At 41.5% G+C, this 72,089-nt stretch overlaps 2 protein-coding genes across 2 annotated transcripts; one reads left to right on the top strand and one right to left on the bottom strand.

Annotated features, from left to right (window-relative positions):
- Positions 1-4,668: 4,668 nt before the first annotated feature.
- On the bottom strand, positions 4,669-6,967 carry LOC114765248 (prolactin-like). Its single transcript, XM_028955329.1, has 5 exons — positions 6,850-6,967; positions 6,567-6,745; positions 6,254-6,361; positions 5,844-6,023; positions 4,669-5,082 (listed from the first exon to the last, which is right to left on the bottom strand). Exons 1-5 carry the CDS (start codon positions 6,869-6,871, stop codon positions 4,885-4,887), a joined length of 687 nt encoding a protein of 228 aa, XP_028811162.1. The 5' UTR covers positions 6,872-6,967; the 3' UTR covers positions 4,669-4,884.
- A 10,384-nt stretch (positions 6,968-17,351) lies between these two features.
- LOC114765055 (protein kinase C-binding protein NELL2-like) lies at positions 17,352-58,021 on the top strand. The gene is made up of 20 exons (XM_028955108.1): positions 17,352-17,670; positions 17,807-17,929; positions 22,127-22,277; positions 25,047-25,220; positions 25,821-25,917; positions 26,016-26,088; positions 26,256-26,338; positions 26,595-26,723; positions 27,417-27,519; positions 28,641-28,732; positions 29,271-29,373; positions 29,807-29,941; positions 35,650-35,775; positions 43,370-43,492; positions 44,286-44,381; positions 49,968-50,108; positions 50,695-50,888; positions 51,098-51,274; positions 56,451-56,678; positions 57,074-58,021. The coding sequence occupies exons 1-20, from the start codon at positions 17,589-17,591 to the stop codon at positions 57,113-57,115; spliced, it is 2,472 nt and encodes an 823-aa protein (XP_028810941.1). The 5' UTR covers positions 17,352-17,588; the 3' UTR covers positions 57,116-58,021.
- Positions 58,022-72,089: the final 14,068 nt, after the last annotated feature.

Here is a 72,089-nt window from a genome sequence, read left to right as displayed (position 1 = left end):
ATGAGGCTGACCTCAGCTCACGTTCACACTCTGTGTCCAATTTCCTTTACCGCTCTGCCCCCTCGGCGGAGGACATGACATAACCTCCTCCAGCCAACTGCATCCTACACGCGTTCATTTTCTTTCTTTGTTTACTTGATGTTGTAGTTGTTCAGCTTAAGCTCGCCGACGCTCTCACAGATCACGTCTGGCCGTAATGAGCTCCAGGCTCCTCAAAAGAAGGCGACGTCCAGCACTGACCTCTGCTGGAACGATGAGATTTTGTCAGGCCACCAGTGCCAGAACGTTGATGCGAATGAATGATGGTGCTGTGGAAATGAGGATCAAATTATCAGCAGTGAAAAGACAGCGAAAAAAATTACTACGGTCACTGCGGCTGTTCAAAATAGAGGAAATAGGGGGCCATGTCATCAGAATCACTAGCAGTTGAACGTACTATGTTCATTTCAATGTACGTTTGGTAAAAGGTACATTTCAGACATTTCCATAGCTTCCAGAATGAATTTAATGAATAAAAAAAAAAAAAAAAGGTCTGATTTATTGTAAGAAAGGTTAAAAATTCAACTTTACTTTAACATTGTTACAGCAACCGGAATATAAAGGTTAAAAGCCACTTAATCAAGATTGGTTATGTGTTAATAAAATATTTAACATTTTCTGCTTTCCTGTTAATGAGTGCTTTATAGCTAATTTCAACATCAGGTACCTGTGCTTCACATTTAGGGTGGTAGTAGCCAGACAGAAGACCACAAAGTCCCAGGTTGGGTGGTAGTAGCCTAGCGGGTAACACACTTGCCTATGAACCAGAAGACCCAGAGCTGTAAATGTAAATGATTACTGGTTAAAATTATTACTAAAAGTTATTACTGCTAATAAAGAGCTAGAACAATAATGCAAAAAGTGATATCACTAAAGTTACTTTTTTCGAGTCTATAGCTGCTCAATTTATTTGCTTATTTGGCTATTTCTCTCTGAGCCTTGAGTCAGGCACACACATCCCTGTTTTTGCCGGGTTAGGCTGCACACTTCCGGACAATTTTCCATGTTAGAAACTCAATTTCACGCTGCACAGTCTGCAGTGTCCCTTCAGTAAACGATCGCTGGCCTAACTTCCATAAATGCACAGGTATGTGGAACCACAAGCCGCTCTAGCATCGCCAGCTGAGAGCTGGAATGTTTTTTCCACCACAACTAATCCACCAATGACATCTCGCGGCCTCGAAGCTCTCTCAGGTGGACTTTAGTGTTCCTGTGTGTCTTTAGATGGGAAAATCCCATGATGGGACAATCTTTCTATAATAAGTCCGGGGTGGTCCTGGTCTTAATCTTTTTTATTGTTTCCTTTATTTAGTTTTCTTCATTAGCATGTCACAGTTGATAATCTGAGCTCATGGTTTCAGATCGGAGCTCTGTAGGGTGGTTAAAGGTACTGGTTTGTTTTACTGAGACCCAGTCATCTTTCTGTACTATAGCAATTGATGTGCTTAGATTAGATGATTGCCTGACCCCATTTATCGCATGATTGGCCCGGTGGCCTGTCTGGATGGTGGATCTAACATCAGTTTTCTGGGCCGGCTCTGACTGGCCAGGAAACATTGTGTGGAAATTTGTAGTGTTCTGCCACCCAGTGGTGTGTTTTAGGTTCTGCAGTTCTTCAGAGCTGGAGCAAGATCTACTTTTCTGTTTGTTGAGCTGAGGAAGTTTGGGGACGTTGACCCGCTTTTTTAAAAATATCTCTTCTCATCTGTGATCAGTGGTGACTCCAGAGGTGAGGTTCATCTGCCGTCTGCCTATTCTAGTCCACTGCAGCGCTGGCTCCTGTGGATTCAGTGGAAAGAGGTTACTGGAGTTGGAGGGATAGGAGAATATTCACGTGTATCGCATGTGTAATAAATGGGTCAACACTTTATTTAAATGTTTCCAGTCTTTGATAATGTAATTTTTTTTAAATGACAGTTTTTCATTTATTTTTAATTTGGAAGTATCTTGTTTCTTAGTTATATTTATTTTAATGGTGCCGTGTAAAAGAATAGTTTGCTGTTCTTCATAATTTGTACAAACTGTAAATACAGCAGCACTGCAGCCAAATGTGTCTATCTCTAATATTCAGTGTATTGCTCTCTTTATACAACAATGGTATGAAACTGGTACAATTCTGTATTCGGTTTTCGTTCATCCCCAGTGCCTGTTTTTATTGTGATTATTTAAAACCCCTTCATCACAATGTCTCACTTCTGTGCCTCATTCCCCAACTCACCCTGAGTTGTGACAAAAATCAATTGCAGGGTGAATGAATTTAAAGATTTAAAAAAGCTAAAGGCATTCACATCAGAGATCCTAGTTGTTTGAGCACAGAATTATTTTATGTTCTTATCCAGAGCCACTTACAAACAGGGTCAGAAAAATGGGTCAAAGCATCTCCTTGAGTTGTCTGGATTGACTAAAAGAGACATGTTCATGGCTACATGATGATGAGTACTGGAGGCCCATCCTTGTTATCTGATCTAATAGAAGAGCTACTGTGGAGAAAACATGTCAGATCCATGGAGACACCATGTTGAATCTGCTACCATTACCAGCATACATTCATGGGTCTAGTTCATGCCTTGATGGGTCAGGGCTGTTTTTGGTAGGGAAAGTGGTTCCAGCTCAATACCAGGCTCTTTTAGGTATAAGTGTAGATGGAGCATGAATAATTAATTACCTGATTACTATGCTAACAGTACTATGCAGTTCTATACTATACTGTACTAGAGGACAACTTTAAAATGTTAATGGAGCACTAAAATCTTGTTTGCATGGCTTGGAGTGCCGTTTTGCATGATCAACGCTTCAATTTTTTTTTGCCCATTCATGCAGGTAATCATTTATAATTTCCTTTTTATTGCATTATCACAGATTTTTGACATGCATGCTTTGTCTCTAGAAATACATACTGCAAGGACTTATCATATCTGAAGCCAGATATTGTAGGGTAAATTAAAACTAAATTTGCACACAGTGTGCACAAAATGAAAAGTACAGTAAAGCATTGGTCATGAGACTGTCCGCTTATCCCAATAATATAATTTAAGTCATTAACATTTACAGCATTTATCAGATGCCTTTATCCAGAGCGATTTACAATCAGTAGATAAGTGTCTTGCACAGGGACACAATGGAAGTAAGTGGGATTTGAACCTGGGTGTGTTACTCACTAGGCTACTACCACCCATAAAAGTCAAAAGTTTTGCAGCTTTTTGCATGGCAACTAAGTGGTGCAAAGTTGCTTATTTCCACTGACGTGTTTGGGTTCCCAGAGAAGTATTAATGCTACTAGACATGAGTTCAACAGAATTTGCAAACTTCTTGGTTGCCTCCAGCCCCTTTCTTGTCTGTCTGTTTCTCTGCTTGTAGGCGTGATAAGCAAAACACAGATTGAAGCCACAAGAGCATCTGTCTGGGTTGCATGATGGGGTGTGTGTCACTGCACAGCTTGCTCTTTACACTACATTTAACTAAAGGCAGGAGACATTGTAATGTAATGTGTGTCTTACCAAAATGATGAGTCCTGACAATGAATTTTAATTGAATACATTTAGTTGCTTCTAGGAATACAAAGGAAATGGATTTCTGTGTTGTTAAATTGATTGAATTTGTACAGACCTGACATTTAATAAACGCCCATAACACACACACAGACACGACCCTCAGTGTTCTTCATCTGAGTAATGCATTAGGACAGCCCTGATCAGCAGGAAAATGTCTCAGATCTAATCCCCACTGTCTTTTTTCTGCCACAGGGTGGTGGTTTCAGACATCTGACGTTTGTCTGCCTCTTTCCTTCCTCAATTCAGTTGGCTGACAGACAGGACGTGCTGGGGAATGTATAACGGCCAACATCGTGTCTCCTGTGATGGCCCACACTGTCAGTCACTGGAAGCAGCGCTTATACATTAGCACCACATGCACAGTGTGTTCCAGTTGGAATTCAGTGCCTCAAGCCATCCTGTGAGAGGTAGATGGGGAGAATGGGGAGAGATGCTCTAGGAAAGGAAGAACAGAGGTCAAGGGTCCATATTACAATTCTATTTCTGGTGGCCAAGCACATATACTGGGACATTTAATGTTCCATCTTCCTCTCCACCTCCACATCTTGCAGTTTTTTTTTTTCAAAATTTCATGAGTCTTTAACAAAATATGATGGTTAAAAACGTATCTTGTTCCGTTGGTTGATTAGCACTGTAACGATATTGATTTCAGTAATAATGATAATCATCATCTGCAATTGTTTTCAACAATTCTCATTTCGATCAATGTAGAAATGTAGGGTACAATGTGAACATGAAGGACATTTTTATTGTAGTAGACTGAATGATTTTTTTAATTATTGTATTATTGCGTGATTTTGCAGTTGAATGTATAACTAGACCAGGCATGTAGGTCCATTAGTGCTGCTATGTAACCAGAGGCAAACAGTAGGATGATGTCATATTGTATTAAAGATAATGCTAATAGCAAAAAAAGAGACAATGGATTGGACATGGACACAACACCAAAAAAGAGAGGTCATTATATGCTGAGGCTTTATTCAAAATCCACATTTTTTTCAAAATAACATGTTTATTCCCATTCCCAAAATGTCTTTTTCTTCATGTCATTCATGCTTTTAATACCAAAACAGCACCAGAATATTTCATAGTTTGATTTCAAATAATCAGAATTACCAAAACATTGATATGATCATGTCATATATGTCCAAAAAAAATACAATTCCCTTTAAGGGAATGAATTTCCATCTTTGGTGGAAATAACATCTCTCTATACGAGAACACCACCACCAAATATATCCCATCCAGTCAGTCAGTCCAGAACTTGTGGAGTCATGCAGAAGTCATTCATGAGTCAGCATCCGTTCTCCGGTACGATCCTACACTTCAGGATTTTCAGGTAGTTCTGCACCTTGTTGGAGTCCCTGCGGAAGCAGTAGAGCAGGTCGTGGTTGGTCAGGGTGATGGACTCTTCACTGTTAGAATACGGAATGAAGGCATCAGGAGAGGAAAATGCATTCAGGGAGTTGCTGATGATCCCCAGCAATTGCATCTGTTGGGAGGACACAGGAAACGGATCTATCCATAAATACGCACATGCTACATTACTGTTCCAACAGAGCATTGCACGGCTGTGTAGTGTTCCTCTCAACCACACCTGCTGTGCACATAGATATACCCGAACGTCATCTAAATTGAGTATAACCAAAACTGGGAAGCATATCAGATCTTTATATGGTTTGGTGGCAGCTAACAGACATCCCAATTCTCCGGAAGTTCTGGGAGTCTCTCTTATATATAGATAGCTGCTCCCTGATGCCTGCAAGTGGAACGAAATATCCTGGAAAAGTGAGACAGTAGTGTGCACACTTGAGAGAAGAATGCACATGATGGAATGAAATCGGGAGAGAGAGAGAGTGTAGATCAGCGTGAGTGTGTTGAGCATCCTGATTGACTTCTTTTATTAAGGTTTTGTCAGGTTTCAGTGTGTGTGTGTGTGTGTGTGTGTGTTCAGGCATTGGGGTCTGAGATAACTGTAGTGCTAGGACTAACACATCAAGACGCAGAGCTACTAACGTCCCCTTTTTAAATTGGAACATTAAAAAATAAGAAATTAATCTACGAGTCTCACTGCTGACAAGTTATTGTTAATTATGAAAATATAACAGTCTTGCACATGTTGAATTTCTATGCTCAGTGATGCTGTCATCCAGTTCTGTGAATGTTGTATTTATAGTGTCTGAAAAGGCAAGAGAGTTGAACACAGTTGAAAATGTTAAAAATTTGCATTTCTGAAAAAAAAAATGCACAGACCTTCTCTGCAACTTTCTCCACGCCCTTCTTTAGCTCGTGCACCATGTCACTCATCTCCAGAGCTTTGTTGCCACTGAAGCTGTTGAAATCATTCTGGTGAGCCATGCTCTGGTGCAGATGAGACAGAGGGTCTCTCCACGCCAACAGGAGCTTCAGAATCACTTCTGTCAGTTCTTCTCTCTGGGAAACACGAGAAGAGACCAGACATTAGAAACAAAACAAAAAAACAGACACCAGATAAGGAGCAAGCTTGTGAATGTAAATGTGTGTGGGTGAGCAGCTTTCAAACAGAGAGCAGATGGAGGGATGGCGTATTTGGGTGGGTTCTGTGATGCCAGCCTGCGAGTCGAATGATTATGAAAAATACACACAAGCCCACGGCACAACACTAACAACAAGGTAATACTCACAGTCAGTTTCTGCGCATTCTCTTTGCCATTAGGAGTTAGTATATTAGAGGTGTGGCACCTGCGATTGACTCTTCCTATGTGGTTTTTGCTGGAAAGAAAGTATTGCTCCTTTAAAAGTGGGAGAAATATCAGACTGGTTAAAGGGCTTCTGGAAGCAGTATCAATTTGCATTGAAAATAAATTTAAGAAAAGATCTAGATTATTAATGTGGTAAATTTTGCATTTACCAGGCTATTTGTCCATTTCACAGAACAATTGCAACGATCACAACAAATTGCCCAAGCCCCAGTTTCCAAGAAAGAAGGCAACTCACGAACTCAGAGTGGAGATCACTGGAAAGGCTGTGCATCCGCGCTGAATGCTGGATGACCCTGTCAAAGAGATCAGACAGCGACAGAGCATAGCATCTGGAGTGGCCGTTGGCACAGATTGGCACAGAGCCGGTGCGGGCATGCAGGTCCAGACACAGAAGTGCCAACAGGAAGAAGGACGCTGAAAGAAAGAGAAGAATATGAGAGAAAGACTCGCTAGACACTGGCTACTACGATGCCAGCTCTTCCCGATACTGCTTCCAAGTGCATGGATTGAAGAGTCACCTTGTTTGGCTTTCCTGGACATTCTCAGATTGGCTCGGAATTCAGCGGCAGCTTCAAGTTCTTGGTCTTGGAGTTGGCCTTTTAAAGCGGGCAGAATTTAAGGCAGGAGAGGTCCAGGGCATCAGCAAATGACTGTGTTCATTAAAGCACCCATGTGAGTGGAGGTGGGGTGGTCAGTGACAGAGAGAGAGAGAGAGAGAGCGTGAGCGAGAGACAGATAGAGTGAACAGGCAGGAATGCGTGTGTGCATGGTAGGGTGTGTTCATTATCCATTTCTTCCTTTAATGTGCTCGTGATTCACACCCTCCTTCCCTCGCTTAGCTGATCAGATGGAATAACGAGGGTTTGAGCTGGCAGGGTGGGCTGGATATTGGACATGTGCATGCCCTCATGTTCACTTTGGCGCACACAATGACATAACATTGACATGAATACAAATACATTGTGTGCCCTACCAATCAAAACAATCACAAATGATGAATGCAAAAGGTATTTACCATATAACATGCCAGGATCTTACACCAGTGGTGTGGATAATGTGCAAAAGTATCTTGTCTATACCTGACAAGGTGCATGATGCTGATGTTGAAAGACTTTCAGGAGCATTGATGCTGAAAGCAGAAGAGTGGCAAGGATCCACATCATCTGGCATTAAAAACCTAGAACAAAGAGGAAGGAGAGGAGAAGCACATTGGCATGATGCATGTCCTTGTGAAGAAAATCACGGTCATAAACAGTGGCATTATAAAGGGAATGATGCAGCTGCTTGGTCAAAAGTGTGTGCTCACCTGAACAGTGTCTGCTCACGATTCCATACTTGAAACAAGCAGGGACAGTGCTATCGACAAGACGCAAGTTTAAAATAACCTGTAAGCTTGGGATGATAGTGTCAAATGTGTCTTTTATGATTGGCAAGGGTGTGGCATACTTTGGGGAGGTTGATGGTTTCTTTTGCTTAACTGTGCCTCAACTGTGACATGGGACAAAAATGATCAAAGACTGCTGAGAGCAATGCTGTGAGACATCTGCCAAATGCCGTAAAAAAGTGAGTAAAACCCGGCCAAATTTTTTTGATTTTATCAACAGAAAATATTTTTTAAAATGTCTCACAGATGTCAGTGGATGCTGGGGAGGCTTGAGGGTTGATGATTGCATTGATGTTCCTGAAAAGAATTTAGGGTCTATGGGAATGTCTGATGATTACATCAGATAAATACTTAGCTCTGGCTTTTTTAGTTGCGGTCTGGAAAGGTTTTAGTGAATATCTAAAGATATCCAAAGATACTGTAAGGTGGTCTTTTTTTCCACTTTTGCTCGGCTCTATGGCAGGCCAGTCAGACAGAGCAGGTGGTATCATCCAACCACTCTTGTGATTTGAGTTTAAAGGGAGCTATTGAATCAAGTCTGAATAGAAACATGAGTTCATCTCTGTTCAGTTGCAACAGTATTATTCAAGAAACATTTAGAAAATTGTGTTGGGTTGATGAATGACTCAGATGGGAACAACAACCTGAGGATCTGACTGCACACAAAGAGTTAGGTATGTTTACACGAAACACAATGGGTCTGTAGTCCAAGAAGGATGCATCATCTAAGTTAAGTCCATAGTGACAGTGTAGCAACCATATACATTTCGCATTTTGGTGGGTGAACCAAGATGGGAGCCAAGATGGGAGCTACTACTTTGGCTCATTAGTGAGGTTCAAATATCCAGCAGTATTTGGCAGTTACAACTAAAAAGCAACAGCAGCCGCCCTGGGACAGCAACTAGCTTTGGAGGTGGCAATGGCCCAGGTCAAAGAGCCTGAGCACGACTGCACACTCAAGTGATCTACTGGTGGCCAATACACGGATCCAGGTGAGGAAAAGCTAGAAGTAGAGGGCAACAGGAGGCTGGTTCCCTCAAGGCCAAGCCAGCTTTCCAACTCTATAAACAAACACCACTTGAGGGAAAGAAGGACACTGCCTGGTACCAGAGGAGGTGAGATGACATGCTATGAGATTTTTTAAGGTGGTGCAAATGAAGCCACACCATGTCAAACTTCTCATTCAAACAGTATGATGTGCACCAAAGTACTTGGGGCATATCATGGAACTAATCCTGAAGCCAAACAATCAGCACAAGGCTTGAGTAAGCCAAGCTGTGCCAAATGATCAAGAAGACCTTCAACTTTGTCAGGTATTTTGACCTCAACAAAAGAGCCCATGGTGGATCTCAGCTGAAGGCACACTGGACACTTGGGTCTGATCAATCATTGGGAGGCTGAATGATTCCAGGAGCATCAGTAATGATCTATAATCTATGTTGTAAACAACTATTTGTGATGCAGTGTTGATGGTGATAATCGCAAGTTGGATGTCAGAGCTCCCAATTGCATTAAGAAATCAATGAAATCCTTAAAACCCAAGGAAAATAAACTTTATTAATACAGAAATGCAAAATGGAGTCATGGACTGTGGGTCTAGAGATTTTAAAGGGTACAAATGAATGTCACATAAAAATCTAATCACAGTATTTTTTAGGTTTAAAGTAGGTTTAGTAGGTTCTGTGCTTCCCATTTGAATAACAAGATATAATTAAGTCACAATTAAGAACAATTCTTCAGCACGACTTCCTCGGATCAGGACCTATCAGTGATGACGGCCTGATGACTGTAGCTACTCCATGTGAGTGTGTATTCAGTTTGTGTGTGCGTGTGTGTCACACAAACAGTCACGTGCCAATAGTGTTTGGAGTCTTCTGTGTGTGCTTGTGATGTGTGTCAGAAAAGTAACACCTTGACCTCAAGCCACATGTTTAGAGCTCTCATGCCACCTCATGTTCCTTTGGACCAGCGTGCATGTCATTGCTCATTTTGGTTCTGCTGTCTATCTCACTTAGCTGCGGGATAAAAAAGAAAAATAGAAGGGACACGTACATAGGGGTCCACGTGAAAGCTCTTCACAGACAATGTGAAACAGACCATGCACAAGGAAGCAGTGTGTGTTGTCTGAATGTCCCCGCAGCCTCCAGACTAATGAACCCTCTAATTGTGCAATATCTGTTCCTCCTCTGTCACCACCTCTGACTCCATCACCTCTGCTCTTCTGCTCACAACCTTTACCATCTATTATGGTAATAGCTCACGTAGTGCCATGGGTTCTTGACGTCAATTGTTTTTTTTCCCCCTTGATTATGTATATGGTCTGTTATTATATAGTTATTGATGGTGTTTTCCAGTGTCGAATAAGGAGTACATTGCAAGACAATTTTATGTCTCTTTCCAAGGTTTGACTTGTTTTTGAGTCCACATTTACAGGATATGACCTAAATCAAAAATACCGTTATTGTTACTGTTATTCCAGTATTTCCCTGGTTCTAACCAGGAAGATTTCAATAAAAAGTACAAAGGAAGGAAGGTTGACGCGTTGAACAATATAGAATGCAAAGTTGGGGCGATATGCATACCATCTATGGAAGAATTATGAAAAGCATAGACTCATGTCTGCTTAGCAGGACTGTAGTGAGCCCTTGGCTCAGCCTTTTCTGCTTCATTAAGTAAGGATTAAGGATATTCTTTACCTCCTTGCTTTCCTGTTCTGCTGTAGCCCTGTGGCAAAATGAAGAAATAGAGACATTGCAGATGATACATCAGGCCTAAGGACAGTGTCTGTGTGTTTCTTTTCTTTTGTCCATGTGTCATCCAGCCGTTTCTGTGGAATTGGCATGTGAGAGTCTCGGTGGTGTGCAGTATAAATTTCCGGCTGGCCCTTGATAGAACGCAGCTACTATTTTTTTGTCTCAAGCAGCACCATGCTTTGCACATGAATATAAAAATGTGCCAATCACACGTCTCCTTTATGAAGTTTCAGGGGCATGCCACCTTACCGAGCCTTCTGTGTCCGTGGAGTGTCCTTGAACCACCTCATTCAATTTACGCCAGTGTTTCCTAGGCTTCTTGAACCTTCACCTCCAGCTCACCTGGTGCCACTCCTCACATCTCATCCTCAAAGAAAAGCTGTTAAACTGGCGTGGTCCACAGCAGCTGACCAGGCCTTTCATCCTCAATCCGTGTTTCAGTGTTTCACATCTGTCATTCTCTTGGCCAACCAGACCTGGCCAATGGAGACTGGGGCACCATCCCAGAGTGCTGCAGTGGCAACAAGCAGCATCAAGCTGGAGCTGGATAAGCACCTGGACGTTTTTCTTGCCAAAGAGCTGTTCAAATGTTCAATGTCTGGAACTGGTTCAGCAATTCTTCTGTTGCCCTCAATGGCCTCTGGTGTTCATATGCAAGAACCAACAAGTCCAAGTCTCACATCTCTCTGGACTCCATCAACCACAACCAGTGCTCTTCACAGCCATCAGCCTCTTCATTGTACAATGTGGTCTCTTGCACTCCTTTTTCCCTGTTTCTACTTGGGTCCAACTGGTGTCCCAAATGTCAAAGAGAAGAATTCTGGTCCAGAATTTATAAAGGGAATTGAACTGATAATTTTTCATTTTCATGTTCACTAATTCGGCAATGTGTCTTCTCGTTTTAATATTAGATTACACTCTTTCGATCATTTTCCTCCGATAGATTACATTTTAGACAAAATCTTGCTCTTTGTAATACCCCTGTGTATCACCCTTTGGACTCTTAGTTTGATCTTTGTATTCAGCATGTCTCCTTTTGAACTGTGTCCTTTGCCTGCCTGCCATCTTTTGTGTCTCCACAGGGTCTTGTTGAAAATGGCATTTGCCACATGAAATCAGGTCTGCACGTGTGCCCCATACACACCACCCTGACATGGATGTCTCTGAATGTCTCTGTTTCTGAACTTGTATGTTAGGGCTAGGTTTAGTGAAGTCAGTTTTTTTTCATTGCACATCTTTAGAGAGATCCTGTTCCTTCTTGGAATACAATGTGATCAGTGTAATATGGGAGTATTGACATTCAATTGCACCACAAACACAGCAAATTGCTTTCATTCATTTTCAAAGCCTTCAATTCTGATTACTGGGTATATATCAATTACTTATCATAATAACACTGTCTTTGTCATATGTTTGCACTTTATATCAATTCGTAACTTAGTTTAAATGTTACATGTAGCATCTGGTTTTTGGACAAATGTTGTTTCATTTCATTATGTACTGTCTAACCTGTATGGAGCTGAGAGTCATATGCATGGCTTTTTATGACAATCGGAATCATGTTGAATAACATGCTCCACCTTTACAGCATGGAAAACCTGGATCCACATGTAATATATTTACTCTGCAAACTAAAATTTCTCCACATTGCAAGCTTATGCATCATAAATGCACAAATTTTCGCATTAACCATGAATCATTCCTTTTTTTCAAGGGTAATGTAAGCTTCCGCTTTAATGAATGACCATGCAACACGTGAAATCGAGTCATGTGCTGGACCCCTTGACATTTAACCCTTAAAAGCATAGAGTGTGTGTTGGTGCTGAGATGAGTGCATGTGTATTTGACTGCAGGTTGTTGATTTGAATTTTTAACCGTATTGTGACCAGATGTTGTTAGAAACCAATCCCCATTAGAGAGCAGATTAATATTTATGTGCAAAATTATTTAAATGACTGCATATGCTATATGTAAATATTTTTATATTCTGATAGTATATGCAAAGATATATAGAAAGATTGTCTATGAACTTTATATTTAGAGATTACTGAGGCTTTTGGATTTGAACAGAATGTTTGCTGTGGGTGGGGACCTTGATGTGTTTTTTGGTTTATTTCTCTGTTTAAATGTAGAATTCAGATTATTTGCCATGTATTAGATTTGTAAATAATAACAGTAATAATAAAATACTACTTTTTTTTTGTTCATTAGTTGATGTTGTGTGACCTAACAGTCTGTCTGTGCTTCAGATAAATGAAAAATGATTCTTCAGCGAATCTTCTGACCTACAGTGGGTCACGTGCAGTCATACGCACAGACACACGCATTCGAGGTGAGTGACGACATTCCTACGCAAAACCCAGTATGACTCTGAAATGCAAGAGTCCGAGCATGAGGGTGAACTGCTGATCCAGTAGAAAATGTCGGCGTATCAGCTGTCTCCTCCAGGCATCACTGGGCGAATGCTGTCCGCTGGTATCTCCACTGGTTGCTGCTCAGTAACTTGTATTGTCTGAAATACATAAGGGAAATGTGTTGTTTTCTGTCATGTCAATTTGTTTGCATCTTTATAGGTATCATCTTAAACCCCACTTACTACATTTGTGTCCTTGAAGTCACTCTGGGTAAGAGTGACTTCTGAAAAATGCTTTAAATGTAAAATGTAAATGTTAAACTTAACACATATATATAGTGTGTCAGTAAACACAGACTGACAGAATTTGCCAAATGAATTTACTAAACCTCCCCTGAGAGGCCTTGGTCTTCTGCAGCCCTGCCTTAATCACTAGATGGCAGCATTGCAACTTGCATTAAATCCTTCCAGTCTCTGAAGGTTGTTGCAAATGATGCAAATCGTCCCTCCAGCACCAGGTAAGGTCTGCGTTAGTGATGTCAGCGTTTGTGCTAATTTTACGTGCTGCATTAAAATTGATTTGAACATACAATATTGTGCTCGCTGGTATTTGATATTAAAAACCTCTGAGGCTGTTCGAGAAATGACATGGAACCCAGTGCGGGGACATTAGTGTGCATGACACTTTATTTGCCCCAATAATCATCTATGCAAGCTTTTGCTTTTCCCTTCAATCACCCTCCCCTGTGCTGTGAAAGCAGTGTGGATCAATTGTGACATCACTGTCTCTGAATGAACACAATCAATAATCCTTTTCCAACCGCAGGCTAAACCATTTGAATAGTTTTCTGCCCGTTCCCCTCCTCAGGGCAGTCTTTCACTGTATAGGCTATTTCCATGGGTGCCTAAAATTAAACACCCATTTTCATCATTAGTGTACATCAATAATGCACAAGCCTCACATCATATGAGGGAAGGGTGAGGGGGAGGGGTTGGGTTGTGACATTCAGTTCATAATGGTCAAATTTGTCATTTGCTGCTCTATCTCAACATGTCCCTAGCAGAACATTCAGAAACATCAGACAGGAAGATGACTTGATGTCCATCCTATTACACCCACACCCTACTGTTTTGAATCCGTAAATTCCGGCACCGTTTTACACATTCCTGTGTCAACAACATCTCTCTCTGTGGGAGGATTTCTATGGGCCATGTTCTGGTGTTACATTGGATTCCAGCTGACTTACGCTGGACATTCAGCCCATTTAGCCTAAAAATACCAAGGTAGGACATTTGGTCCATATTGTCCAGTGTTAGTTCATGATTCGAGACCAGTAATTTGGTAGATCACTAGGAACAGGAGATCAGTTTAAGGCCTCACCTCTTTCTAAAGGCTGCATTTGGAGACAGAATGTGCCACAGTGGATGGATGAAGTGGTCTCAGTTCAAAAACAGCTATTGGTGATGCTTCTGCTAGCATGAGTGGGCAGGAAACCGAGCCACTAGTGCGAGTGGAATTGAATGTGCGTGTAGGGTGCCCATGATGTTTCTGGCACATGCCTGGTCACCCTAACTAAACATCCAAAGATATTGGCCCTCTGCACCCTGAACCCTGCCACATGTGGAACTGAACCTCTGTCTATCCGGGCCGGCAGGGCCGGCAGGGGGATTATTATTCACTGCGTGGAGGGTAAAACGTTTCCTCCGTCTGCCACAGGTACATGGCCAGTGTGGATTATTTTGCCCCACTGCACCAAAGTGAACTGAATAAAAGGAGCAATGACCAAAACCATGACAATATTTCAATATCTCGGTATATATGTAACAAAGACAGAATCTCTTTTGGCATTGGTGGCACATCTACGCCGAAACAATTAAACGTGTTAATGTGTATTAGTCCTGCAGATTGTTTATTAACACATCTGTAATGGTACAGTTATTGAGCTGTGCATGGACGAGCTTCTTGTTGCCTTCTGTACTGGTGTGCCGCGCCTTATGGAAATCATGCGTAATATCAGCTGTTGTCATGTTTCTGTACCTGCATCATTTCTCTAGGCATGAGAGGGTGGGACTAGGATATGACGTGACCATTCATCACAGGACCCCATCTTTCACTTTTGATAAGCTTCTTCTCCTTTGCACCCCCCCCCTGCTGCGTTAGTGTGGGGTTGGTGATAAAGACAGTTGATGGACGTTTGGGTGGGCTGCTGGATTATTTTCTGCATTTTTTTCCCCCTGGGTCGATCAACCTCCAGCTCTGCAGTTGAAATGTCCCTAGGTTTATGAAGCAGTGCCTTGCAGTCAACCCACAGTCTGGGACTTCAGAGATGCTCCACTCTGAAGAACCATGATCTGAGGTTCCCTGTTCCCCAATCGACACACTGATGGCTGCTCAGGCGCCTGGTTCTATTTGAGAGATTTCTTTGTTTGTCGTTGCTCCTAAATAATTAATAACTTGTTGCAATATGCCGTAATTAGATGTATGGCGGGTGGATTTTCGTGGCGTGACGCATTAATAATGGATGTGCAATGTTCAGCGATAGATCTGGACAGATGTGTTTTTCTTGCATGGAAAGACATAGTGTCCTTTGTGTCATTGTCATAGCATCCATCAGCAGAGTGAACCATTCCTCATACAAACATTGTCCATTATTGTCTGTGATTTTGTTCTGCAGCCCATACGCTTTCAGTACGGCTCCTGTTCATTGTGGCGTTTGAGTGATTAAAACGTTGGAAGCCTGTGATCTGTCTTAAATGCTTTCGTAGGGCAGGTCCCACTCCTCCTTTATGCCGGAGGTGGAGGAGTGCAGTGATGGAGTGGTGATGAGGGAGTGGGAGAGGTCACCGGGTGGGGTCAGGGCTCTACTCCCCTCATTTGTCTTTTCACCAGGCTGAAATGTCGAGCTGTTTAGAGAAGCAAGTAGGGTGCTTCCCGGCTGAATGTCAATGAGGAGTGCTTGGATGTCTTGCAATGTGTGTTTGTGTGTGTGTGTGTGTGTGTGTGTGTGTGTGTGTGTGTGTGTGTGTGTGTGTGTGTGAATACACAGAGGCAGGTAACAGATACAGCAGTAATAGCCGCAGACATCCCCCTCCTGCCATTTACACAGTGAAGAGGATGGATTTCCTCTGAAAATTGGGCAGCTTCTTACAAAGATAGCAATCCTCAGAGCAAACACACACACACACACACACAGGTCTGTTTTATAGCTTTGTTAGGACCAAGGGTAATAACTGCCTCTAAGTAGACTTTTCTAAGACTAACCTTGCTTGTACACCAAAGCTTTACAATTAAAAAGAACACACACTGACAGACGTTCCATATATGCAGTTAACCTGGGACATTATAAGCCTCTGACCTGCGGGAACATGCTAATGAGTTTACCGATTCCATGGCAACGCATCCCATTCTGAAGACTTTCAAGGGCATCTTCTCACCAGGGCTTGACAGCAACAATGCACACATGAAAGAAGTAGAAGTCTTTCAACTCCCTTCACTACTTGTAAAAAACGATTCCTAGATTTAAATTTTATTGAGGGTATTATACTGTTGGCATATTCTGAGGAAGGAAAACACATACGGAGGCACAATGCATTACAAACATGTTCGTAATTGAATAATTTTCTTATTAAATGGCAAGTGCCAGGGGTAGAACACAAAAACAATCTGTGCAGCACCAGACAGAGACATTCAGAGCAGAATAGAGGAAGTGTGACAATCGTCATAGTACAGTAGACATTATGTAGTATACTTTCCAGTGTACAAAATATCAAATTTACATACAACTGAGAAACATGCCTGTCCTGGAAATATAACTATTTAAAGAACCAATTTTGCAGATGTTTTATTTTTTTTGGCCAGATTACCCATTGAAGAGTTTGATTTGCTAGACTGTTTTCGGCCAATCATGATTAAAATGGCCTAAAATGGAGAAAGCAGTCAATAAGTGGCAGGCACATAATGACAAATAATGTGTCAAGGCTGCAGGAGCTTTTACTCTCACAGTCAGTTTTGATGTCACCTTTTTCGTGAATCTGCCAGTGACCAATAATTACTTCAAGAGCCAGAAGAGTTTATACACACACACACACACACACACACACACACACACACATAGTACAGTACAGGACAAAAGTTTGGACACACCTTCTCATTCAATGTGTTTTCTTTATTTTCATGGTAGATTCTCACTGAAGGCATCAAAACTATGAATGAACACATGTGGAGTTATGTACTTAACAAAAAGTGGAGACCTGGTCTCCACAGTCACCGGACCTGAACCCAATCGAGGGGTGAGCTGGACCGCAGAGTGAAGGCAAAGGGGCCAACAAGTGCTAAACACCTCTAGGAATTCAAAGGCTAATAAAATTCCAAAGTCCCATGGAACAGGTTTTCTTCCATAAACCAGCACCTTGCACGTTCTTGGATATAAGCTGGTGAGTTGCAGCGTCGGCCGCTAGGGGGCAGCAGCGGGCCCGTCTCCCCGCCCTCCGCGCCGCCGCTCCCGCCCACGACGACACGGCGCACCTGCCCGCGTCCTGCGGACGACTCGCCGGAGCCGGAGCCGGAGCCGGAGCCCGAGCGCTTGGGTCGTCGCGGCGCGTCGGTTCGCTGTGAACTTTCTTTCCGGGCTTCGTTCGGGCTTTTTAAATGCATGTTTTAAGCCTGACCATGCTGACGTGCCGCTGACGCCCCGCGGTGCCGTTCTCATCCCAGGGCGCGGAGGCGAGGATGGATTAATTTTCTTTTTTTTTTTTACATATATATTCATGTATTTATATACATATATTTTATTCGCCATGGACTTATTAAAAGTTTCCCTCGTGCTCGGCACTTTTGGAATTTGGTCAGGTAACGAGCTTTGACGTTGATTGTTGTGGTTGGATGTAGAATCTCGGTAGTAGAATTACGCCGCGAGTAAATACGCGCCGTGCAGGTCGACTGCGGCGCGTTTCACGGAGTTACATCATCGTGCGGCTGGTTGCAGGTTCGGGGGCCGAGCCGGCGCAGCGCGTCGACGTCCTGGAGGAGCTGAAGCTCGGCGAGTCCTTCTCCGGAGTTCTCCAAGTTCGGGGCTTCCACAACCAGAGCAGAGCCTTCCTCTTCCAAGGTACGTGGACGCGAACACGACGAGACCTCCTGGTGAATTAATGTGATGAGAGGAAGAGGAGCAGATGTGGGAACACTTAATCTTAATCTTAATCTTAATCTCGCAGTGGATCAACAGAGCAGCAAAACATCAGTGGGGCTTTTTAAGACCCCGGATTGTGGGAGCGGAGGTGTGTCTGGCCATTAGGATGGAGTGGTCCGTTATTTCCTACTTGATAACAAACACACACACACACACACACACACACACACACACACATACAAAGCTGGTATTTGAAGTAAGATAAGATTCATCTGCTGAGATACATAAAACAAAGATAAAACCCACTTTGCATGCTCAAACGCAGATGTGGAGGACACAAAAAAAAACACAAACACACACATCACACACGGTAGGCATGCTGTAGAGATCTGTGGCTGCTCTGTCCTCACCTAATTGGGTCAGATGGTACAGCATTGATCTCTGGTGCCGTGAGGAGTTATGGGATTGTGGTGAGATTACAGTGGAGCGGTTGCGATGCCGCTGATCCCGCCGTATTGTCTTTTATTTTATTTTTTTTTTATTTTGCCGCCGCTGTCTGTGCCTTGTTTAAATGAAGGCCCTGTCAGACTCCCTGCGGACCGTCCTTCACTGTGTTCTAACGAAGTGAGGGAGGGCGGAGAGACGGGGGAGAAGGAGTATGGGAGGTGGACGGGGAGAATGCTGGGCAGTAATCAGGTCTTACTGCGCTGATGTCACATTGTGAGTGTGAAGGGGGCTTTGTGTTGGTGTGCAGGTGATAAGTGAATTGCGGCTGCTGCAGGACCCTGTTTCCCTGTGTCCCTGTGTCCCTAATTTGTTCCCCTTGAAAGTGGCACAGACCGCCTCCAACAGAGATGCTCTGTTTGCTTTTTGTAAGGGAGCGCAGGCCGTAAAAATGTGCAACTTTATCTAGTGATTTACTCTGCGTATACGGGAGGAAAGACAAATATCAAATTGCATAAAGTAATCTCGGCCCACACACACAAACCATTTCACTGATGGTTAAAAGCAGAGGACACATTTCGTTGTGTCACCGTGTGCTGTGCTGCCATGTTTCACAATGACTATCACTTCACTTTTACTTTCATCTTAGAATGTGGTACTTTTCAATACTTTTTTACTGTGCATTATTTTCATCTTTTATGCGCATTCTGACTCTGCCTTGCTGAAACTGAAACCTGATGCTGTTTTTGTATCACATATCCTTCCAAAACGTGGACTAGGATCACGTTCTCATTTGGACTGAATTGTCCTGGAATGAGATCTGTCATCGTCCACTCAGACGTTAGCACACGCACGCGCACCCACACATCCTGCAAGAGGAACCGGACTTGGTGTGTTGGCCGTTTAGCCCAACAGGTTTAGCCTTTACAATGCGCTTTGATTTGAGCTGATTAATGCGATGCTAATCGGTGCAGACTCGCTTGTTCGCCGTGTTGCTGTAATTGGTCATGAAATATTCATCATGTGTAAACAGACCTCTCCGCACCAGTTATAACGTAACGGGGAAGACTATCAGGACGCCGCGCAATGTTCTTACAAGTTCTGAGCACCTTCTGGCAATGATGGCGTGAGTTCTGTTGAAAAAGGTTTAAACTTTGCTAAATAAAAACCCAACAAAACTACAGTTTAATAGCGGCCATGTTCTGGAGAACTTTCATCGGCTGTTAGAACCTGCTCTCTGTTTGACCCCAGTAGCCAGAGGGACTATTGGTAACCGGTCCCCCTCGGCGCTGTGCATACTGGACGCAACCGGGCAGACGGGGCGGAAGCTCGTCCCGCGGTTTGGAGACTATAAGTGGACAAGGGAAGATGGATGCAGGGAGCTGCACCAGATGTCGGCTCAGCAGGCCTGTCTCCGCATCCCGAAATAGCAGGGAAGCTCTTGCGCTGTTCTCATTTCCCACCGGACCCAGTTCCGAGCCCGTTCTGTGTTTATGGATTCTGCTGGGTACCGAAACCTTGTAATGATTGCTGCCCTCCCTCCCTCGCTCTTTCCTCTCTCGCTTTTAATTCCTGCTCACCGGCTCCCTCTCCCCTTCTCTTTCTGTATTCTCCTAGACCCTCAAGGTCAGCACTCATGGAAAGAACATTCCTCACACGATACATAATGCAATATGTGATTTCTTGCAGCGAGGACGATAGAATCCTGCCAGCGTTTCTTGAGCATCGTTGGTATGATTGGCTCGTGTCACAGTCTAGTTTGGACTCTGTCCATAGGACAAAGACGGGCAAACTGCAAAAAACAGTGAATGATTTAGAATATTAGCTAAGCATGATGCACCTAATAAAGATGGTAAATTTATCCGTTGAGCAACTGTCATGTTTTTTTTACTGTTATACACTAGATCTTTTACATACAGTACTGTGCAAAAGGCAGAAGTGAAACAAGTTTTTCTCCCAACAGTAAGGGACGATCTAAAGGTAAATTGCATGCATATTAGATAAACAGTGATTTCCTTTTTACTGGTTTGTATTGCATTTGAACAGTACTGTAGTACTGTGCATTTTGGGCTTGAAATATTTGGACCATCAGAGCTAACCCATCTACACACATACACACCGAGGAACATTTGCATTATGTTCCAGAGTTTACTGCAGATCTGTGAACAGCGGTTCGTAGTCTTGAGGGTTTTATCGTGGCCCACCAGGCCATTACCTGCTGCCTGGCGTCTGGATTATGGCCTGTGGCTAAAATCCAACCTTCTCCAATGTGATTGCTTCTGAGATACCTCATCACTTATTCATTAAGTCCATTAAAGTACCAGAGACGTCTGCATTGGAGGGCGATGGGGACATGGGGCAAAACATCTAGGGAGAGAGGAAAAGAAGACTCCTTCTCCAACTTGCTCTTGTTCTCCTCTTTTTCTTTCCCTTTGCTTTGCTCTGATTGTGAAGAAGACAAAGGCAAATGGTTGAACGATCTCTCCCGGACGGTCCGCATTGAAGGCAGTGTAGAAACATCAGTGTGGGGTAACTTGGCACAGGATCCCACCATGAGAGGAACAGAAGTGCTTGTCACGACTGAAGAATCAAGGAAAAGCTTTTGGATTTTATTTCTTTATTTTTGACACCGATCATATTTGTGCATTGCTTCTTGCTAATGCCACTTCAAGTACATCATCTGGATTTATTGGAATATAAAGAAAGAAACTAGAAAGGACCGTAGCCCAGTCCTTTTTTATGCTTAGCTGTTCCTGAACCCAGATGAAGACCTTTGCTGTTGTTTTTGTAAATAAAATTTTATAATGGGAAGAGCAGATAGGGATGGTTGACAGCTCTCACACACTCATCCTGGATGATTTAAACTCCAACCTGCAAAAACATTACATGCCTGGTGGATGTCCCCACTTTCTCCCGTTCCCCTGCATTCTCAATTCTTGTATAACCTGGTGTCTGTCTGTAGGTGTCTCAGGTCCATGGACAGCTACAAAGACATATTGGCACTATTTTCAAGCTTGCACTCAGCGCAGTGCTACATACCAGGCGTGGGTCAAAGACATCTTCAGGATTTCCATGCTCAAGCGGACCTCAGTGACAACTTGGCAGTTCAAGATCACTTCCTAATGCACTAGGCCACCACTGCCCCTAGAAAACTATCTAGTCTTGTTTATCACTGGAATAATATAGCCCAAGGCTTGCCAAGAAAAATTACAATAGATATGTTTTATCAGTACTTAGCAAAACAGTTTTATTGTGGAAGGTAATCAAGCAAACACATTTTTCCACATTTAATGCAAGTGAAAAAACTATTGTGCATTAGGGAAATTATTCCTTCAAAAATAAAAACACTCAAATAGACACACAATTTACAGTATGTGATGGTACAGGTGTTTGGAGACAGCAAAAATGTACATAAGAGCAGCAAAAGACAATAACACAGACACTATGTTGACTGTATAATCTAAGATTCAATATACAAGTATGCAAATAAATAGTCCTACAATAGAAAAAAACAGTGAATGTGAGTTTAAAAGTACAGTGAATGTGAGTACAGAAAAGCACCGTAATCCAAACATCCTAATCGTCCCATTTTATCCCACAGATTCATGTCCTGAAATGCTGAATGGAGTACAGCTATGCCTTAGCTGGGATTATTTAGATAATAAACGTAAAACTGTACACGTACCTCCGTTTTAAAAGGATTATTACATGTTTTTTTTTCTCATTTGTCAGACTCATGGAGGAACGTACGGGCGTCGGCCGCTGTAGCCGAGGGGCTTCTGCAGAAGCTGAGGGGCAGAATCGAGTTCACCCTGCTGCTGACCCTCAAACAGGAGAGACTCAACTCAGGAGTCATCCTCTCCATACACCACTCCGAGCAGAGGTACACACACTCAACTTTCTATTCATATCGTCTAAGGGATCAGAGGCCATGTCTATGTGCTTACCTGTATCTTTACTGTATACAGTACTGAAAAGACCCCAAAACCCCAATGCAATGTCTTTAAAAAGTATCTTCAGTGTAAAGAACAACAAAGAGTCATGGAAGTGATGGTATGCCCCCCTACAACCTTGATCTCACCATTGAGTCTGTCTGGGATTACAAAAAGAAGCCCCGAAGGTCTGTTGTTAGTTCTCCAAGATCTGGAGAAGAATTAATAAAAAAATTGATTACATATTGATTTGATTTTGACTTCACTGCATTTTGTTTCATTGACTAAATTAAACTATTCATTTTTAAAAATCTTCTTAGTTTATAGTATTTTTAAAACTGCCTAAAACGTTTGCACTGGACTATACATTTTCAGACATTCAATGTGTTCTTTTTCTTCGCTATTTATTGTACATTATACAGCTGTGATTGTTGGTGTCAATCATTTCATAAATCCGGCTAATCACAATCATAGGCTGTGACATTTTTCAGTAATTGCAGCCAAAGTGAGTGAATATGTGCTGGAATTATGGGATGATAATTCCATGGGGTCAGCAAAATAACAAAATCTCATTAAGGTTTCCAGAGCAATAACAAGTGTTAACAGCTCTTGGCTTTTGTGTTGTTATTAGTAATAAAGTTGTGGGAAAAGTTTATTTTGCTTGATTTTTTATACTTGCCTATTACACATAGATGCAATAGCTGTTACATAAGAATTGTGCCTCACATGTAAAATTTTCACATGAATTCATTTTCTCTTGACCATGAACTGGAAGGGAAGATTTAGAAAACGAGTGGAAGGAGAGTTAGGGGAGTGAAGGGTTTAAGGGAATCAAATGGAGTCTTGAATTAGTTAACACTTGGTGACCTCTTGGCCACCTCTACCTCTGAGCTGATGTCAGCATGGTTCTAGGCAGGACCAGTGTCCATTGTCTTCCCTTGCACAAATTTTTTACTCTTGCACAATTTTTTTTTTACTTTTTACTTTACTTTGCTCATTTGCACCCCTTCACCCTACCTGTTACACATATTTTATGTTTTATGTTAAAAACATAAAAGTGTAATATTTGGTTATGTTTGCAATATTTGCATATTGATTCATTGTATACTTGCAATATTTGCCATACTGTAGCAGTGGTCTATAGCAGTCGCTAAAGCATTTCACTGCATATCATACCATGTATGACTGTGTATGTGACAAATAAATTTTGAATTTGAAATTTGTTTACCCATCTCAATCCCTGCAGAAATTGACATTTCATGAAGATAGGCTGTTGAAATCTCATAAGAGACTTGTCAACCGTTCCTGAATATTTCCATTTTCCCCTTTTTTGATTGAATGCCTGTATTATCCATGAAATTGGCTGACTGGTGACATTTATTAAGCAGTGTATTGATCACTTAGTCACACTGACCTTTCACCCTGTCACACTTCCCTGTTTTCCCGTACTACTTGACCACCTCCTCAAAAATCACTATAACACTATTTTCCCAGTCAAAGTATTAAGATGAATGACAGTGTGTCCTCAGTGAGGGTCACTGAGTTTCTGGGTCTAAGGGAACTGATGTTCGGTAGAGAAGTCAAGGCAATTATTTTATGAATTATTAGTATTAGTGTTACCTGGGATGTCTACATCAAAATGGAATTAAGTAATCATTATTTTTGTATTTATACATTTATTAAAATACATTTGTGTAAATACATATGTTTAATAGTATGGTGTCTATATATATGTTACACAATATATGTTATGCTCACAAAATTATTACTCAACCGTTGCAATTTATAGTAATATGACAATATTTCTATGTTATGCAATGTGCATTAGGATCAGTTATAGCAGCTCCTGACTAGGGAATAGACTGACATTTATATGTTTGTCTGTGTGTGTGTGCGTGCGCGCATGTCTCAGGAAATGTCAGTCACTTTGTTCATCAGATCAGTGCTAAGTTCACACTTTTGGTCTGTACACTGAGGAGCGGCATGTTCTTTTCACAGCACTCACCAGCAAGAAACCTTCTCGCCTGCTAGAGGAAGTTCATTAGATTCAGTCAGTAGATAAGTTTTCTGCTGCTGATCTGTAATTAGGTTTTTTTTTTTTTTCATTCAGTTTCAGCTTTCGCTGTAATCCTTACGCTTCTCCGAAAACACCGTGCTAATGCACTCACTTTCTTCTGCTGGCAGCTTTACTTTTTCCATATTAGCATCATTGTGCTCTGCGATTCACCTTTGCCTGGACTCACCTCTTTTACAGATTGTTATTTTCATGAAGTTGTGTCAAGATGTCAGCCTGGTTAACCCCTCAGCACCATAGACAGCTCCTCAGAACTGTTGTACAGTGTTACTGGCAGTTGTTGTTTTTTCTCTCAATTATTATATTGGACCGAACATTTACAAGGAATTTCCACTCTAAACTTTTTTGTCTTAGTATATGGCTAATGTAGTCCAGCGGCTCGGGGTTACTTTTATTGCAGGGTAAACATTGTCATTATCAGCAGAGTGAATGAGAAGTTGGATGTTTAATTGCACAATGAATGTTGTGTTTTTTTCCAATAAATCACAACCTTCACATGTAGAGACTGCATTTCGAAAGCACATGCAGATACAGATGAACACAGTTAAGGCCTAAAGTTCATTGGGCAGGACGTGGGCTAGACAGCCAGCTAAACGTTGCTGAGAAACTCAAATTGATCCCTTTCTTCTGGCCCCTCCCTCCCCAGGTTTCTGGAGCTGGAAAGTAGCGCGCCCCGCAATGAGATCCGCCTGCACTACCACACCCAGGACCAGCGGCCACACACCGAAGTGTTCCCCTACCGCCTGGCAGATGATCGGTGGCACAAGATCTCGGTGGGCGTGAGCTCCTCGCACATAGTCCTGCATGTGGACTGCAGCAGGTCAGCAACACGCTGAACTTGGACTTGAACTTCACTTCATAGTCAGCATTTGCAAAGTCATGGGAAATGCAGGCAGAATGTGTGTGTTTGCTAATACAGTGTATTAAATAGATTCCCATCATTCTTTAACGGTTACATTGTTTTTTTTTTTCAGTAGTAGACTTGTGGGTAACAAAGTCAAACCTTAAATAATTGACCCATAAATTCACAGGTTCAAACCCCACTTACGCTGAATGTGTCTCTGAGGCATACATTCAGCTCTGACTCTTAACTATAGAAGGATTGTCACTATGATTAGTTTCTTTGGATAAGTAATGAAAATACCTTTATTAACAATAAAGGGGCACCAAAAACCTTCAGAATCAGACTATACCAAATAATTACACCAACCCTGGGCACTAAATCGCTACTACAGTAGCCTAAGCCTCTGCTACTTTATTATAATGTGGCTATGAGGTGGTTTGAGAAATGCTGACCTAGAGGATCGGCAACCAGTATTTGTTATGACTCCCCAAAGTGAATTATTGTTACTGTATTGTGTAGAGTGTTCTATTGTACACTGCTCTGTTGATCATGTTATTTTCTTTTTTTTTTTTTTAGGATTTATGAGAGGGTAGTGGACACACCTGCAATGGACATCCCTGCTTTATCATCTGTCTGGCTCGGACAGAGGAATGCAGCTCATGGTTTCTATAAGGTACAAATGCAGTTTTTGCAATTCAATTAAATCACGTAGAAACAGACTCATTTCTCTCATTGCAAAAAAAAAGTGAACGGCTCTGCTTGTTTTGCCAGGGCATCATGCAAGACGTTCAACTGGTCCTAATGCCCCAAGGCCACATCTCCCAGTGTCCAGACCTCAACCGCAGTAAGCACTCATCTAAAGAATTGCTAGGGCATATTTCTTCAGATAACTACCTTAAATAAGACGTCTGCGGAGGCGTGCCGGCTCCTCAGCCCCTCTGCAGGGAAGTGTTTATGTGCTCAGTGGTGTCTCATTGTGATTCATGACTCTGATGCTGTGTTTGCTTATAGCATGTCCCACTTGTAATGACTTCCATGGGCTAGTGCAGAAGATAATGGAGCTTCAGGACCTACTGGCCAAGACCTCCAGCAAGGTAGAGAATGATGGGTTTCTCGATTCCCCGCTCAGCCCTGTGTTATTTTTCTGGCTTTGCCTGATAGCTTCAGCTCATTTTGGCCTGTCAGGAAGTGATGATGGGTTAGAATCTGATGTCCCTGAGATCCTGTGCTACATGTCAAACTCCAGTTTTGTTGCCAGCATGGTCTGCTGTGCCTTTGAGGGTGGGTAATAAAAGATGAATGATAACAGTGGTTATGATCTGTCTGTCTCCCCCTCTCTCTGGAGAACAGCTGGCCCGTGCTGAAGAGAAGATGAAGTCCCTGGATGGATGTTACTGTGAGAAGACGTGCAGTCTGGATGGAGAGGTGTACAGGGAGGGTGATGCGTGGATAGATGGATGCAGGAACTGCACGTGCTCAGTAAGCCCTGTTCCTCCCCCTATCTTCTTTGTAATTTTCTCTATTTTAGAAGAAAAAATGTTGCACTGAAGCAGTAATATTTTTATTATTATTATTCCATCTGCACACACTGAAAAATGGGCTGCATCAGTATTATTATCATTGAAATACTAATGTTACAATATTGCTAAAAAGGGGGTGTATTGGAGCAGCACAATTTGTCATCAACTGTCAAATCATAGAATAATAACAGTTTAACTTAGAACCAGTTCAACAGTCAAAACAAGATGAAATATGAAGGTTGTTGAGCTCTATATACATATATTTACACTATTGGCTTTAGATTGTTTTCTTGTCATTAATCTTAGATCTGTAGATTCATCACTCATTTTTATATATAGTAATAATAATCATTTTAACTGAGAAGTACGGTGTTTTGACGGACATACATCGATCTGCTTAAAGATGTGACCTTGGGAGCAAAACCCATTTAGACGTAATTTACTGTTATGTTCTCCGCACACACACATGATTACACTCACTGCCATCAGTCCAGAGAAGCAATGCGGTGCATGTGGGATGGTCGATGCTGCGGCCCAGCACCTTCAGGAGGTATAAACATCAATAAAACAATCAAGTGCACATGCACTCCTGACCTCTCTTCTCCGAATGCGTGGGGGGGGTTGTTAACGGGGTCCGGTGTTTGTTCTGCAGAATGGGACGGTGAAGTGCGAGGCGGTATACTGCCCACCTCTCCTCTGTGCTCCAGATACTGCCCCTACATACATGCCCGGAGCGTGCTGCAAAGAGTGCCAGCGTGAGTATACACCATAACTTTTGTTCAATATCTTATGTCATTATTTAATTGGGAGCTTCAATATGAAAAATACTTATCTACAAAATCCAAAGGAATCTACGCCATAAGCAGATCATCTATAGATTTTATTACTGTTGTAGTTACATGGAAGAAATGCATGTGGGTTTTTAAGAGTGTTACCCTTACTTCCAACCCTTTTCACTCATGTGAGGCTTTATTCATTCCATTATGAATTACAATAAGACTATAGATTCATCTATTAAACTAATGGAGATTATGATAGAAACAAAAGAAAATCATGTGAACAGATAACGTGTGCATGTGCACTTTTATAAGACATGGATATTGCATTCATATAGCCTTAAATTCCTATATATTAATACAAACCTATAAATTAAAAATAGTGAAACAAAAAAGTAAATAATATGTATAAAAATATAATCATTGATATAATAATAATACAAATAGTATTTTATAACAGAATAATATAATGTATTACTTTTGGTATTACAGGGATTATATAGTTTACATAGTTTAGATGTGTTACATTATACATAGAAAATAAATGAGTGTGTGTGCATAAGTGTACTTCAACAACACTTTTCACCTCTTTTGGTTATTGTGTGACATTTTATAAACTAGTTCTTTGTGTTTTGCGTAAGTATCTCCCTTTCTCCCAGTCATGTAGCTCTCCCTGCTTCCCCATCACTCTTCTCTTCTCTTTTTCTTCCATTCATCACACAACATCTCAACATCTTTTCTTCCTCATCTCTTTCTGTTCCTCCCCTCCCACGGTTCTCTCTGTCTCACGCTCTCCATCTCTCCTGCATATCCCACAGTGCAGCACAGCATGCAGCGCACAGTCATACCGCTCGCCATGGTAACTGACCACATATCCGCGTTGCTAAGAGACACTACTCTACACCAGGACGGGCCCACTCTCACACACACTCACACACGCATGCATAAATTTTTCACAGTGCCGTGTCTCTGCGAGCTGCCCAATCATAGGCCAGGAGATGAGTGTTTGAGTAATGAATGCAGCCGTGTTTAACACGCTCGTGTATAGACAGCTTTGAAAAGTCAGCTTTAATGTGAGATTTCCTGGTGTGTGTGTGTAGCTGTGTGTATCTTTAGAGGCCGTGTGTATGTGGAGCGCGACAAGAAGAGTGTCCGTGATGCTGAAGGAAACTGTCAGTTGTTTGAGTGTCAGGTAAGAACAATCCTTTGGTCTAAACACACACACACACACATGCAACACATACTGTATATACTGTTTAAACATATTTGCAGCAATTAAGTATTGTGTTTAGTGTGTAGGGCTAATACATTACATATGTTGCCAGAAGGTTAAAACGAAGTTCTTGAGTAACTTGTTCAACACTGCTGAAGACACTGATGTAATAATAACCCAGGGATCGTTTATCTCCGTGTAACACAGTTGGCAGTTTGGATCTAACATGAAGAGGGTTACCGAAGCAGGGTGTGCTAGTGAAGATTCAGAGTGCATGATCAGGCAGGATCAACTGAATGGCAAAGCTGCCGTATTTTCCAGTAAAAAAGTGCATTTTCTACAACAGTGGCATAAAAAACATTGGCAAAAAACAGTGGCTTGAAAGGCAGGGATCTATGAGGTGGCACTCTATTGTTCTACCCCACATATGTCTGTTTATGAAATCCTGCATTCAGACTGATCCACACGCTTGTGTGTCTGTGTGTGTGTGTGTGTGTGTGTGTGTGTGTGTGTGTAGGAACACTCTATGAACAAAGTGGATGACCCTCCCTGCCCTGAACTGAATTGCCCAGAGTTGGAGCAGATTAGCCTTACTGACCGCTGCTGTAAAGTTTGTAGAGGTAACACACACACCTATATACACACACACACACACACACAACACCTCACTGTTAGCTCTTTAATCTCACTAGTCATACGATGATGGATCACTGTCCACCTCTGTAGTAATGAGTTGCCTCTTAGGGCCTGCTATCCCTGCTCATTACCCACATAAACAATGTCTGCGGTCAGCACAGGCCCATGAATCTCTGACAGTAAAGGTTATTTTTATATCTTCCAGCAAATCAGCACTGTAAACACATTTAGAAGCATACACACACCCTCTTCCAGTAAACAGCTTGTGGGCTTAACAAGATGCGGAAGAACTTCCAGGCACCATGGCGTTGGATGCCTGTTTTCTGCTGTTTACGACCTCCAGTGAAAGGTCTATTGATTTAGATTTGTTTACGTGCCCTCCAATGGACATGCACTGAGCATCGCTCTCCCTCTCAGGACATGACTTCTGCGCTGAGGGCAGCAGCCAGATCTGCGTTGAGAACTCGGAGTGTGTTAATCTGGAGGCTGGGGCGTGCTGCAGCTGCAAGGATGGCTTCCGCTCACTGCGTGATGATAGCGCCTACTGCCAAGGTACCAGCACCCAGACAGAACCCAGTTGTGTGGATTTTCACATCTGTGTGGATTTTCACATCTGTTCAAAAACATTTGAATAGATCCAAACTCTACCTTAAATAACCTGATTTAGGGCATATGGAGCTTGTCTGATAGTGTAAGGTAAGAAGATAGAACGAACCGCTTAGTAGTTCTCTGTATGTGTAAGAAGAGAAACTGTCTACTATTTTTATTGGTTTGTAAATGATCTGTAATCATGCCGAACAGGGTATAAAACTGGAGGAGCCCAATGGCTGTTCTCATGCAGACTACTTCCTCATTCTGTGCCCATTAATATATTAGCAAGGATTACTAAAGACCGTGTTTCATTATTTTATTCATTCATGCACATCCTGAGCATTCACCACATCCTATGAACAAGACCCATGCTTAGTGCAGAGCATGTGTTCAAAAATACTACTCTTAATGTCAGTACATTATTACCCTATTGATATTAATCATATTGATTATTTTGAGTTCTAAGCTATGCAACCACCTATGCAACCACCTTGAAATTTTTCTCACTAGTAGCATGCTCTGAAAAGTATATCACAGAGTTCAGTTTGTAGTGGATGTTTCTTTAATCAATTTGAATAGCTAATTTATTCTTCTAAAAAATTATGACAGTATCAAGGTTATGACACAAAAAATGTAAGTAAGTCATGCAAATGAGGCTTTGGATTGAAGTTGAGGTTGAAGTTGTAGCTTTATTGTCATTTCAGCTACATACACGTTACACAGTACATAGTGAAACGAAATACCGTTTCTCCAGAACCTGGTGCTACATGTAACATTTAAACAAATAAACAAAGTTACATACTGACATAAAGTGCACCTTCATGACACAGACAAACTGGGCTACATAAAGTGCAAACGGGACACAAGCAGTGCAAGAATAACATTTAACAAAAAATATGTAGACAGCAGTGAGACAGACAGCGCTAAACTGTATAAATTAATAATAAATGTGAGAAGTAAAAATAATGCAAATAATGCTGTGCAAAATGGAACAGTGCAATAATAAATAATATTTCTCAGTATAACAGAGGTAGTGTGTCTGTGTGTGTTAGTCAAAAGGAGAAAGTCCCTGAGTGTTCAGGTGTCTGATGGCCTGTGGAAAGAAGCTATTGTACAGTCTGGCAGTGAGGGCCCGAACCTTTTTCCAGATGGTAAGAGGGTGAGGAGTGCATATGAGGGGTGTTCAGAGACCTTCACAATGCTGGTGGCTTTCCAGATGCAGCGTGTGTGGTAAATATCTGTAGTGGAGGGAAGAGAGACTCCGATGATCTTCTCACCTGTCCTCACTGTCCGCTGTAGGGTCTTGTGGTCCAATGTGGTGCAGTTCCCAAACCAGACAGTGATGCAGCTTGTCAGAATGCACTCAGTAGTCCCTCAATAGAAGGTGGTGGGAGATGGGCTTTCCTCAGCCTCCGCAGGAAATAAAGATGCTGCTGGGCTTTCTTGGCTATTGAGAGTCCAGGAGAGGTTCTCCTCTAGATGAACACTGATGTTCTTGACATTGGTGTTCTTGACAATTTTCTTGACAATCTCTACACAAGATCCATCAATGTTCAGTCGAGAGTGGTCTCTCTGTCCTCTTCTGAGGTCAGCAGTCATCTCTTTAGTTTTGACAAAGTTCAGAAATAGGTGGTGATGATGGCATCGTCCGTGCAGCGATTCGGCAGATAGGCGAATTGCATTGTGTCCAGGGTGGAGGGCAGCAGGGTCTTCATATGTTTCATGACCAGCCTCTCAGAGCACTTCATCATGATGGGTGTAAGTGCAACAGGAGGGTAGTCATTGAGATATGATACTGAAGACTTCTTAGACACGGGCATGATGGTTGCATTTATATTCCCGCTGGGTAGTCCGCTGAAATTTGATGTAATTTAGTTTATTGTCGAGAGGACAGACGTTAGATAATAGGATGGATGGGGAGCCGGCCAGCTAGGATAAGCCCTTATTTTAGCACAGACCCCGCCCGAGTCCTGCTCTTCCAGCTTCTTGCGCACCCCTTGTACTGGCAGATCTTGAGCTCATTCTGCTTGGCTGTGTGAAGAAGTAGCTCCCTAGACCACCTCAAACACACACATACACTCAAGCCCACACTCACACCAAATTTCACAGCACCTAATGAGAACATTTGGCATGGTAATTAGCCATTGTCTTTGTGTATGCATTTGGGTTGGGGGGGTTTCTCATCGCCCTTCTTCTATGGTTTGTAATTAATGTAGCACAGTTACCTGAAGCTCAGTTTTTCCTGTGACTTCCCAACTCCAAGCCACCAAATGGCTTTTTTCTTAGTCAGGGAACGGGCTTCTTCCACCTTCTTCCGGGTCTTTATATTGCCAAAAGCTGCGGATTGTTTCTTCACCAAAGGCCACCCTATGCCGAAGACATAAAGACATCACACTGTCACCGTATTTGATGGTTAAACAAACCTAATTGCTTCAGTAAATACCTTGCTGCACGTAAGAGTAAGAAGGGCGTGATGGTGGAATTGAGTCTATCTGCAAGAGTCGGGAGCATGTTGGCAATTAGCGGCCTTGTGGGCATGTTTTGATGCTGCTGATGCGATGCATTAGTATGCAGAACGAAGCTATGGACTCTTGAAGAGAGCCCTTGTGAAGCGGCTGATCTAAATTTGGCCAGTACGGCTTCTAAGAAGCGTCCCATGCCTCTGAAGGTCCTTCACATGGTGGGAGGGAGGGGTGGAGAGAAACCTTGAGCTCGCAATTCACACTTCCGGCTTTAAATGTTTGACAGAGTTGCAGGCCGGTCAGAGGGCTACTCTTGACAGACAGACGTGGATGTGGCTTTGTTTGATAAGCCGCTTCCTTGTTATCCTGCTGGCTTGCTTCTGCGTTTGTCAGCGCTCCTAGTATCCCTCATTCCAAATGTTAGCGATGTGCTTTATGCACATTTACCAGCAAAGGAAGCAGCATGATGCTGGATTTATTTATTTATTTATCTGTCACAGATCTGCTCACGAGTAACGCAAGTCTGTCTGTGCTTTCATTTTGCACCAGCTGTCTCTGCTGTCTGCTGTCTCTTTAATGTGGCAGGATGCTAGCTGGCAGAAAGATCAATGGGGATTTATTCCTCTCTACTTACTTTAACAGCGCCATTTGCAACAGACTGTATTATAGTTTTTTTGATGTTAACCATGTTAAAATGAATATTTCTCGAATATTACCCATTGCACCTTTACTTACTTGAATGCACAACTGAATTCACAATAGAGAAAGCTGCTGTTTAAAAAGGAAAAACAAAATTTTATTTACATTTACGTAATTTATCAGACGCCCCTTATCCAGAGCGACTTACAATCAGTAGTTACAGGGACAGTCCCCCTTGGAGAAACTCAGGGTTAAGTGTCTTACTCATGGACACGGTGGTAGTAGTTGGGGTTTGAACCTGGGTCCTAGGCGAGTGTGTTACCCACTAGGCTACTACCACCATATAATCTTGCAATTAACTAACCTCTCTATTTTTTACTAGTTGTATATGTATTTTTTCTGATTTGCATTTTATAACTATAATTTGTTATTGTCTTATAGTATTGTATCAATATCTGTTCATGTAAGAGACAACGTGTAATTCATTGGCGAGTCATTTGTATACGCAGAGAGAAACAAAATCGCACGATTTCTAAATGAGTATGACGACAGATGGGGACAACAGTGCGATAAAAAGAGTGCTTAAAACATAAAAAACACAAACATACTAAATGACAAGACTGGGGGCAAATTTTCAGTCAATTTGACTGAAATTATTCAGGACACTAAAAAATAGCATGATGGCAAAAGACTATAGGCTTTATGTTGGCAACACAGTTGGCTGAAATGACTCTAGTACATTCATACATACCATTTGCATATTTACATATTTTATTGCTTTATTACTTTGTTTATTACTTATTATGTTTGATTTGTGCAACAATCACTTATAGCTGAAATAATAATAATGACAACAATAATAGCCATTATCATCATAATTATTACAGGTAACAAGAGAGCTTAAAAGCTTCTCTTTAGTCAATGTTTAAAATAGGCTTTTTGCATTTTTGATATATCAGCTATGATTGGAAATCTAGTGTATATTAACATTTTTATTATACATTTTATTAAGTACAATATTATACACACTTCCTGGCCCGCAGTGATTCATTTCTTCATTGCGAATTTCAGTTTTCTTTCAGAGTTCTCATGTCATATTTCAAGTCATGGTAGATTCGACTGTATGTCTTGGCTTTATCATTTTGATGACTTAGACCAGTCAAGGTTGTACTCTGGAAGATGTCAGCTTCTGATTAAATCATCTGGAATGTGAGGGGCTAAATTGATGGTGTCACAAACACGAAACGCTTCTTTTCATGCTGTCCTTTTAAATCATGACTTATCTGTTGGACGGGGCCTTGAGTTTAGCGTGAAGAGTGTTTTCCTTGTAAAGAAAGTTGGTGGTGAGTGAATTGCACACTGAAAATGCCCTCTGGGGCAGAAAGAAATCAATTAAGAAAGAAACATTTTTTAAAATCACATTGTCAGGCTGAAGCTCCATTGTCTATTGACGTTACGCCATAGTCAGTTGAAATCGATGAGCCCCTCATTATTCTGCCCTAGGGAGTTCATCGTAAACAAAAGCCTGAAACTGACATGGAATAGTAATGCTTTGCCTGCAGGATTTTCATTAATCTCATTTATAGCTCACTTTAGAGGAGAAATCCCTCTGAAAGCAGGTTTTTTAGCATGACTGGAAGTCTGAAAAATAACTTTGTAGGGCAGTTTGCATTTGCATAGTCTGACATTTTATTATACATCTGAGATACTCCAGAGAGGAGATAGATTTATTCAAATCTCTGCCTTAACCCCTTAATTTCAGACCATTTAGCATCTGTTGTGAACCGTTGCAATGTGAATGAAGTGGGAAACATGCCAGGCACTAATTTCACACCGGTTCTTGAAATCATCCCTCCTGGGAATTATTCTGCAAAAGATACACAGCCAAAAAGCAGAGAACAATATTACAATTTTGATTACAAGAGCAGGGAGCTAATTGGAACACAGAAATAAGATCTTCTGCAGCTTCCATGAATGCCTAACCAACCTAGAGAAAACTACTGATCCTGCAGTTTGTTGCTTCCTGTTTGCATGTTAATAGTTCTTGTTCTTCTGCCACAACAACTGCGCCTGCAGGTCTTATTTTTTTGGGTTGTCCATGAGTCCGTAGGTTCTCGTGTCCTTTCAAACACACATGTTAAGGTCATTAATGTTTAGCTTTTCAACTACTGTTTACTAATGTTAACTGATAAACTAATGTTTATCAGTTCAACTCCTCTGACCAGCTATAGCATCAGGAATAAGGGACAGTAGCATATCACATGGTATAAGCATGCAAGTAAAATCCAGCTTTTCAAAATGGCTAACCGGCAGTGTGGTCATTCTTTTTTTTTTCAGTGAAATACACACAGGATTCTTACAAACACACATTGTGGGCAGTAGTAAATAGCCACATAAAGACAGACAGTTGGTCGTCCCCAATAGACAAAAGATATGCAATGTTTATTGGCCTTTGATTTCTAAGTTTAACTTTCGGGTCAGGTTTAGCCTTGGTTAAGGTCATTATTCATTTATAATACATTTGTTATAGACATATAGGCATGTGTGTGTGTGTGTGCTTCAATCCAGATATTGACGAGTGCGCAGAGGGGAAGCACTACTGCCGGGAGAACACTGTGTGTGTGAACACTCCTGGTTCCTTCATGTGCATCTGTCACACCGGCTACATCCGCATCGACGACTACTCCTGCACTGGTAAGATAGTGCATCTCATCATTTCCTTTCTTCACGCTGGTGTGCATGCTTTCCGCTGCATCTTTTTCATCTGTTTTTGTTTTTTTGTTTTGTTCTTTTTTTTTCATATAAAACCACAATGGTGCCTATCATTTCCCAGAATTCATCAGTGATCCTGAGGCACTTTAATATGCCCTGAAAGTAGCTCTAATTGATGGGCTTTATGGAGCCGGGTGCTTGTGGAGATGCAGATGCAATTTCACAAGAAGAATCCCTGCAGCAGACAGTCTGCAATTAAAAAGCCATTGACTGTAATGTAACACCAACAGCCTGGTGGCTTTATTCACTAATCACGCTTACTGTGATTAAAATTGCTTTTTTTTATATCTGTTAACATTTGTTATACTACATGCACAGGGTTGAAATTTCTTGATTGATCAAATGACTTGGGTTTCTCCAGTTAGATACGTAATGCCTAATATTAGTTAAAAAAGACTTCTGGTTAATATCTGCTAATGCTGAAATAAAGATAAATGTGAAAGTGCCACAAATTAAAATTACAGGCATATTACATATGTTTATGCTAAAATGGGTTACAGGGAAAGCAGTTTCAGGGACAGTCCCCTGGAGCAACTCATGAGACTTTAGCAACTTTTTCCGTCTGCTTTTCTGACCCACTGTGTACAGTAGCAGGGACAAATTGTGTAAAGACGTGGGTGGTTTGAGAGACTCGTTGTGACCATTCTAGACTGTTTGCTTCCAGATGTCATTGTCCAGTCAGCTTTCTTTAGAAAAATATAATTTTTCGCGATGTACACTGGTAATAAAAACATGATAAAGGAGCAGGTGATGAAGGGCAGGTTTAAACTCGAGGCTTCTAACGCTCTTGTTATGTGAGACAGACCTTTTCCAAAGAGTCGGCATTGAAAGCTTGTGGAAAATGAGGAGGGTACAGAACCTTAAAATGAGGTTATGACAGCTATTTGTAGCAAAGATTCATAGATAAGTCATTAAATACCTAAGCATTGGCAACTTCCACGACCTTGCATTCCATCGGCCACCCAGTCCTGAACATAGACTCAAGCGAAAAAGCAAACTGAAAAACTAAATAATAAAAATATCTAAAATTTGGCACCTGCTTCCACTGTATGAAGACCAAGGTCACTGCGTTGTGTTTTATCAGTTTTTCATATTGTGGCTGATTTTCTGACAAGAGATGGTTAATCATTTTTATTAACCTCTCTGACCTCACTAGCAACAAATCTACAAATGTTCATTCAAGGACAGCATGTTCACATTATATACCTATTTTGGTTTAGACTGTATGTTCACACACACACATTATTTTACCGCAACATTTAGTCTCAAATGACACCTTTAGCCTCTGTTATTAAGCTGCCATTTTCCATTATCCCCCAACCTGTGCTAATATGCTTGTGTTGTTCAGACACTCAGGATCCTGCTGCTCCCCTCTTTCAGAATATGAAAGTTCAAACTTGCATTAAACACACATTATGCACAAGATGAATTGCAAATGACCTCCAAACTAATGAAAACTACAGGGAGAGGGATGGCATGCTGTTCTTAATGTTCTCTCAAGGTGAAATCTGCCCAGATAAAAATGGGAAAAAGAGAGGGTTGGAAAACGAGTTCTGTTTTTTTTTTTCCGAGAGCATTCCTGGTGAGATGTTTGTCACTTGTGCTGGTTCCTCTCCTCACCTCTCCTCTCCAGACAACACGATAAAGCCTCTTACTCTCCACTGTAATTACAGTGCGGTTGCTACAAGGATGATTGCTTCATTGTAATTATTTATTTGTCTAATCACCCGAACAGGGTAATGAATGTTTTCCATCTGGAGATGCAGGAGGTAACACACATGCTGAGGAGGTTTTACAGCTTTAATGCCTGCCTGTTTCTTAAGGGAGAAGAAATCTGTTGTCTGATCTTTATACAGTATGTCTACTAGTTCAGTCATGCGAAATCTTATCTAAATCTAAGCAGTAGCTGATGTGACACTGTTGTCTGATATAAATCAGATATAATTATTACTTCATACTATGCTATAATACAAAAGAAGATTACATCTAGAATTTTGTGCACAAGTTTGAATTTATTTGAATTTTTTTTTTATCTATACAAGTGAGGCCAAGTGGCAAATGCTTTATTTCCAAGCACAAAATGCTTTATCAATAACAGAACGTCGTCTCATCTACCAAATGCATTTTTGTTCACAACCGGATTTGTTGTAATTCAGTTTGTGGCACATAATTAATTTATAATGTATTTGCAGTGAGTGTACACAGAAAGCATATTGGAGAACTTTACATGAAAATCACAGGAAAAAAAATTCTATTCCAGAATAACTTGTGTTTGTTGGAGCCATGACTGACAATTTACATCATTGGAGATCTGTAGTCTTGGCACATATCTGGTGATGACTGTTTCTATGTAGAAATATATAATATATACATATATTATAAATAAAACTCCAGCAGCGATGAAGATGACACAGACAGGGGTTTCATATCTGAAACTGATGGGTTATTTGTGATGACAGAACCAGTGTGTGAAGCAAGGACATTGCCGTCCAGTCTTCACTTGCACAGTTACCAGTAGTTGATGAAAAAAAGCAATCATAGGCATCAATAAAAATACATATTTATATTAGAGGTGGGCATATATTAATTTTCTTAATCTAGATTAATATCACTGTAATATTGGAATAAATCTAGATTAATCTAGAGTAATCTAAATTTATCTAGATTAATCTATATTTTAGATTAATCTACATTAAAATGGCTCATTCTTTTGTCAAGGTATTCAGAATATGTGTGCTACCCAAATAATGACTAAAAGTAAGTCTTTGAGAACGGGTTTCTCAAGCCAGGTGGCACATTAGACCAGGGGCTCATCTCCTGTTTCCAAAACAAAATAAATTATGTTCAATAAGATGTACTTGTGTTTACCAACTGATTATTCAGTTAAATAGCTGCATCCATGTTACCACGTCACGTTTGATGCGGTCATTTTACAGTTCGAAGACTCGTTCTCACCCCCTACAGTGCAATTCGGCTAGGTATACATCCACGCTAAAATATCAAGGTGAAAGTCATCATAGTGTAGCGGTTCTTCTTCTGCGTTGTGTAACTTTTTGATTTCGTTTCTTGAACCACAAATGATGAGCTGACACCCAAGAGATTTTTTGTGCAAAGTGTATTCTGTACAAAAAGCAAGGTCGCGTCAGAACATCACGTCACACATCGCGTCTTTCTGCACCTCTCTCTCTCACAACTCACGCCATGTGTCCAAGAGAACTGAACATTAACATAAAGCATTCACAATTTACAATACTGCATTCCTGTACAAAAAGCAAGGTCGCGTCAGAACATCGCGTCACACATCGCGTCTTTACTCTCTCTACAATATACAGTATTAAAAGAACATAAAAAAATATTCACAAAATAACACACATGCAAAATATTCCAAATATGTACATAAATTAAAATGAAAGAAATAACTTTTTGCACACAAACCCCACGCACCTCTCACAGCTCACGCCATGTGTCCAAGAGAACTAAACCGGGTCTCAAAAACAAAATAAAAGTCTTTAGAAAATAAGAAAATAAAAGATACAAGAAAGAAGAAATATACTTTTAAATCTAGTGTAACCATTTAACTCCGGCACAATAGCTTGCGTAGTATAGACCCAGCTCCCAACCCAACCCAGTGAATAGATTAACGGCGATATTTTTTTTATCGCCCAATAAGAGTCTCACGTTAACGCAGCATGTTAACGCCGATAACGGCCCACCACTAATTTATATACAAGTAAAATATGTACATATATATTTATATGAATATACATATTTATAATATACCCAGCCTTTCAGCAAGCTGCTGCAACAATACTATACACCGAGTTAATCAAACACCAACCTGACCTTGAGACACAAAGCCCCTCTCCTTACTACTCTGTCACCAAGGTGAAAACCTGAACAGTGTGTATACATAATTGTGTGAAACTATGGATGAATATCGGAGCAGTGGGTTCCTCACTGTTTGCTAGGATAGTTGTTGAATTAATAAAAGAAACTTTATGGTAACATACGGTGTGTTGTGTTTACTTGGGAATTCTAAGCTAATGACTGCAAGGTGTGACAGGTAGAAAGTACACACTACTCATAATAAGTTAGGGATATTGTGAGAGACTTGGTCGATGTCATACATACATACATTTTTTTTCACTTCAGACATTTTTGGGATAGGAAGGCAATTGTATTGGGGTGATAGACACACCTCATTTTGTCATTTCCATGTAATGATCTCATTGTGTACAGCTGTGCCTTATTTTGGGACAAATACCAAGAGACAACCTTTCAACATTCTGTGACTATAAAAAGCTGGTATTTTCAGTAAGTCATTCCAAGTTAATCATTCAAACAGCCATGAAGACACAACATCACTTAACGGACGAGCAGCGTCACCTGGCCATGGCACAGCTTCGCGTCGGTGGCAGGCAGTCCGATGTTGCTCGTGAACTTGGTGTGTCTCAAAGTGTCATGACCGACCCAGGAGTGGAGCACCACGAGTGACAGACCACAATGATAACAGTACCTAAGGACCTATGCACTCAGTCATCATTATGCAACAGTCACAAGGCTGCAGGCCTGTTTACGAGATGCGAGGGTACAGGGGTTTCCAGACAAACCATTCGTAACTGACTTCACCGCTTTGGCTTGAATGGCAGACGACCATTGCATGTGACTCCACTGACACCAAGACACCAACGTTTGCAGTGGGCACAAGACCATGTGACCCGGACAGTGCAGCAGTGGTCTACTGTCCTGTTCACTGATGAGTGTCGGGTCTATATATGAATATAGTATAGTATGAATATGGATATAATGCTCCACCACATTGAAGTTGGAGTGCCTCATATGGAATGACCATCAATGTCCCCTGACCTGAACCCCATAGAGCATGTTTGAAGCAGAGACTGAATGATTGTACCCCACCTCCCACATGACCTGCATGTAGCACTTGTGGAAAAGTGGAACACATTGCCTCAGAACAACATAATTAGGAGCCTGAGACATCGCTGTCAAGCTGTCACTGTGGCAAATGGTAGAAATTGTCAATTTTTGTTATTTGGGGCTATCCCTATTATTGTCTAAATTTTGGGTGCAATAAATATTAAAATAATGAAAAATGGTGTTTCTTCTCATACATTATTAGTAATAGCAAAATTATCTTTTACTTATTTCATTACAATTCAGAGCAAGTAGGAAAGCACTCATGTAAATAACAATACTGCAGATACCAGATATAATATAACAACATAATACAATTACAAAGTGCACCCCACAGTTAAAATTTGCACCAACTTCTTACACAGTGTGTGTGTGTGCATTCTTTTTAATAAAGTGCCTCGGCACAGCTGATGTACTGCAGCAGAATTTTAACAAGGGAATTCTGCTGCAGCGCTCATTGTTCTTGCTTAGTCCCAGGGGAGAACCATCCCTGGTTACTCGTTGGTTCAGATTTCATTAATTTTTTTTATATCATAACAGATTGTGTTAGAACATAAATCATCCCTCTGTGGGTCTGTTGTAGTCCATATCTCGTCTGTTGATTGTGTTTATTATATATCACGCAAGAAGTACTCTTCACAAGGAGCCTGTTGTGTGTAGGTGAGCTTCCCACATGTTAATATTGTTGAGAGGGAGTAGGCTTGAATGGTTCACCTGGAAAAAAAGATAGGGCATGTAATGGTTCACCAGGAGCAAGACAACATTTGGTGGGGTGGGGGTGGGGAGCTGGATGTTGGGAGTTTGGGAATCGATGATCTGGCATTTTTGTGATGATTTGCATTCAGCAACGTAGGGAAAAGTAAAAGACAGTAAGCATGTTTCCATGTACAGTTTAGTGGAGGTATGCCTATAGTTCAACCACTGAATCAGACTACTGTCCTTGTCACAATGTGCTGGAGTGAAATTGATTTATTGACTGACGTATGACCGACTGCACTTTGGTAGGTGTTGATTTGCTACTTAGTATTGAGCTTTTTCACAGACCAAAGCAAAACCGAAATACATGCCGGCAAATACATGTGCGGTGCACCTTGTCCAGTTTTGGCTCCAGGTTGAGAATAAGTTGTGGTAGTGTTGATGGCATCGCAGTTAAAAACTACATTTTACAGGTTTACTTCTTTTTTTCTTTTTAAATTGTAAATGATTAAGTAACAATCTGGTTAACATAAACTTTTTTATTTGATGCATAATAAAACAAGATGTCACGATGACTGGACATGACGACGAAGAAGGACGCATACGCACAATGTCACGAGACAGGAGTTTAATACATGGTAGACAGGACAAGAGAAACATCACCAAACAATGGCCCAATGGCAAACAGACAAAAAGAGGGTAGCTTTATGCAATTATACACAGGTGAACACGATCAGGGAACATTACACAGGACGATCATGAAACCAGGGGCCAGTGGAAGTGACAAGACTGTGAACAAAAATGGCAATAGTATGGTGGGTGAGGGAGGGATGGAGGAGATGGATATTAAGAAGATATTAAGTATGCAGACCAGGTAATGTTATTGATATGAGATTGAAAAGAAAGGGTAAGGTCGAGGATGACACCCAGACCCTTAACCTGCTGAGAGGGGGAGAGAGAACAGTTATCAATATAAATTGAAATACTGTCAGTTTTGTATAATGTTGATTTAGTACCAATAAGTAGGATTTTGGTTTTATTACTGGTTAATTTAAGGAAATTTGAGTTACGGAATGCAGATGAATATAGATATGACAGTAGAGAATCCAAGGTTTAGATAATGAGAATAGTGACTTTGAATTACCTTCTTTAGAGCAGATTAAACCAGAACCAGAGTTGTGGTTGTAAAGGACATTAGGAGACAACTGAGGGTCAGGGAGCAATAAAGGATGTAGGGGAACAGTGAAGGGTGCTCAGGAACGGTTGAGGAATGGTTAAAGCTGACAGGTTATTGCATATACTGTAAATGGTTAATGACTAATAAACAGTGACACAGTTGACAGCAGAAAGTGAAGGGTTTGATGGACTTCGAACAGACGGCAGCAGAGGGAAAGCACTTGAGCAGCAGAGAGCGTGTCAAATAGGTGTGATTATGAAGGGTAATTGGTGTCATTTGAATCATCAGAGGCTCTGTCAGAATAAGTCATGACTTTCTGGTCTTGGAAATGTCCTTCTTTCATGCTTTGTCATTACAGAGGTTTTGATGTTGATATCAATAAAACATGCCTACTTTTGACCTAATAAAATCACATTCGTGTTCAGATTTGGTCAATAACACATTTCATAATGGTGTGATGAGCATTGTTTTTTTAACCAGGCGGTGAAATTAACACTGTATGTCCTGATCCCTTAAGTTGCATGACAATATGTTTGGATATTCACAGTCACAATTCTCCATCTAGTGGTCATTCCTTATATGTTTCCTTTACAGCTTGACCTTTTATTTACATCTGTTAAATGTCTGAAAAGCAACAATTTAAAAAAAATTCACGTGTGTGTGTGTGTGTGTGTGTTTCTGATCATTGTCCTCTCTCTCTGTGCGTTTCAGAGCATGATGAGTGTGTGACGGGCCAGCATGACTGTGATGAGAACGCTCTCTGTTTCAACACGGTGGGGGGTCACAGCTGCTCCTGCAAACCAGGATTTGTCGGCAATGGCACTGTCTGCAGGGGTAAGTCCCACAGTGTCCCACCAGCATCCCAGAATCCTTTGCTCCACTGGTTTTCAGCTTTCAGTTCGTTTCCCTTTGGCTGAAATTTAAATCATTAGGGAAAAGTACAATAAAATTAGGGAAAAGTACAATCACAAAAATACATCAAGGAGAAAAACACTTATTGGAAAGAGGTTAATCTAAATAATATCCACACAATAAGTAGACTACCAGTCAATAGTTTGGTCACACCTACTCTTTGGCAGTTATGGAGGCTAAGATAGAGCCATTTAGAAAATTTCAATTCAAGAAACATATTTAGTATTTTTGTAGCATGAGGAAGTGTATGTTTTTTTTTTTTTTTGTGAGTTGCCTCTTTTTACATTCATGGCTGCTTCATGAGATGCTCATTAACTGAATGATAAGAAAGCGTTCAGTAGAAACCTTCAGGACTGTTGGAAACCATCCCCGTTGTCTAACTTAAGGTTGTGGAGAGAAACCAAGAGTGTGAAATCCTGCCATCATTTATTACACCTCATGATTATTTTCATAATCCTGTGTTTTTATCTAGAAACAATGCAAGACCCGTAAATGACCAGGCGCATCCATGTCTGTATGTAGACTGTAAACTGTAGTTCATTTGCTGCTTGGCCAAAAGCATCCTGTGGTTAGACGGCAACCACTCATGGCTAAAAAATGAAGCCACGCCCTCACCCCACACCACCTAGCTACCAGGAATGTGTTTCTAATAAAGCGGCCAGTGATTCCAGTCGTACGAATGCAGTGTAACGTCTGTCCTCTGCTCCCTCCTCAGCCTTGTGCGATGGTCTCTGTCAAAATGGTGGCTCGTGCATTTCTCCAGACACCTGCATCTGCCAGCAGGGCTTCACGGGGAAGAGGTGTGAGACAGGTACGAGCTCTCCACCACATCTCCATCCCATTATTACTCTCCGCTACTCCTGCTTTTTTTGTTGACAGGGTCACGCCTCTGTATGGTTGGTTAAGTTGGTTATGAATTAGTAATAAATCTCTTAGTGTAGTTTTTTAAAAATCAGTATTCACTTTGACAGTCCTAATGTATTTCTGTCAGGGCTGGTTCCGTGGGGCGCATGCGCGGACATGGGAGGGCGGGTGGAGCGAAGATGGGATCCGGAGCAGATTCTGGTGCGATGGTGGTCGCTGTCACTCACTGGAGCGAGTGGGAAACCAGCCGCGGTTCACCGTGCTGGGGGAGTCGGCCGAGAGGTGTGCGGGGTGCAAAGGGCTGTAGCCGTGTGGCTGTCAACATCCAGTTTAATCAGGCAAGAAGAATTACAGAGAGCCGGGCAGGGGTCAAGTATGAGAAGATACATCAGACTGAAGGGGGTGTGCAGGGTTGAGACGAGGACACGGGTCCAGGAGCCAGGAGTCAATCCACCAGAGAAAGGGTATCCAGAGAGCGTGATCAAAGAACAGGCCAGGTCCTACATAGATGAACAGTAGCACATCACCATGGAGAAGTAATGGTCACTGATTTAATCCTCCTTTCCTCCTTTGCCTTCATGGTGAGTTGTAGCTGGTGGTGGTTGTGCGTTCCCCTGCTGAGGTGGTGGTGCGATGTGTTTAATAATGAAATTTTATTGTCCTTGAATGTTATTCGTCAAGTATGCGCTTAGTGTAACGTAACAACTTTTGTCTAAAACTGTGTTGACCCCGGGCTCTTGGATGTAAGGGGCAGGTGACAGGGTCCTTCAGGTTACTTTTCAACGGCAGCCTCACAACTGACCAGGATTAACATCTGCCATGCAGCAGCTTCACCATTTAAACCTCCTCACTACCACCCACCCACCAGTTGACAGGATCCTGTCTTCATGAACGAAAGGGAACGCCACGAGCGAGGGAACCGGAGACAGCTGGTGTAGATGCATGGGAGCGTGAAGGTTTGCAGACGAGGGCTGTTTTTTTTTTTTTTTTTTACTTGCAGGGGGCGTTTGGTGAAATGTTCTCAGGGTGTTTGGCTGTCGTAATGAACGCTTATGTAACGGCATGTTCCTCGAGCTGGAACCGGGCGAGCAACAGTTTCTCAGATCGCCCGACTCCCTGCGCTCAATTTCATTTTCACATGCGTGGGTTTCTGGTCTGCATGTGCATTTTGCTCTCATATGTAATCACCGCACACTTTCCCCACGTTGTTGACTCCTTGGGAGAAAACTCCATGGAGTTTTCAGTAAACAAGTGCCCTCGACTCGGTGATCCGGCCCGCGCAATGTCTCTTCTCCGTGTGAACACCCTCAGCCATTATGGCCGCCGCATTGGCACTCCAGTGTGGATTAGTGTAGAAAGAGGAATCCATTAGTTTCAACATGATATTACATTTCCAGGTGAAAGGAAAAGAGTTGATAAGATATTCTCAGTGGAACGCTCCACCGCTGTGGCTCTGCGGCCTCATTTTAATCGAGCGCTTTTGGTAAGCGGGCGTACTGGGTATGGTGAGTGCACCGTCATGGGATATGCAATGAAAAAGAAAGAGGGAAAATTAGACGGAGAAAATTAAAATTAACAGGGAGCACCGTGGCTTTCATCTCGGCTTTGATATGTCCTCTGGGAAAAAATTATACATTCTCTGCTGGGTTCGTTTTTTTGGGAGGGTGTTAGGTCCTTTGGTCTTCAAAAGTGACATTTCACCAGACCTTTGGCGGCCAGTGGGTTCTGAAAAGTCTTCGGCCGCTATCTTTAAATTGTGAGAGTCCAACAGCGTCTAAGATAAAAAAAAAAAAAAAAGCCATCTGTCTCTTTACAGATAACTTACAGTTGATTTATAAAGATTCCTACTGTGCAAGCCGAGTCAAATATTCTTATTGTTTTGTGGAGTTTTGTTTAACTGAAGAGTTTTTGTGCGTGTGTGTGTGTTTAAAGATATTTTAGACAGAAAATGTTGGCCAGACTATAATATGCAATTCTTTTAGATATAAAAAGGCACCATGGCTTTACAACTTTCTTTCATCATTTGGGTTATTATCATATTTCTTTAGAATCTGGACAGTGTCAAAGATGTTACTAATTTGCATTCCTCGGTTAAATGTGCGGTCCTAGGTTCAAATTTGCAGGGCCATACAGTCTCTTGCCACACATTGGCCAGGGCAGCCAGATCATTGTATTTAGCTCAGAAGAGTTTAGATAATATTAATTAAATCATTTTTTGCTTTCTTTTATTTATTTAGCACCATCGCTTGCCATCACACCCAATTAGAGCTGGTTTACTAGAGTGGTGAGCATCTGGCAGATCCTCTCACCAGGAGCCTGTCTCCCTCAGTGTAGTTTGCACAGTGGTTTCACCGACAACAGCCTCTCCCCTCCCACAAATAAGATGTACGTGCAGATATTCATTTCTACTCTTGGTTTGCCTTATTGCGCGATGCCAATTTCAGAGCATCTGACAGAAACTTCTCATAGTCTGTGAAAGAAAATGGGTCTGAATGAATGAGTTTTAAAGTAAATATAGGTAAAACCAGACTACAGCAATAGTGAATTGGAGCCTGAAATAGGGCTGTCTCTGTAATGAATATCTTCTGAAATATGAAATTTTGCCAAATGGCCAAAATTGTCCATTGGTCTTCATTATGAATAACTTAAATATGTTAATCATATGACAGCAGTTAGTTAAGCACTAAACAGAACGGTGAGATGCAGGGTTGACTGATACTGGATTGGTTCATCCTAAAGGTGTCTAAAATGTAAGCAAAACACACACAAAACAGTCAAAATGGTCCTATTTAGTATTTACCAGCTGTAACTATAATCAAATTAGAAATACATATTCTTGACAAGCAATTGTTTACTGAAATACATTTTCACCCTGAATGAAAAGTCATGGTTTATCGCTGCAAGGTTGTTAGTAATGTGAAATTAGAATAATAGGGAATCTGAATGGTGTTTAAAATGAGACTTTATATGCGGTTATGAGTAATGGTATATATAATTTTTTTGCACTCTCCAGTCAGGTTGAATTAATAATACATGTTGAGCTGATATTGAAAATAATTTTGAGTTCAGTGAATCATTATAGCATGATGTGCATAAGTGGAGGACTGAAATTTAGTCATCACCTCTGACAGCCTGTGGGTCTCGGTGCATTGCAACCAATTTTTTTTTCGTTGTGTAGAAAGATTGAATGCGTAAAATAATATTAAGATGCAGTCTCCTGATGTGAATGAGACAAAAGAATAAAGTGTCTACTTGTCTCCTGTGGTACGGAGGACTGCGCTCCCAGCTCCGGTGATATAGATATCTCTCAGTCCTGCAGTAAATAAAGTCATTTCTTTTTTTTTTCTCACGGTGGTTTATCACTAAGAACAAGTCTGCGGGGAGTAATCCAGTTCAGCCATTAAACATGTATGTGCTGAGTGCTTTGTGAAGACAAATTCAGTTGGAGGCAAACATATTGCATTGATAAAAGAAAAACCACCAAAAACATCTTTCAAATTTGTAATACATATTGAAATTGATGGAAATGTTAAATTGCAATACATTTTGAAATTCCTCCATAAAATTCTGAGCCTTAACCCCCAATACATCTACCTCATTAACTTATATATTGACTGATACCAAATAAAAAACAGTTGGCACTCACAGCACTGAAAGAGGCTGAAGTTCCGGTGAAAGTGTTGCTATGAGGTTTCCATTCGGTCTGAAGTTACCCGGTTGAGCTGAAGTCTTCTTCAGTTACATCCATACGCAAATGTCACATTCATATTTAGGGTTACATGAACTGTAAAGACTAGGTTTTGAAGGCTCTACAAAGTGAAGAATAAATAAATAAATTGGTGGGGACGACGCAGATGGTGGTGCTCAGTGTTTGTGGCTGACCTTTGAAGGTGTGAGCGCTGGACTTTCTGGCGCTATGATTCAACAGAACACAGAGGGCGTTGAAGAAACTAAGAGTTGAGAGAGCCTGTGGGCGTAGAAGTTGAGCAGAGAAATGCTGCAGTGATGTGAACCCCCTATAGCCTATTAAAAACTCAAACTGTATAGAGTTTGCTATGACAACATGCTGAAAAAGTACTTTTTTAGCTTTAAAAAGCACTGTAGTCTTCAGTTTCATGAAGTCTCCTTAAGCCCATAAATCTTTTCCATGAGTTCTGGGTTATTTCGGAGCCCAGATACCCACCTGAGGTTTCTGGGAGTCTTTACTGATTTGTTCCTGAGGCCACGGTGCTTCCATGAGTTGTTGGTCCTTGCAGTTGGTTGGTCCTATGAGCCTTGTGTTATTTCCAGCCCCTCACTGGGTCCTCTCTGACCCTAACATGACTGCTGTCTCTGAAATCCTGCACAATTCCTTAGTCTTGTTTCACTTGGGAGTCCACTGTCACAAAATATCACAAATCCATCCAACGTCTAAAACTGACATCTAGTTGAAGATGTAAAGGTGTAGCTTCCAGACAGTTTTCTGTGTCCCTGTCTGTGAGACATTTTTGAACCCAGTTTCCTTGGGATTGCAGCAAGTCCATTGGTCTTTGTCATTGTTGGGATTGTCTGCTGTTAGTCCGCTCTTTCTGTTCTTCTGCTGTTAAACTGTAATCCTGAGAGCATCCTAATAGAGAATAAAAAAACTGAGTCAATTTGCTGCATTTGAACATGGTAGGAGATTTTTTTTCTTGATGTTTTATTGGTATTAAACTCTGAAACTCCTTTAAATGGTTTAAGGTTGTATTAGTTTTTATTTCTAATGGAGGGGAAATTAAAAATGAAAAACGTAGCCTTGCAGACTTGTTTTTGAAGGTTTTCCTGAACCTGCACGTATCCCGCATGCCCTGGGGGATGCAGCTGGACAGACTGTGTCCTATTTATTTTCCATATATATCTGAGGCTCCTTCCAGCTCATCATCATTCTCCATCCACCTCCAGGCGCTTAGGAACCACCGCTTCCTCAAGTGCATAGTTGTGTGAAACAGCTGTCTGGTCTGTGAGCAAAAAGGAGCTCCGCTGGTAATGAGGAGCTTTAAAGATGCGCTGCCAAGCTCCATCATTAAGCCATCGGAGAGTCTCATTCGACCCTGAAACACTCACACTAATCCCATTCAGCCCACTCTTCCACTTGCTTTTGTGTGTAAGGGTGTTGTGTGTAAGTGAATGGTCTTATTCTTTTATTGTTTTTTTTTTACATTTACGGGGTCACACATTATTCTGAGAGAATTGGTAGCAGAAATATGGTTTAGGAAAACGAACAGCCTTGATTTGAACCTTGACTTTCTGACTGTGTCTATGAGAGACAGACATTAAATGAAGAAAAAAATATGTGGGCGCATATTCAAAGGTGTACAAAGGGTGTTACCTACAGAACCTTCAAAAACACGGTAGAATTTGAAACCCTTAACATTCTTTTAATAGCTATTGCTGCTTTTGATGCCACTTTTTTTCTAATCGCCAGGCCCTTTGCGTTGTGTTTCAGTGAGGTGCTTGTGTGCTGAATTTCTTTTACTTTTGTGGATATCTCACACTTTTCCTGCTTTGGCAACAGACATTGACGAGTGTTTGGATGGCTTTGTGGAGTGCGACAGCCGCGCCACATGCGTCAACCTGCCGGGCTGGTACCACTGCGAGTGTCGGGATGGCTACCATGACAATGGGATGTTCTCAGCCAATGGGGAGTCGTGCGAAGGTAGGAGAGGTTCCCTGCAGCGTTGACACTTTCATGTACTCTGCTTGATTTGCATTTGCCAGGAACAGGTCTCAATTTAGAAGATGCCTTTTTGCATTCTAAATAATTTTCCAATATCAACGAGTTGATATTGTATTTTCATAGTTAAACAGCAAATTCTTAAAAAGAGCATCTTTTGCCTGTCTATGTTTGTATACATTTTGTAAACATGCACTGTAGGTTTTCCTCATCTGGTAGCTTAATTTTTCTCTCATTCTCATCTAGTACTCATCTGTTTTATTGTGACAAATTTAGCCACATTATTAAGACACCTCCATTTAATTAGAACATTTGCAATGTTTTTAACCAATTTGTGTAAGCGCCAAATCTGTCACACTGACATCTTCAAAAGAGACGATTGGTTAAATTTGCCATAATTGTTTGTACATTACGAAATCTTGGAGGGACTGGTTGTGTTGTGATCTTCGTTTTTTTTCATTCATTTATATATTAGCATTATGTTTCCATTTAATATCCATTTTTTTATATTTCCAATAATTATTTATTATTACTTTTCATTCAAGCAAATGAATTGTTTTCCCCCCAGACATAGATGAGTGTGAGATGGAAAGACACAGCTGTGCCAATGACACTGTCTGCTTTAACATGGACGGGAGCTACGACTGCCGATGCCCTCATGGAAAGAACTGTTCTGGAGACTGTGTCCATGACAACAAGGTCAAGCACAACAGCCAGATCTGGGTGCTGGACAGTGACAGGTGTTCTGTGTGCTCCTGCCAGGTGATTGAGGATTTTCGCATCTAATCAGCAACACACTAATTGGTGCATATTGCACTTCTTTTAACATGATACTGGTGATCTGTATTTAAAATTTTACTGATAATGATAAGAATTAAAAAGTAAAAGTCCCCGTTCTATAGTCAGGAATCTTAGGAAAATGGCCAAACAAAGAGTTTAATCAATCGTTTTCTTTTTGGTGTGCATGTCAGAATGGCTTGGTGATGTGCCGGCGGATGGTGTGTGACTGTGACAATCCCACGGCAGACCTCTTCTGCTGTCCAGAGTGTGACCCACGCATCAGCAGCCAGTGCCTGCATCAGAACGGCGTACTGACCTACAGCAGTGGAGACTCCTGGGTGGAGAACTGCCAGCAGTGCCAGTGCTTGGTGAGTGCGACAGTACAGGCCAGTACCAGCAAATCAATACCTAAACACATTTTCACACTTTCCAACATGCAGCATCAGGATAAGCAGAAGCCCAGTAGACATTATCAGAAATGAAGATAACCAGCTATGTCTTTGTGTGCGGTCAAGAGGGGCCGATTGTGCTACATGGAGTTTGCAGGCCAGAAGGTTTTCTGGGAGTATGGAGGAAGCTCTCAGTAATGGAGCTCAGGCTTCTGTTCAGAGCTATGATTGCAGCAGAGAACATGGCATTAAAAACACTCAATACCGCCAGAAATTGACCCTCTCCTGTAGTGAGGTAGCAAAATCACACACACACACAAGGTTCTTATATCTATTTGAGGACTTTGTTAATAGGAACCAGTAAAATGTTTCCAATGTTACTTAACGCCCTTATCCAGAGCAACCTACAAGGTGCTTTCATGTTACCATCAATGAATTAATCCAGTCATGAGATTACTAGGGACTGAACAAGTGTCTTGGTGGCACGTGTTGATAGATAAGGGCGGATTCGTCTGATATTGTAGAGAAGGAATCTACATAAGCAGGAAAGATTGGTGATGTGAGTCGAGAATGAGAGTCTGTTGTCCACGGTTGCGGGCTGTTGCAGAAGGAGAGATCTGTGAGTTGTTCAGGGAGATAGCAAGAGGCTGATGTGGTGAAGAATCTGCTGGAATGAACATTTGTTTGGTTTTGGTTGGATTGAGTTTTAGATGATGGGCTGCCATCCAAGATGAAATGTCAGTTATACATGCAGAGATTTTGGAAGCAGCATGTACATCTGATGGAGGAAAAGAGAAGATGAGCTGTGTGTTGTCGGCATAGCAGTGGTAGGATAACCCGTGTGAGGAAATGACCTCACCAAGTGATCGTGTGTAGAGGGACAAAAGGAGAGGACTGAGTACTGGGCCCTGAGGGATGCCAGTGAAGAGAGTGTGTGTAGCAGATGTGGATCCTTTCCAAGTCATTGAGTAAGATCTCTCATCAATGTAGGAAGCAAACTATTGCAATGCCGACCCCTGAATTCCAAGTGTCTTCAGGATAGACAGGAGAGTCTTGTGGTTAACTATATCAAATGCTGCAGAGAGGTTGAGGAGAATAAGAATAGAATGAGTTTTGCTGATCTGGAGCCATGTAGCTTCTCAGAAACCGCCAAAAGGGTCATCTCTGTTTAATGACCTGCTCTGAAGCCAGACTGGTTGGCTCTAGGAGGTTCTCATTGTGAGAAGCTGAAAATGCCTATGCCTATGCCTATGCCTATGCCTTTTCAGCAGGGGTTTGCCTTGATCTTGTGAAAAGGAAGCGCTTTCAGTCATAAAAGCTGAAAATGGCCGTGAGTCGTCAGTGTTGCTGAGTTGTGCCAGGTATGCAGCTCGGGCCCACTGGTCAATGGTTGTTCTCACTGAGAAGAAAAAGCATTACATCTCTCTGACATTGCAGGTATTTTATAAGCTTTAGAAGCTCAAAGCTGTTCCTCTCTCAGCGAATTCTCAAATTGTGCTCATGAACATGCCATGCCATAAATATTTTGTCACTGAAATTTTCAATTCCTCTGTGTTTTCCCATTCAAACAAACTTATTATTCAAATTATTGAATTTTAGCAATGCTTTTTTTTCTTGTCACTGTGGCCCCCAGAACCCATGTGACTAAACCATAACGGTTCTGTAATGATTTAGGGTTGATTTTGCATATGAGCTAAAAACATTATTTATTATTTATACTAACAAATAACAATCATAGTTAGGATGAGCTAATAGGTAAAAGGTATTGTAAATATTACCAACAGCTTTAATGGAGGGTAGCTAAAGCTTGCCCAAAAAAGAAGCAAAATGTGTGTGTATCATCAGCATGGCACCAATTTTTTTATGTGTGCAGCAAAAAAAGGACATGATTATTTCAAGATATTGAAATTTTTATTCGTCATGTCCATACTTATAGTGCAACACGCAGTGAAATGCATTCTGAAACACTGTTTTTTTGGCTGTGCCATCAAAAAAAAAGTTAAAAATGCATGTAAATATTTATGTTTAAAGACATAGACATCACTGGGTTGTGACTATGGATACTTAACTTGCACAGTATGTAGCAGAATGTGAATGTTAAGTAAAAATCAAACAAAATAGTGAGTTACAGTACAGAGATTCCAGCTAAAGTGCATTGTGCATGGATTGTGCAATGAACATTGTAGCAGCAACAGATTGCAGCGTAGTGGTGAGAGACTACAACAGTGAACATTCAGATGGTCGGTGTGTGGGGTGGGAGGTGTGGTGGCATATCCTGGTTCAGCATCCTTATGGCCTGTGGATTTTTGCCTGATTTTAAATTTAGGACAGATTGTTTTTGGGGTGTAATTGTCCTTAATAACTGGTCCTACATCTCTTGGAGGTGGAAGGCGTGACCTGCAGAAGCATTCTGCTACACAGATCACCCTCTGTAGGGCTTTGTGATCCTTTTGTTGCCAAACCATGAAGTAATGTGTCAGGATGCTTTCCACAGTCCAGGGTAGAAAGTCTTTAGGATGCCTGGAGACACCCTGAACTGTCTCAGCTGATACAGGTGATGTTTTGCCCTTTTGGTTTGAACACAGATTTTTTTTCAATTAACATTAATAATATTTGAAAAGTGAATTGGAATGATAAATCATTTACTGATCATTTGGAGTTATCTTCTGGTTTTAGATTAAGTTTGTTTCATTTCTGTTCTTTGAATCATTTTTAATCCTTGGTTAAAAATGAAAAAAATAATATAATAGAAATAAGTTAACCAATGGTTGCTCACCTTTTTTTGTTCAAGCAATCTCAGTACAATAAGCCCAATCACTCTTAAGTCTCTGAAACAGCATGCATTATGTGCCCACTCCAGCTGGATTAAAAAGCTTTAATAAAAGATCAAAATCTACCATTTGTTCTGTAATTCTATAATAATTATACAGTAAATGTGGCCCTTTTGGTTTAGATGTAGATGATTGTATGTTTGTAAAGACGTGATTGCTTGTATGAGTGTTGAGAAGTACATGGATCTTACATGATTAGTGATTTGTAACCGAAGGTTGACACATTTTTAATAGCAGCTTCATAGAAATCCTGAATCTTTAATACTTTATGACACAATTCCACAGACCTGGTGAATGTCCACTACGAGGGCTGCTACAGAGACGTTCCTGACTGTTTCCGTTCATAGCATTTTACACAAAAACAAATATGTCCGTTATAAAACATTATTAATTCGAATATTATCTAATTGTTACTGGACATCCTGTAGCATTGCACAAGAAGGAACAATTTAATTTATTTATATTCATGTCATGCCATGTGTTTGGGCACTGCTGCATCCCCTGGAGACTGGAAAAGACAATAGCCAAGCAGGGGAGCTTTACATTTGTCCTGTTCCAGCGATGGGAAGAATGACCCACTTCTCCTCCAGACACAGAACAGATGAGCAAAAGGTGCTTCCCATTTCCACACCGCACTTTAAGAAAAAGTCATTTCTCAAAATCTGATGTGGGTGGGGATGAGGGTGTACGTCTGCGACACATTCAACTTGTGCAAAGAAACCAACCATATCAACACAAACACACACTAAATCCCTCACACATCCAATTTAATATAAATAAATATTCAATATTTTACCTACAGTTTAATTAATCCATGATTTATAATTATGGGTAGTTTAGGGTTCAATGAGAAAATGCTGTTTCCAGCTATGACTTGATGTAAATGCCTTCTCCCGTAGATTGAGTGGACTGTGCTGGGTTAAAACTGCGTTTAACTGGAAGCCAGTGTAGAGAAAACCATTCTGAGTGAAATGTGATCATATTTTCTTCTGCAGCATGTGGTTCATTATGCAAGAAATTCATCATTGCATAATATGTTCTGTGCATCAGCTCATTCAACATTTTATTAAATACATCATTTTTAGTGGAATCAAATTCTGTGAAACTGCAAATATTCTCTTATAGTGAATCAATGGGATTTCTGCACTACTGCAACTAACCTCTTACAACAAATCTCTGGGCTTCTTCAAGCATGGAGGTGGAGCTGATGTTCGGTGTGGAGTTTATCATGGGCAGCATGGTGTTGAGTGCACCACAAGGTGCCTTCCTTGGGCGTTATCGATCTCTCATTACCTGCAGTCTCGTCCCTGGGTCAACGATGCCCTCCACTGAACCACACACCTAGACATCGATCCACTGCAGGGATATCAGCTCACTGTTGACAAACTGCCAGTTTCAACCTGGTGTAGACAAAATTCAGTAGTACTTCTTGAAAAAAAATAGTCTGATATGACAGCTTTGTAATTTGGAACCTAATCACAATGTTGTGATGTCACTTTACATGTACTTTGTTATAAATGTTCTTTATAAGAGTTTTTTAGTGTGGAGTCTTTCCTTGTGTGCAGAACGGTCAAGTGTGGGGGGTATCAAAGCCCTTTGAGACGTACTGTATGTGATTTTGGGCTATATAAGAAATAAATGTTGTTGTTGTCTGCTGTGGGATGTTGAGGTAACTACAACTCACTTTAAGATGATGGGAAGTGTAGTTGTAATTGAACCTCCTTTGATCCTGAACTAAGGACTTTGATGTATGCTAGCCAAGAAGGGTCCTTCTTTGACTTGATTACAAGTGACATCTTGCAGTTTCCCTCACTCCCAGTTCTTAATTTGGAGATTGCATGACAGGTTTGAATGGATTTGGGGGAAAAAATGTTCAAATTAATCCATTCATTAGAGTAACCACCCATAACTTTCACTCTAACTTTCCAGGAGCTTTACAGTGAGGTCACTTGTAAAGGGGCAGTGGTGGCCTAGCGGTTAAGGAAGCGGCTAGGTTGCCGGTTCACCAGGGTGCCACTGAGGTGCCACTGAGCAAAGCACCGTCCCCACACACTGCTCCCCGGGTACCTGCCATGGCTGCCTACTGCTCACTAAGGTGCTCACAGGGTGATGGGTTAAATGCAGAGGACAAATTTCACTGTGTGCACCATGTGCTGTGCCACTTCACTTTCTTCTTCTTCACTTTTACACATGTGTGTTGAAAGACTTAATGTCAATTTATGTGTCCGTTCTAACTCAGTGGGAGCTTCAGGGATCTGTGGATTAAAAAAATTAATTATTCATAACTCTGACCCATGACACATTTCTGTCTCTCCTTGCTGTAGAGAGGTGAGGTAGACTGCTGGCCCATCTCCTGCCCCCCGGTACAGGACTGTGAGTTCACTGCCGTCCCGGAGGGCGAATGCTGCCCCCGCTGTGTTACCAACCCCTGCCAGGCCAACACCATCAGCAATGATATCACCAAGACCTGCACGGATGAACATGGAATCAGCCGATTCAGTGGGTCCACGTGGACCAAGCATGGCACAGAATGTATCCTCTGCCAGTGCAAGGTAACAGTATCATACATTCATTTTTACAGTTTTGTGTGGACACTGAGTATTTTCTTTTCTTATTATATCATCTTAATCATTCTTCTCTGTCTTGTTGTAAATAATAATATCTTGTGGCGAGCATCAGTAAGATGTTTTACATACATGATTCCATTGTGAGAACATTTAGTGCACGCACACACACACATGTACATGCTTTAATTTATCACACACTCATTTATTAACTTACAATGCATTGAGCCGATTGGAGGGGGGGTGGGGTGGGGGGGGGGGGGTGAAGGCAGTGAAAATTCAGCAGAGAGGGAACTGCCAAGGTCATCTACAGATAGTAGATATCAAGCTGACCAAGAACAAATACATTATTGATTGTATTCTCTCCCTGTTTGTCTCTACAGAATGGCCATGTGTGCTGTTCAGTGGACCCACTGTGCCTTTAGTTCTTCTGCAGGGCCGATGTGGCCGCTTCACTCCCATGTACAGTCATTTCTCAAACCTACAAAACACATTTTATAGAAAAATCCCCCCCAAAAAAGCATCAACCCGTGGCCGGATGCCAACCAAACCCATGCTTTATCTCCACCTAAAAGACATCCACGGTGATGTTCAGATGTCCAAGATAAGGTCAGCTCCCAAGACATTATATTTTGAAATTTTTTATATTAGTTTTGGATTTTAAAGGGCATTTTGTCCCTTTGTTTTGTCCCTTTGTCTGTGTTAAGCCCACTAATGTTTGTATAACTGTCTTGGACCAAATTTGCAGAATCCCACTCGCTCCTAAGTACAACTGCACCTCAGAGGTGGCCAATCCAGTCAGGGATGGAGTGTCTTTGAGTCTATGAGCCCTATTTTGAAAGCACTATAATAGACATTGTGCATGGGGCTTTTTTGCTAATGTCAGGTCAAGCACATCCTCAGCCTCAGGATTTACAGAACATATCACATACACAACTCTGTCATAATCATCTCTGGATCACACCCACTACCAAATGAAACGTGAAAACTCCCAATGTATTATGTCTTAAAAACAGCTCTAAAAATGTCTCCACTATTACTGGTTAATTCTAGTTTTAACGGTTATCCTGAAGATCTGTGTACACACTGGCCTTTCATGAATCGGATTGAACACCCCTGTGGTGGTACTGGGGGTGTTTGTTTTGACAGAAAATTGGATATTGATATTGTTAATCATTTTGGTTGGTTGATTTCGGATTAATTTCTAGTTGGGATTTGTCAATATTTTTGTTGTTTTTTGAACTTAAATTTGTTGATGTTTAATTTATGGTGTGAATTGGTGTTGTGTAAAATGGTGAAATAAAGGTTTCCTTTTGGGAACATTTCCCTTGGTCTTTGTTTTGTTTCAACTTGTATGTGTGTGTTTTGTCACTGTGATACACAGCAAGCACAGCACACAGTGCATGCAACAAAATGTGTCCTCTGCAGTTAACCCATCCTCCATGAAAGGCAACCGGGGAGAGAACGTGTGAGAGAATGATAAGGGGACCTCAACGACACATTGACGATTCAGGATTTGAACCCAAACCCTTTGATCACAAGTCCACATCCTTACCTGCAATACCACCACTGCCCCAGGCCATTACTGGCGAAGGAGATTGTAGTCACTTTTATGATGATGGTCTGTCTCTCTTTTTTAATTTTAATTGCCATTTTTATAGCAACACCTATAAAAACTTGAAAAATAAAAACTTGAAAAATTGTAATGTTCTAAAACATTTTACTGGTAGTGTGTAAATTTCAATAAACCTTATGTTTTATGCTGGGAATAGCAGCATAACCAAATAACCAACGCTCACAGTCCCCGTTGTGTCCTTCATTAACACCAGAGTGTCTGCTAAATTAAGACATTATATGACATAAACTGTTGCAAAGACAATTTTCACTTTCTCACTATATAGTGTTTACTGTCCAATTCAATGATGCGTTAAGTATTTTAATTGTGTTCTATTCACAGCTTTGCCATTAGGAATTTCTCAGTAGACAGGTGATTTCACCTCTCATTCCCTCTCTTCAATTTCATCCATGTCTCTCAGAATGCAGCCCAGTTCTCCCTTAAAGCGCAGAGGTCTTCGGGCATTTGCCGTTGTAGCATCAAGGCTCTGGAACAACCTACCTCCTAACATCCGAAATGCAGATTCACTAGAGTGTTTTAAGACTTTAAAAAACTCACTTATTTGATTTGGCTTTTAATTCGAGCTCAGCTTAAGCTCAATTGGGTTGCTTGGGAATATGCTGCCAGGGTCTTATCTGTGCCTGCTTGTTCTTTTATTTCTGTCTTTATTGTATCTATAATGAGTGGACTTTTCTTGATTTTACCTTATTGTGCCTGCCTGTTCATCTATATCTTTACTTTGGTACCGTGTCTATATTGTGTTTGATTTCCTGATTTTACTGTATTGTAAAGCACATTGATGTTGTAAAAGTGCTATATAAATAAACTTGACATTGACATATCCTTAGCCAGTCAGTGTACAGCCATCTCTACAGAGACGTTCAATCGGATTCAAGTCTGAACTCTGGCTGGGTCACTCAAGGACATTCACAGAGTTGTCCCGAAGCCACTCCTTTTATATCTTGGCTGTGTGCTTAGGGTCGTTTTCCTGCTGATAGATGACCCATCGCCCCAGATTCAAGAGCGCTCTGGAGCAGTTTTTCATTTCATCTTTCCCTCTATCCTTACTAGTCACCCTATTCCTGTAGTTCAAAAACACAGCATGATACTGCCACCACCATGCTTCACTGTAGATATGGTATTGACCTGTGATGAGCCGTGCCTGGTTTCATTCAAACGTGACACCTGGTATTCATACCAATGATCAGAGAGTTTTTCTTCTCCTTTGAGTCCTTCAGGTTATTTTGGCAAACACTAAGCAAGCTGCCATGTGTCTTTTACTAAGGAGTGGCTTCCATCTGGCCACTCTACCATACAGGCCTGATTGTTGGATTGGTAAAATCCTGTCAATATTGCCAACTTTGCCATGGTCTGGAAGAAGATTTGATTTTGATTGCCGTACATGTGATCAGGTTTAATCACCTACTGCATCCAATGTGCTAACCCTAAATGTATATGAAAACTGGGTTCCCTTTAGGGTCATGGCTGCCAGAACGGATCCTCGGAACAGGGACTCACCATTGGCCGGGTGAGTCCCAAATTCTAAACTGACCAACCTGGCAAAACTGAGCACAACATCATGTATTCAGGCATTCCCTGTTTACCTTCAGCTTCACCTGTCCTTGTTAATGAAACCTGTTCAAGACATCATCAGTGGACATCTTTGTTACTGTATCATGGCTCCACCCATTATCCAACCAAGCGTACAAATAGATTATCAGTGCTTTTAATTTGACTGGTGAACAGGTGAACCCATCCAAGGTGCAATGTCATTGATAACACCAATTGCACATTATGAACGCTAGTATGTGTTTGACCCCTCTGTCTTTGTGCTATGCAGACATGGGAGTGGACAGAAATGGGCAATGTTTGTACACTCTGTACTCGTGCACTCTGTAGCTCAAGGATGGTACTGTCTTGTGAGTTAAAGTAAAAATCAATATCTCATTTCACAGACTGACGGAGGGAAGGACAAACAGAGAGGAAAAAGACAGATATGAAGACAGTGGTGGTTAATGCAAGTCTGGAGTGAAACATGGTCCTACTGAACATTCTGTTTCCTTTAATACACTTCTTTGGATCATAACCAGGTTCACAAGCAGAGGTTCAAAATGCAAAAAGAAGAAACAAGATCAAGACACTGTAATGCCACGGCGTGGGGAGAAGGGAGAGACATGTTGCTCAACATTTTGTGAAGAAAAGCGACATATTAATTAAAAGTAATTAAAAGCGACATATTAATTAAAAGTAAACAAATGATTCAATAACTGAAGACATGCACGCAGCAAACATACCAAACCAAGAATCATAGTAATGCAGGACAACCTTAGAGCCCTGCAGGTGTACTTATAACAGGTCCTGATCACTCACGCCTAATGGGCATTTACATTTTACATTTACATTTACATTGACATTGCACCTTTACAGCATTTTTTCAGACGCCCTTATCCAGAGCGTCTTACAATCAGTAGTTACAGGGACAGCCCCCCCCCGGAGACACTCAGGGTTAAGTGTCCTGCTCGGGGACACAATGGCAGTAAGTGGGATTTGAACCTGGGTCTTGTGGTTCATAGGCGAGTGTGTTACCCACTAGGCTACTACCACCACTTAGAAGGGGACACAAAACAAGAGAATAGACAATAAAAAAAAACTCACTGGTGGCTTTGTGGGATCATGTGACCTAATGAAATAAGTGTTCTCAGAAACACTAGATTTGACAGGATTACAAAGAAAATTTTGGATTTTTAATAAGGCGTGTTTACACTGTTCCCACTGTCATGAAAAACACAGTAACATATGCAACAATAAATTTGGGCAATGTATGCCTGCAGTGTACAATATGTTATGTTCTAAATAATTCAATTTTGGACATTTTGGACATTTTGTACATTCTTATAATTTAAGTATTAGAGCTGTTGGTTTCTGATATAACTTGAAGGTTTGCTGTTGTCTGACCTCTGGTACTTTTATGAATATCTATTAGATTTGGAGCTCGGACCAGTGCCTGTATATAAAACTGGCCAGCTTGTGTCTGCTCAGTATCACAATTGAAGCAATGACCATCTCCGGCAACTCCCTCATTTACAACTACCTTTAATCAGCATTATATTAGCAAAGCTATGCACAGGCAAAATGTGGCGGCGTCCAAAAAATCTTTACTATGCTGTAATTACCAAAGCCACTGGAAGAGAATTACAGGACTGCTCCTAAAACATGTATATACACACAGTAAAATGGAAGTGAAGTGATTGTCATTGTGATACACTGCAGCACAGTGTAAGCCATTACCTTAGTGAGCAGTGGGCACCCATGAAAGGCACCCACTGTGTGTGGGTAGGGTACTTTGCCCAGATGTGCCTTCCGATGACGGGTCCATTTCCTTACCCGATAGGCCAGTGTATTCCAACCGTGGTCCTGGAGGAACATCTGCCAGGACGTTTTTGTTCCAACCCACATATCTTCACAACCTGTCCCACTAGTTATTAGGCCATTACGTAGCACCTGAGCCTAATTAAGGTAGGGCTGGACTGAAGATTCTTTGGCAGATGTTCCTCCAGTACCAAGGATGGGAAATGCTGCCCTAGGTTGCTATGGTGTGTTGCAAATACCTAATCTAACGTAACATTTTATTCTGCAGATAGAAAGATTTAGGTCAGGACTGAGATGGTGAATCACTTGATATTTAGGGAGCTGAAATAGCATAGTATGTACCTAAGAAAAAGCTAAATTCATTCAAAGTGGGTTTGTGCGCTATATATGTCTTTGGTTTATAACTTTATGGGGCCCGAGCTGCATTTCCCTCCTTTTTTTTAATACACCAACATATGAGCCTGGGGTGCTGAAGATTTTTTTTTTATGACTCTTTAGATTAGGCTTTTTGTAAAAATCTTAGCTAGATGACATAACTTAAAAGCCAACATTGGGATACAAAATATCCTTAAAATATTTTTTTTACACCTTCATCAGCAGAAAAATTTTCGACTTTGAATGTATTTCTTAAATGTTTGAAGTTATGAATGAATTCTTATCTTGTGTTTTGTAAGATGGGAAAGGTCCATGGCACTTTGCTTTTGTCTTGCGTGGAGGCCCCCCGCCTGTGTCTTTGCCGGGTTGCGACACCCCCCAAGCCATTTGCCGACCCTTGATGCATCAAAGGATATTATCCTGATGGCAACTTCCTGGGAGTCAAATGTATAAAAGAGTTTTCTCTTGGGGGCTAAGGCGCCTCTCTTTTCCACCTCCACCCCCATATTTCTGGGCCTTTCTCTCCTTGTTTCTCCTGGGCCAGGCTGTTGGAACCTGGTTCATGGCCATTTTCTCTCTCTTCCTCCATCCCTTTCTCCATTCTTTTATTTTGTGTTTTCCTGTAACATTGGTACTTTTTTTACATACAGTATTTACATGTAACTGCAATAGTAATCTACTGGTGTTAATAAATTAGAAACTGTTCATTCTTATAACCTCTATTGTGCCGTGCCTCTTTAATGCCAGGTAACATCAGATTGAGTGTTTTTAATATGCTGCTTGCTTGCCTTTAACAAATAGCTGCATCAATTGAGATCCAATATGTCTCTGAAAGTCTATATAGCTGATTTCACTAAGAACTGTATGAAATGGTTTTATGATTAAAAGAGCAGGAAGTTTCCTCAAAATTTCTTCAATTCAAGACATCTGCACATCCATTGAACAGGGAGAATTAGTCAAAAATCAGTCGGCTAAAAGCTACATTACTTATTCAGCCTTTCATATCTGTGACATCAGTGTAATGAGTTCATTTAACATTTTGTTTGACGTCCACAGCGAAAAAAATAAGTGTAAGTAATTACTAAGAATGTCCTTAAACTATTTATGAGTAATCAAGACACTAATTTATAGACACATAAAATATATTGTTTATGATTGATTTCCTTTTTTCCCCCAGTACAATCCGGTATAATGAACCACAGAGGGGTCATATACATTTTTTTTTTTTATTAATTAATTTTTTTCTCATGCTGGAGTAAGTAGAGGCATAGCATTCCCCTGCATTCAAATGGTGTTATTAACTAATCTAATGGCATCCACTTGTATATTTTACATGTTCCATGCTAATGGTGGCCTAATGCTAATATTTGGCTGTATTGAGATGTATTGAACAGTTTTTACTATAGTTATTAGCATGTCTTTACTTGACTGCTGTCAGTAGAAGCAGGTTAGAGACGGGCTGCTGCTCAACAGGCTTGATTATGTACTGTTGTCTATCTCTCTCAGCGCATTTTGGAACATAAAAGAAATGGTCTGTTTGACATTATTGCTTTGTATGCAGTATGCTGATGTACTGGGAGATATGTAACTGGTTAAATATGGGGCTTTGAAAGTCTATTGCCCACTCTCATATTGTACACGTTTTAACTTCTCTCCCACAAGGCCTGTTTTCTACCTGCATTTGCAAAGGGAGGTGGCCTCCTTTACTGCATGCTCATAGGGCTAAATGAGATGCGGACTCTTAGCATGGAGGTTAATTACTTTTTCTGTCTGAAATTTCCAGTGAGACTCCCAAGTGTCAGGAAGCGAATGTTGTGCTTATTTTTAAATGGAAAACAGACAATTTAATTAAAAAATGAAGATGGAACACAGTGTTGATACTAGACGATTCTTTACCGAGACATCTAGTTGTAAAAATTGGTTGTTTATGAGTAGAACACGTTGAGTAGCTCTCACTAATGGGGCAGAAATAAGGGGGGGGGGGTTGATTAATGGGTTCAATGTCTACATTACGGGGTGTGAATGTCTAGAGCTGGATACCTTATCTTAATCCTTGTAATCTCTTCCTGTGGTGAAAGAAATATTATTTTGTTCTCAAATTAAGAAAAGAGGACAAATGAGATACAATGTGGAGGTCAGTGGACTAACCTAGCTCTATCTAACAGAATAGGGTGCAGACCCTCAATTACAAGGAGCAGAGGCGGGTTATGATTCATTCAATTTTAGAAGGCAAATATTGAACATATCTGTTGTAACTGGCACTCTAACTGTATTATGCATTTATTAAAAAACAATGCTGTGCTGTAGTTTATCTACAACCCCAGGACACCAAGCACAGGGTGGGACACCAGTCCACCCCAGGGTGCACTCACACATATACACCAATCAGTCACACCTACGGTAAATTTAGAGTATCAGCCAACCTCGTGTCATACACACAGAATATAATATGGTTCCGCTTACATCATATTGAGCACCAGTATGAGAAAAACTGAAATTTTGCAAAAAAGAACGATTTGCATTTGGTTACTGAGGTTTGATTTAGGGGTATAATCAAACTAATGCACCTTAAATTAGATTAGAATTCTTCAAAATTCTTCAAAAATTGGCCATGAAATGCAGTTCTACTTGGCTGGGGAAGGTGCATTTTTTCTGTGGGCTGGGGTGCCTATTCTCTCCTGGTAATAACATTCAGAGAAAGTGGGTCATTTTCCACCAAGTGGTTGCTGTCAGAGCCTCATCAAATGGTATGGATGAAGGTGCAGGCCTCTGGGGTGCCAGTTTGTGCTGGTACTTTATACGTGGGGTGGGGATTGATTCCCTGTGAGCCTGACTAGGATGGGCAGGATTGGATAAGCGGATGATGCTCTAACAACAAACCTATTGTGCACCCGTTTCATAGGTCAGACCCCAAAAACAGTAAGTAAATAAAGCATTACATACTTCAATTTTAATTCTGTTAATTAAAAAAATTATGGTATATTTGCTAGATCAATCTAAAGCTAATGGAATTATTAATAAATATGTATCCTTTCATCAGTCCTTGCCAAACTGGACGTGTTTGTTTGGTAAAAATAGATGTGCGAGACATGGACGGTTGATATCAACTCTTGGAAAGTAATTTTTGGAAGCAAACAGCCTTCTGCCGACTGTCACCCCTCATTTAAACTGTCATCATATTAATTGGTGTGTGAACAGCAATCAAAGAGAAATTAGAACGTGGGGTAGAATGTTCGGAAGGTTCCAGATTGACTGTTAGTCAGCAGTCCCTGTTCTCTTGTTCAAAAGAGGCTCTGATGGAAGAGAGGAAACCTGAGTACTACTACTACTACTTAACATACATATTTTATGTAGCCTAATTCTTAAATGGATTCGGGACCAGCTCTATGCTGGGCCAAGAGGGGGCACTGCCCCCTTAAACAAATGTCCTGCCCCCTTAAATCACTGAAACACCCCTCCTGACCAAGCCACAACCCACAATCGTCTGGTCGTAAGAATATCAGCCCTGTTTAAAATAGCAAAGTTCAAATAGCAGCAGATGGAATCCCGGCTCGTTCAGCTGTGGCAGACACAAGCAAATCTTTTAACGTGGTCTCGTCCGCATATCATGACTAGCGCTGTAATCTCTTTGAGTCACTCAGTAAACTGATCCGGGTGTGAGTCACTTGAGTCATTATTGCAAAAAAAATCGACAGCTGTGACTAAACTGAAGTGTTTGAATAGTCTTTTAAAAGAAAGTTCAATGCCTTGTGATGAGAAGAAAAACGTTCAAATCAAACCTGCTTGTTTGAGCGATTCAGATTCAAATGCAATGAATCTGGTTATCCTGTCTGTGATTGATAACGATTCATATGGTGCAAAGTTTTTCAACTTTTATGGTTGTAATTGATGTTTTAATGATTATAAGATGTATTTGTATGGCAGAGTTTACAGTTTAGACTTGGTGTAGTTAGGACGCAAAATATTCAGTTCAATAGAGAGCTCTGATTCGAAACTCATGAGTTATTTAATGGTTCCCTGTGATTAACCCGGGTGAGTCATGAATCACACAGCACTTTTCATGACTGGAACAACAGAGAGAAAAGTTCATTATAATGGTAAGTCAAATAAATTTTTGTGTGAGCTATCATTTCAGCATCAAACCATATAGTGTGCATACATAAATCTTGAGCTTTTTCCAAATGTGATTTATTCGCACACTTTGAGCTTGGTGTTCCAGGGAAGGACCAGGAACATTTCCACTGTGTATGCCCAACTTAAGATGGGAATAGCAAAATTAGAGGAATTTTGAGATAATTATCAACTTAAACAATACATCTTCATGTGTAAGGTCAAAGGTGGACTAGTCCATTGTTCCTCTCATAGGACTCATAGAGAAGTGTTTCTTTCTCGACCCCAAAAGCACCACTGTCAGCCTGCCTGTTGCACAGGGCTGACTGGAGGACCCAGACACAGGGTAAAGCTTATTCACTTTCCAAAAAGGGAACGTTAATGCTGGGAGATGTATCTTTTTTTCAGCCCTGCCCGCTCTTCGTTGAATTAAATTCCCAGAGACGCTAGCCTTCTTTACAAACGACTGACTGATCCTGCCTTTTGTCTTCGACCTTAGTCTGTCCTCGAACTTGAGTTTGCCTGCCCCCTTTTTGCTACAACAATACGTATATGAAAAAAAAAAAAAAAAAAAAACAAAGTGAAGTGATTGTCACACGTGATACACAGCAGCACAGCACACGGTGCACACAGTGAAATTTGTCCTCTGCTTTTAACCCATCACCCTGAGTGAGCAGTGGGCAGCCATGACAGGCGCCCGGGGAGCAGTGTGTGGGGATGGTGCTTTGCTCAGTGGCACCTCAGTGGCACCTTGGCAGATCGGGATTCGAACCGGCAACCTTCTGATTACAGGGCCACTTCCTTAACCGCTAGGCCACCACTACCCCAACTTCCTGCCACCCATAGCTACGGTGGCCACCCATCCAACCCACACTCCCGGACCGACCGTCAAGCCAGCCGTCTTCCTGTTCTCCTCTGCCCCGGTCCACCCCAGCCTCCTTCCCCGCTGCTCCCCACGGAGCCTCTGCTCCACTCCTGTTCCCACTCACCTCCTGCCTCCCTCCCACAGGCCAAGTGCCTCCAGTCATCCTCCCCAGCTCTTCCAGTGTCCACTCCCCGTGCAACGACTTGTCCCCCCGCTCCAGGCATGTCTGCAAGTGCATGTTTTAGTTTACTTCCTGAAGGATTGCAATCTTGTCCTCGTCAGGGGGGTTTGTGTGCCTCAGTCATCCTAAGATCATCCTTCAGGTGCGACAACCAAGTTTGACAGGTCCTAGGGTTGAGGCCTGACAAAGTGCAGTCCAGTTACATGATGAAAACAGTTATCCAGAGCACCCCACTTCACCCATTTCTCGCCAGCATGGGCCTCCTTCACATTTCTGTCTGCCCCATAATACATGCCTGTCTAGAACCGTCCCTGAATGGATTACAAACTTCCCATGCTTATTTAAAATGAATATTGTCAGACTGTATTTCTGCCTGCAAACTTGACCCACCACATCAAACACAGGTCCAAGCAGCATCAGCATGAAACATTCCCAGACACACCCTGAAACAGGAGAGAGAGAGCGCGAATAAATCAAGTGAGCAAATGCAACATGGAATATTAAGTAGAGGCTGTAAAACCAGAACACGAGCTGATGGTTCATGTCTGTTTTCAGCTGGACGACCCCGGACCGACTTTCTGTGCTCCGGAGCCGAGGACTGTGGACAGTCCTATTAAACTAACTGATGGGCCTGCTCCCCCTCTGCTATCTTCATGCACCATTTATCCCCTCAGCTGCCCTGCCACTCACGTCTAGTGCAGCAACAGCACCTCCCTCACCCACTGTCCCTCTCAGACACGACAGATGTGCATAGAAGACAAGAAAAACTCTTCAGACATTCCCAAAAAGTCCCGAACACAAATGAAAGAAAGTGAAAGTGAAGTGATCGTCGTTGTGAAACACTGCAGCGCAGCACACGGTGACACAGCGAAATGTGTCCTCTGCTTTTAACCCATCACAGCCCGACTCACAGCCTGACAAGAGGGCTCTAATCACAGACAGCTATAAAATGAAGAGGAGCGCAGCGAGACGACGCTGCAACATTAACATGGATGCTTACTTTGTGTTTGTTCTCCTGACAATAGTCACACGCCTGAAGGTTAGTTCACGTAATAGCACAATCTCTTTTAGATGTCTGTATGGGCACTGTTTTGATTGTGAATATTGTCGCCTTGACTTTCTCACCTCATTCTCTTCATGTTATGATGCTGGTGCTGAAGGAACCCCCCTCACTGCTTTGCAAAGTGTCCTTCATTTAATTAAAAGCCAGTTCTGTTTTCATTCGTCTTCTTCACCAGTCAGAACAGACAGGAAAGTGTTTAAAGGTTGGCAGCAGTGTCTTATGCTCTCTTAAATATTGATTAGGTGTAATCCCATTAGCTTCTCACAGTCATTAGCTCTTATTTCAGTTGAATATTAAAACATTAAAAATTGTCCATCTCCCGGCGCATGAAGTGAAGGCCCTCATTCAATGCTGCTCCTCTCAGTCCAGCTCCTATCCTGCCAGCCAGCAAACTCCTGGGGACTCTGCGTTGGGACCTTGAGGACTGGGTACAGACCTCAGACCCGGCACCAGTCAAAACCTGTGCGAGACTAGCCTCCTTCATGAAACTTGGAGGAGACATGATGGAACAACCTAGCAAGTGAGCAGGTGTGTTTATGTGTCAGTCCTTAACAAACTGCAAAGGAATCAACTAATTCTGAATCAAGCATCTCCCTGAATCAAGCACAGTTGGAAAAACTAGTATTCAACACTTAACCAATTTAGTAAATGCATTTCTAAAGGTGCTATTGACATAAAACTCTAACCAGATGTTGTGAGAAACACATCATATTCTCAATCCACAGCAAAGAAACCAAAGCATATATGTCCACAAATTCACATAGAATAACATGGAACGACAGAGAGAAAAAGACACATTGTATTGCTCAGGTTTAATTTTCTTGGTACACAAATACTTCAAATCCTGGAGAGCGACCTGCATACATGTCCTGTGCACTGTTCTGTTTCGTTCCGATTCCTTGATTTGTATAACATCAATGAATCTTTTCTCAAAGAACTGGAAGTAATGGAAACATGTTTAACATGAGCACCTCTCCAGATGTAGCTATAGGCAGGGGGTCACAGAATTGCATTTGTTGTATTTTAATTCGATTTATATAATTATATTTTTAACCTGCACATTTCCTTTCCCTCTTAGCCCTCGTAGTGTATGCAAAGAAAGCAGGATCTTTTAAAATGTACAATGCAGGTGCTCAAGTGGTCATGGCTGTATGGAAATGGCACAGTAAAAACACTGACTGTGTGACTGTCATTTATTTAAATGCAAAACACAGCACAACAACCGAGTCGATTGGGTCCCACTTTTTAGGGTCGATTACAGCTCTAATACAGACTCTGTAGACCGTGCAGTGTAAAACAAGGGGAATAAGAACAACCTAATACTGCTGTTTTATGTAAATAAAAGTTTTTTTTTTATGTGTGTGAATGTGGGAAAGAATTGGGGTTGGGGGGTCCTGGCTTGTCTTGGACACAAGCAGGGGGGCTTCAGGTTGGGAACCACTGATCTAAGGTGACTGTTCTTTTAATCGCATGCTATGCAGAGGGTATTATTACATCTATTTTTATTGTGAGAGCATAACTCAGAATTTCTCATAAAACTTTAAATATGAGACACTTTTTGCACCTGGTTTTATTGATTTTTAACTCCACAGTTTTCCCCATCCAGCCATTACATGCCTGAGGCTGGCATTAAACAGTTATGTTCTACTCTAAATCTTTCTAGCATGCTTCCTTTCCTGAAACCTCACTAAAATGAAGACCTGTTCTGAGAACAGCCTGGTAGCAACGCTAATGTCTATGGCATATTGCAGATCGAGCTTACAGGTTGATCCATCTCCCCATCAGGATCCCGGCATTTTGCTTACAGTTATTCTTGGCATAGCACCGTGGTGCAGTGGATTCTCCCATGTTCCATTTTGGGCGCTCCAGTTTCCTCAACAGCATGAATTGGCCCTGCCAAATTAGCCCTGGCAGTAAGGTGTGTGTTTGTGTGTGTTTGTTCACTCTGAGATGGACTCCAGCTTCCCTCACCCCCACCTTGGTAAAAAGGTAAAACTGATCAGATATACATCTCTCTTTCTGTAGCCATGGAGAAAAGGGATAATATGACTGAGTATGTATGCCCCCACATGTCACTCTTTTGCATTGTGGACCACTTGCCCCAACACACACAGTTGTCACCCCGCTGTGATGGATGAGTGGTGAGGTACAGCCCTGTCTTAATTAAATCACAGGGTTGAATTAGATATAAGTCCACTAAGGGATGCTATCAAATACAGGACTGACGGTCAGATATATTGAGATGTTTTTTTTGTTGACTTTGTGTTATTTGATACCTTTGATAAAGCAGATTTGTTTTAGTTTATTAAATGCAAATGTGACATAGTTATTACACTTGGTCCTCACAGAGATACCAATCATCCTCTTATTAATTATCACCAGCATGGCCCTGCTCCCCCACCCTGCCCTGACCTTCAATCTAGCAAAGGCCCACCTGCCAACGGCATCTGTTCTACAGGACACACCTGGATCCCTCACCACACACACTTACACACACACACACACACATATCTGCCCCTTTTCCTTTTAACTAGTTCTAGAAGCGTTCCACCTGTCTAATTCAGTTAGCACTCCAAGACTGGTTATTTCATGGGGTCTCTCTCCACCATGTTTGCCGCTGACCCGACAGTGGGAATTTTTAATAACATCCAAGCTAATCCTTTTACTCTGCTGGTAATCTCTCATTCAGCCCCCGGATGCCCAATATTGGGGATGCTCACAGTCAGAACTGATTGGCTTAATGGCATTAGAAAGGCCATTGTGAACTTTGCCAGAGCGGAATGAAGATGGAGGAGTGGCAAGAGCCCCATAAGAAGTGCCAAGTGTAGCACAAAAGGCCTTAAGCAGCAGTGGCTTGAGTGGACGAGAGAGCAGGTCCTTGGGCATGTGTCACTGGAAACAGCCTGATAGATTAAATCAGCTCCCCTCGCCGTGGTAACTCATTTATCATCTCCGTTGCCATGACAAACGGCCCCTTGTCTTAAAGGATAAATTGCGCACTCACTGAAAAAGGTCATTTGCATGTAGGGTAATTTTTAAAGCGTTTGTCTAGAATAATAATTGACACTTTGACTACTAGTATCACAATGGCATCGATCACTTTAGCACAAAACAAAAAGAGCTCAATTTTCAGACTCCCTCATGGATTTTTGGGTCAGGATCCATCACGTTCTCTGCTTGTCACATCTCTGTTTTGTCACCGTTTCTGCCTCCATCCATACGAATGGGCGTGTCATAATCCTCTGTCATCTGCAGGCTCAGCGGAATACCTGGCCACTTCCTGTTTAGCATGGACCTCCAGCCTTGTGACGAGAGTTGCTCATGAAGTTGTCACTGGTGGTCCTTGCTCCATTCATTATGACCCAGACCACCCCCACACGGCGCCGCAGGGCTTGAATGAGAACAAGGACGAGGAAAAGGATGAACTCTCGGGACCGGTTGGGCCTTTCAGTATCAGGTGGCAGGTTGCTGCTCCTATCGTCTGCTAGCGGGATCCCAGCCCCCCTAATCATGTCTTCTTTGTTCAACCCCTACCCCCCACCAGAACTCCCTTTCTGCCCCAACTGCTGTGGTTCTTGTATCTCTTGGGGATGCATATTTAAAAGATGCCATGCATCATTCTGCACTAACCCCGCCACCCCAACAAATTCCCTGTAGCTACTTAGGTACTTTGGAATAAAAGTTAATTGGATCAGTTGATGATGAGGAGCGGGGTGGGGGGGTGCTCAATTAATGGAGCAATGAGATCTACCTTTTTTTTAACTTCTATTGCTTCATACTTGCCTCTTACAGATATAAGGTTTTCTATCTGATTCTATTCT

Source organism: Denticeps clupeoides, chromosome 15 (genome assembly GCF_900700375.1).
Source record: "Denticeps clupeoides chromosome 15, fDenClu1.1, whole genome shotgun sequence".
Taxonomy (NCBI): domain Eukaryota; kingdom Metazoa; phylum Chordata; class Actinopteri; order Clupeiformes; family Denticipitidae; genus Denticeps; species Denticeps clupeoides.
The sequence above is the reverse complement of the archived record's forward strand: the minus strand, read 5'-3'. Positions and strand labels throughout refer to the sequence as shown.

Coding starts and splice junctions, on each gene's coding strand:
- LOC114765248 (XM_028955329.1), bottom strand. CDS start 6,871: ATGTCCAGGAAAGCCAAACAAG. Junction 6,746..6,849: donor GTCCAGGAAAGCCAAACAAG/GTGACTCTTCAA, acceptor TCTTTCTTTCAG/CGTCCTTCTTCCTGTTGGCA. Junction 6,362..6,566: donor GTGATCTCCACTCTGAGTTC/GTGAGTTGCCTT, acceptor CCACTTTTAAAG/GAGCAATACTTTCTTTCCAG.
- LOC114765055 (XM_028955108.1), top strand. CDS start 17,589: ATGTATTTATATACATATATTTTATTCGCCATGGACTTATTAAAAGTT. Junction 22,278..25,046: donor ATACACCACTCCGAGCAGAG/GTACACACACTC, acceptor CTCCCTCCCCAG/GTTTCTGGAGCTGGAAAGTA. Junction 51,275..56,450: donor GCCAGCAGTGCCAGTGCTTG/GTGAGTGCGACA, acceptor TCCTTGCTGTAG/AGAGGTGAGGTAGACTGCTG.